General features: G+C 45.0%; 1 protein-coding gene across 1 annotated transcript; it reads right to left on the bottom strand.

Moving 5' to 3' along the window:
- Positions 1 to 19475: 19475 nt before the first annotated feature.
- LOC137431256 (mothers against decapentaplegic homolog 7) lies at positions 19476 to 68798 on the bottom strand. Its single transcript, XM_068122362.2, has 4 exons — positions 67613 to 68798; positions 61825 to 61878; positions 60479 to 60553; positions 19476 to 20762 (listed from the first exon to the last, which is right to left on the bottom strand). Exons 1-4 carry the CDS (start codon positions 68139 to 68141, stop codon positions 20173 to 20175), a joined length of 1248 nt encoding a protein of 415 aa, XP_067978463.2. The 5' UTR covers positions 68142 to 68798; the 3' UTR covers positions 19476 to 20172.
- Positions 68799 to 72089: the final 3291 nt, after the last annotated feature.

The raw sequence follows: 72089 nt of genomic DNA, 5'->3' as shown, positions 1-72089 counted from the left end.
TCCACAGAGAGCACGGTCCATGGGTGTGGAAGGAAGACAAAGTGGCAGCATTAGCGAAAGGGTAAGGTCACAAGGGTACACATCAATAAAGGTAATGCAAGGTGAGGTGCGCATGGGAGCGAGCTGAGAAAGTTCGTCCATAACGTATGCCTCCCCCCCCCCCGGGGCAAGGCCCACAATGCCCCCCCCCCGTTACCTACACTACCCTTGCCCCTTACCCCGTATTTACAAAACCTACACATTTACAAATTCGTCACTACCGTCACGTCTTCCCCATATCTCCCCTAATTCCAAATTAGTTACAATCCCAATGTCTAAATTTGCCATCACCAATTCATCATCCATCCTCTTAAGGAGGAAGAGATGGAACAACCAGCACAATGTCACACCCACGTCATGATGCGTCTCACCTTTCCAAAACATTTGCACAAAAATAAAACAACAACACATGGCACGGTGTGGAGTTCTGTCGTCACCTCAGGTGAGTGGATGCAGATGGTGCGAGGAGATTTCCATCCTATCTACCTTCTAAATGACTTTAACACACTTTACACTACCCGGGGTTTTTCCCTGCAAAACCATTGGCCATCTTACACTCTATGCGGTTTTAAGAACCAAACTTCCATTGGCCAAACTGTGGTGCTCTTCAATTTGGGGTCTCACTCCCCCGATTCAACTCCCTGTGCCTTTGCACAATTTCGGGACTGAGTCGTGTGGCTCTCCCAGCAGGTCTACTCACCTGCACACCTCCACCACTGCAGTTGCCTCCGAGCTTACCTGCTCCTTTACCTAACCTATCTAACTGGGGAAGGCCCTCCCTGGCACTTACCCCCTCGGTGCCCTCTCTGGCACTGGGCTACCCGGGTCCGTCCTCCGGATCCTCGGGCCCCATCCACAACAACTCTACCGGCTCCTGCGACCTCACCTGGCCGACATCCTCACAGTGACGGAGTGTCCAACCAACCTCACACACTAACAGGCCACACGCCCAGCCATTTCCACGTCACTAATGCACCCATCCAAACACCATTCTGTCACACGCACCACAGATGCCAATATCCAACCACAATTTACCTATACCCTCGACCTAACTCTTAAACTACCCTCCCCGGATTTTCGTGATAGGGGTCCATCCTCCCCATACACTCCCTTCGCACCAACCACTCCACTCCACAGTTTCCACCATACTCACTCCACACCATCCATTCCATACTCCATTTCATACTAGTTATGTCATTCAATCATTTTCCATACAACACACAACCATTCTCCATACACCTGTTCACTCTGCACACCTGTGCAATCACACCTGGTGCCACCTGCACCCTCCTTCCTCCGGGACCATTTGCTCAATACAACGCCCAATCACCATTACTCACTCATACACTGCTCCATACACCTTCTGCACACACACGGCACCATTCACAAGCATTGCCTCTCAACACAAAGATTCTCACACGCAATGCCTCATTCGATAAAAACCACAAACACACTGCATCATCTGCTCTACCTGGTTTCCTTCTAACTTGGTGCTCCCCGTCTTCCCTTTAAACTAAGCACATACCACGTCATTAACAACCATTCTAACCTCTCTACGTCCCCGACTACCTGTACAATGTCGCGACTTACCTCTACCGTTACCTATTGTCATTTTTCTAGATCCCTATACAATTATCCAAACCCTCCCTCGGCGAGCTTACACTGCCAAAACCCCATAACTAGTGCTCATGTGCCCGGGGGATGTGAGGGATGGTGGATTTGCCGTCCCTCCACATCGGGCATCTCCCACTATCAATTTTGCCATCAAATTCCAATTCTGACCATCAAAATTTGCCAATCTGAACTGCCAATCATCTTCGCCAATCAAATTTACCAAACCCATTTGCCAATCATATTCCCTATTCCCAATTTCGAATCGAAACACTATCATCTTCACAGTCCATTAAACTTCGAGCCTCGGTGTGTCATTACATTCTCAAAGCGCGGCTTCGCAAAGCCGCGCAATGCATTCGGGTGGTTTGGTCGACCGCGGGTTGGGTCCGTCCGGCATTCGGTTCAAGGGAGGCGGTTTGGTTGGACCGAGGTTAAAAGCACCATCCCTACGCAGGGCCTTTCGCTCCCAAGCGCGATGGGCCAACCTTGCCCGGGTGGAACGCCGCCACCACGGGGGGGGGGGGGGGGGGGGGCGCCGTTCCGATCCCTCCTACCTGCCCTCGACCCGGACCGGTCGCCTTGCCCGGCAAGGCCCGGACTCGACCGTGCGGAGCGGGGCCAGGCCCGGATCGTGCACGACGCTCCGAAGAGAAGCGACGCATCACCGATCCCTGCCGGCTCCCGCAATACCCACAGCCCGGCACGGACCGAGAACTCGCGTCGGTTAAACGTCGGTCTAACCGCTATCCCGGTCCACATCGATGCCTTACTTGAATGCTCACACGCATACGCGACCACGTAGCCATTCTATGATTGGCTACGTGCTTGTACATGGACTAGCTAAGGTGCTCATTTCAATTAACAGCCAATTAAGGGGGAAATGTACACAGGGGTTATTTATAAGGAATTTTAATACTAAATTTGATGTGAAAGTTCTAAAAACTGTAACAATATATATTGTTACGGATCCCGCCAAGTCCAGGTCACGAGGGGCTTCTCAGACCCACTTCCGGACCTTTGACCCTGAAGCTGACAAGTTGCATGTATTACAGATAGGTATTAGTCCCCACCAGAAAGGGAACTGTGCTCTCAACACCCCATTACTGTCAATCAAGAACGGCCTTGCAATATGCTAAGTTGCTATTTGGACGCTGGCTAATCACTGACTATAACGAAACTGCGGGGCAGACCTCCCATCAACTATTTACACGATATTGTCTAGCCAATAGAGAAAAAATGATAGGACAGTTTGGAAAGTTTATAAAAGCTGAAAGGACACGTATTTGCAGGGAGAACTGTTCACAATAGAAAAGGCCTGACCCTTAAGCACACGAGCCCCTGAGTCAGTCACCTTAACATGACTCTATGCTACGCGCATAGGTGCCTCAGTTGCTCCTGAGAAATGAGACAAGAAATAGGTGCACAGAGATGAAGAAGGCTGGGCTTGTTGGTGACCCCTTCACTCACCCGATGTAAGCTTGCAGAGTTATGTTGGTCCCAACGTGAAAGAGGGGCAGGGGAGAAAGAAGAGAGGGTGATGATGTGGTACATTGTGTGGGAAAAAGTGTTTGTGAATGTGGTGCAACAGAGGAAATTGTGAATGCGAGTCAGCAACCCAGTCCTGAATGGGTCGAGGGTGCAATTGTTGAATGCTCTCGTGCTTTCCAAGTAAATGAATTAGAAATAGGGTTAGAAAGAGAGTGTGAGTCAGTGTATCAGCCGGCATGTCCAGGGAAAAACTCAGCAGCTTGTCAACTCTCGCCCCACCGCACCAGCCCACTCCTTTCCATAGCTGCTTGCTCTCGCAACACTTCGATCTCACAATGGCTGGCTTTCGAGGGCTCAGCTTGTCACTCAGATGTTCCCTGGACGCATACCAGCCCTGGTAATGGAATTCTCCAGCCTTATAATGCCCCTGGTGGAGGCGTGGTCAGGGACTGGCAGCTCTTCGTGCAGCTTCCTGATTGGTGCACTCTTGTTGCCATGCGGCCCTCTTTGGCCGAGCTCCTGGCTCAGCAACGCCGATGACTAGCAACTCCACTCATATGTGGTCCTTGGGTCTGCTGCTTCAGTGCTGCTATGTTGTTGAGGAGGTTTGCATCCACAATCAGTTGGATTTCTAATGAATGGGTGGGTTTATGAATAATTTGTAATTAGTAATGAATGGGATTTGTAATTAATGGGTAAATATTCAGCTTGGTACTATATCTGAAATCATTTAGTACATATTCAACTTGATCTATACCAATTTTGATGCCTTTACCACAAAAGCCCCAATTTTATCACACATTCATGTGGACTAACTATGGAATTTTAATATTTATTAAATAATAATGTTTGGTTTCAAGCAATTTTAAATTTGTAAAGTGAAGGGCATTCGATGCTTTAATGTTTATAAATGAACAATAGAAACAAGTCAGTGAAGGCAGGTTCATCCCACTTCCCCCCTCTCAAGTCAATCAAGTCAAGGTAGAAGTGTCAGTCTTCCACCCTCTCCACCCCTCTCTCCCTTCTCCCTACTACCCTCACTCCTCTACCCTGTGTGTGATCCTCGCCCCCTCTCATCTGTACAGGAGTGTCTGTCTGTCCTTCCCCTAACTACTACCTCAGTTTTGGGGCTAACCCTGCCAAACTTCCTGTGGAACCTTTAGGGGTCCCAGCAGGAGTCCTAAGGTGGGTGGGAGGTTTCATAAATTTCTCAATACAATTTTGATTTTGAGTTTCCATCCGTACAAAAATGCTCCCTATCCAGATGTAAACGCAATCACGGGTTCGGCACTCGCAGGTTTCGCCATTTACTGCATGTGGAAAGATTTGCTGGTTTTATAATATCTCAATGCAATTGTGATTTTGAGTTTCCTCCCGAACAATGCCGCTTTTATCCATCCCAAGGTGAGTGGGAGGTTTCATAAATTTCTCAATACAATTTTTTGAGTTTCCATCTGTACAAGGTCTCTCGTATCCACCCTTGCTAGCCGGCAGATTTGTCTGTATTGGTTATCATGTTAGAACGGCATCTATATAATTAGTTTATCTCATAAGTGTTTCTAATGCTGTATTTTGTTATACTAGTGGGGTCACCCGTGGGAATGCCACGGGCATGGAGGTGTATCGTTGCGTTCGGTGCAGCCGTTTTTGCGGTACCCAGGACAATAACGTTAGGCGGGAGTCCAAACCTGAAAATGCTAGAGACCAAAGCTGAAATTGGAAAAACAATATAGCCTATTTTACTCCAGGCGGTCCCAGGATTATCTACCCAAAATTTATTTGCGATTGGTTCAGCCGTTTTTGTGGTACCTGGGAACGGACGGACGGACGGACAGACAGACAGATGGACGGACAGATAGATGGACGGACATTTGGTGAATTATGCAGACTTGGCATTTAATATGGAATATATTTTTTTTCTTGACTTGGGTTTACTTTCTGAACACGGTATATCAATCTGGTGAGTTTCTTTTATGCTTCGGTGATTTCTTTGTTAAAAGAACCATGTCACTGATTGTCTGTCGCAGCAAGAAGTCAATAACAGGATTATATCACAGGTGGCATGACAAAATGTATGGACAGGTACATTTGACGATTGGCTTCACAATCGGGTATATAAGGGTTGTTGCGTTCTGTATTAGTGGAAAACAACTGCTGCACGTCTACAAAAGTTATTGCCGCTTCCCCTGGAGATGGTCCGTCAACTTGACAATGCTGTTTGTCATTTAGTGGTGGCTTTACGAAATTCCGGCATGAAACAGCGTGCTATTGCTCGGCAGTATGGCATCACTCAAGGTCGGGTGTCAAAGATCCTGAAAAGAAATGCTCAGAGGGGTGTCCCTACTCCAATACCGAGGTCAGGACGTCCCCGCAGATCCACAAGGAGGGATGATCGCCAGCTGCACCGGTTAGTCCGCAAGGGCCGTACCAAGTCAGCTAATCGGCTTAGGGCTGAGTTGCAGCAACTGACAAATGTGCCTGTATCCAGAAGGCTGGTCAACCAACGACTGGTTCAAGCAGGCTATCGTGCCAGGCGTCCCCTGAGAAAGCCACGTCTGAACAGACAACACCGCCAGCGCCGATTGCAGTGGGCCAGAGAGCACCGTCAATGGCAGCCAGGACACTGGAATCATGTGATCTTCAGTGACAAGTCTAGATTTCTGGTCTATCGTCAATATGGCCGCGTCCGAGTGCGCAGACAAGTGCATGAAGCCTACAACGAAGATTGTATAGTGCCAAGAGTCCAAGCTGGAGGTGGTGGGGTGACCGCTTGGGCTGCTTTTCCTGCAGGGGGCAAAACTGACCTGGTTGTTCTGAATGTAAACCTGAACCACTTCAAGCACAGGGCCATTCTGGAAGAAACATTGCTTCCATTTGTTCGTGCAGCCTTTCGAGGAAACTTTGTCTTCCAAGATGACAATGCACGGCCTCATCGTGCTCGCATGATCCAACACTTTCTTGCTGACCGTGGTGTTGAGCATATGGAGTGGCCTGCCATGTCCCCGGATATGCATCCGATAGAGAACTTGTGGGCAGAATTAACGCGTCAAATCGACAACTTGGACCAGCAGCCTGCCTCTGTGCGTGAATTGCAGCAGGCTATTGTCACTGCATGGCAAGCGATTCCTGTCCAAACCTTGGCAAATCTCGTGAACAGCATGCCTCAACGTGTACGTGCTCTCCTGAATGCTCGTGGGGGTGGTTACAGGAAGAACTGAACTGTAATTTTACTGTCCGTAATCCCAGTCGTAATTTAACTTTTGTTTTTGTTAAAAAAAAATTTTGGCTAATGTGCAAAATAAAGAGATACTTCTGGAAAACGCAAAGAAGTTTAACACAGTACTGTCCGTGAATTGAGTTCGATATCAGTTTACATCACTTTCAAGGATCAATTTATTTGCTACGAAATGTCAAATATGTTTTTTGTTTCTTTTAAAGGTCACATTAACAAAATCTAGAATAATTTCAACATAATTCCAATGAACTTTTGGTTCTAAGACATCTTGAAAAGTAAGTTCACCCCCACAAAAAAATATTCCATATTAAATACCAAGTCTGTAGTAAGATTAATGGTGTAGTATTAATTTGTGATTGGAATGATGCTGTTTGGAATGAAAATATAGAGAGAGCGAGTTTAAAGGAGAATGAGGAAATGATGTGGCGGTTTCCATCCATGACATTTGCGGATTTGGCATTTGCAGTTTTGCCTTCCATTCACGAACCGGCTGTCCATGCTTGCCGTTTGACTTAAGGCGGCACTGGAATGTGGAATTTATTGGTTCATGGTTTGGCATTCGCAGTTTCTGCATTGTCTTGTTTGCATATAGGCTCATCCGTGTTCAGCACGGGTACCTCGCTTGTAGCATGATATTTAAAAAAGTTGTGGACGAGTTATGACACAACTTGGTAGATAAGTTGGTGAGGTGACAATAACAAGCCATAATATTATGGTAATATCATACCCTAATATGATATCATAATATCATATTATGGTAATATTGTATCTCTGATTACTATGGTAATATTGTCGTGTCGCCGGTGATTAAGACCACGGGCAGCAGATAGCCAAACATTGCTTTACTCCGAGGCATATTTCGAAACGTGGCGGTATTATCTTTTCGCGCGTGCAGGAAAAGCCCGAAGCCTTACCTGATCGGACGGCCGACACGGGGTTATCCCTCGACCCACAAACACAAAAACGAATTGGACAAGAAATTGAAATTCAATGAATAATGAATTCATTAAGAATAATTGTAAAACAAATAAAATGAATGCGAGGTAAAAACAATATCCTAACTTGAGACGTCTCCATTCAGACTCATATACAAACAAGGGGAAAACGAAACTAAAATAAATAAGATTTCTGCTGGCCGGCACTTAGCTCGGTCTCAACGAGGGGACTGGTGTTTGGTGAACGGGTCTGGTCTGTCGGCGAAAGGACAGAGCGTCGAGGCATCCACAATGGTGCCAAAAACGCCCAGGCACGAGCAAGCAGCCAACCGACCCTTCCTCACTTCCACCGCCAAGCAATATGCGGCTCTCTCCTCCCCCAAAAAGCACCACAGTCAACAACACCCCCTCCTCCAACATTGCAAAATTTCCAAAGCTCCGACACGTCGCCTCACCAGCACACCCGAGACAACATCGCCCACTTGAGATGAGAGCCAGAATGAGAGAGGGACAGGAAAACTGCGACCGTTTGCTCACACAGCCAGGACCAGGAGAGAGAAACGAAACGGTGACCTTCCACCACGAAGCCAAGGCAAAAAAAAGAGAATATGGCCACTGAGCCTTCTTCTTTTTAGCCCCAGCTGCCTGACGTCACACGACCAATCCATGTCTTCGGGGCGGGGTGCTTGACACTCAATTTCGAAGCTAAGGCCATTGCCTCCCCATCACGAGTCGTCGGGGGGCGGAGTATAATCTCTCACCGAGAATGTTCGGATGACGTCGGCAGTCGTGAGGTGGGATTTACGTGTCGATCGGCAAATGCTGTTTCTGTCGGCCCTGGTGGCGTGGCTGGCTAATGGAGCCCATTACCTGGCCTGCTGAGTTTTATAAGAACAAAGGGAAATTACAGGAGGCCAATTGCACACTGGGGTTCATTCATCTTCCGCCCGAGAACTAGTTAACACAAAAGCCACGCCCCTCATGGCGACATGCAAACACTCTTAACCTGCACGTTTACCCTGCTTATGAACCTGCACCGCTTAAGCTCTTATAACCTCTTAACCTGCACGTACATCAAAATGGGTTTTCTTCACGTCACACGGTCCATGTTAAACTATACATTCCTGACTTCCTGAAGGTATTTCTTCAGCTACCCCCACAAACGTAACAATATCATACCTCTGGTTATTATGAAAATATCATATCTCAGGTTATTATTGTAATATCATATCTGGTTATTATTGTAATATCATATCTGGTTATTATGGTAATATCATATCTGGTTTTCATGGTAATATCATATCTCTGGGTATTATGGTAATATCATATCTGGTTATTATGGTTATATCATATCTGGTTATTAAGGTAATATAATATCTCTGGGTATTATCTCTGGGTATTTACGATATGATATTACCGTAAACAAGATTACGGTAATATCATGGTAATATCATATCTCTCACTCAAGACCCACCTGTTCAACACTGCATTTAACATTTAACCCACAGCATTTAACCCCTGACTATCTCTTCTCCTTCTCCTTCCTTTTGCTTTGATTATTTACCTATTTATTTTTGTCTTTTTGCACTTGTTTTTTGTACTCTGTCAAAGCGTCTTTGGGCTTCTTGAAAAGCGCTATATAGAATAAATGTATTATTATTATTATTATGGTAATATCATATCTGGTTTTTATGGTAATATCATATCTGGTTATTATGGTAATATCATATCTCTGGGTATTATGGTAATATCATATCTGGTTATTATGGTAATATCATATATCTGGTTATTATGGTAATATCATATCTCTGGTTATTATGGTAATATATCTGGTTATTATGGTAATATCATATCTCTGGTTATTATGGTAATATCATATATCTGGTTATTATGGTAATATATCTGGATATTATGGTAATATCATATCTCTGGTTATTATGGTAATATCATATCTCTGGTTTTTATGGTAATATCATATCTGGTTGTTTTTGTAATATCATCTCTGATTATTTTGGTAATATCATATCTCTGGTTATTATGGTAATATCATATCTCTGGTTATTATGGTAATATCATATCTCTGGTTATTATGGTAATATCATATCTCTGGTTATTATGGTAATATCATATCTCTGGTTATTATGGTAATATCATATCTGGTTATTATGGTAATATATCTGGTTATTATGGTAATATATCTGGTTATTATGGTAATATCATATCTCTGGTTATTACGGTAATATCATATATCTGGTTATTATGGTAATATATCTGGTTATTATGGTAATATCATATCTCTGGTTATTATGGTAATATCATATCTCTGGTTATTATGGTAATATCATATCTCTGGTTATTATGGTAATATCATATCTCTGGTTATTATGGTAATATCATATCTCTGGTTATTATGGTAATATCATATCTGGTTATTATGGTAATATATCTGGTTATTATGGTAATATCATATCTCTGGTTATTATGGTAATATATCTGGTTATTATGGTAATATATCTGGTTATTATGGTAATATATCTGGTTATTATAGTAATATCATATCTCTGGTTATTATGGTAATATCATAACTCTGGTGACTCGTATTACGAACTCATTACCATTGGTTATCAGGAACACATCCTTGATGGTTACTCATACCTCTGATTGTTACAAAGTCATACCTGTGGTTACTATGGTAAGTTGGCTACATAATGTGTAGGGTACACTCCGCAGGGGGTCTGTGTATAAAAGAACAAACCGACAGAGACATCGGAACAGCTGCCTCCCTCTCTGTATAAAAGGTTGCCGAGTCAGTGTTGGTTAAAAGTTTTTATTTTATTTTTTGATCGGCCACGTGTAGCTCATTTCCCCATCCTCTGTATCGCTGCCAAAAGCCGCCGGAAAAGCGCGGCAAAAGGCGAAAGCACAGCGGGCAGGGCGCACGTCAGCACCACGATAATGGCCCTTCAGCCCCAATCCCTTGGCCAGCCGTCTCCTCTTTCCGCCTAACCCAAACCATCCCCGATCGCCTTTAATATCCGCGCCGGTGGCGTCGAAAGGAGGACATCGAAGCGCCCGCCCGGCGCCCGCAAACCATGCTTGGTAACAAGCGCCATCATCGAGCCCCGGGGGCCGCGGCCTCCTTTAATCTCCCCCTCTGGGCCCCAGCGCTTCCGCGGGCATCTTGTCACCCACCGCAACCGAAATGGGAGTCTGCGTCGTTTGAACTTTTTTTTTTTGTTTGTTAAGAGAGCTGCCTCGAGCCCTCCTCTGCAGTGCAAGGAGACTCCTTGAAGAACCACGGCCATTCGGTTGTACCTGGGAGCACAAAATGTCTGCTCGTTGTGTGGTGTCGGCCGATACAAACGTGCCGATCACGAACGAGCAGCGAACTCAACGAAGATCAATATTGTTTTTAACATGCAGGAGATTAAGACAACAGCTATGGTTGCGTTCCTGGGCTCATGAGGAATTGCACCGCTGCTGTGGACCAATCAAGACCCTTCTTCCTGAATCGTTTAGTTTAGACCCAGGTGTTGAATCGAAAAGCATGCCAACTACCTATCGAATTCGTTTATAGTGCAGAAGCTGCTGCCGAGACAACAACCACAAACCGAGATAGCAAACACGGCAACCTGGTGTCACGGAACCTCCAAGAAGACCAAACCACTTGCGACTCGCAATCCCAGGCAGGAATATGTCATTTGTTCATGGTGCTGGCAAGCCTCGTGCTGACTTAACGGTTAAGGTGTCTGCCTTAAGATGTTGGGGTGTTGAGTTTGAGCCCCTGTCGTGTCATTGAATTAACACCAGGTGGGTTGACTCAGCCTTTCATCCTTCTGAAGTCAGCAAAATGAGTACCAGCTTACGGGGAAGAATGAGCCATTCGAGTATCCTGAGTCGGTGTGGCGACCCGTCCAGAGTGGTGCCCACAAGCCCAGAAAACTGCTTCGGCAGCCCGACACATCTGAAGATGCAAAAGGAGTGCTCGGTCTTCTTCTCATGGTGCTGGTGATAGCTCACCCACTCGATCTTCCCTAAGGACACAGTGGGATATTAACATCCACCATCTAACGCTGGCAGACTAGCTGCCCAATTTAACATCCATGAGTGTTAACAACCACACACACACACACACACACACACACACACACACACACACCCTTCCATGAAGAAGGTGCTCTGCATCTGAAGCGAGGGGGATAGGCGGTGAAGGAGACTGATTCATGGGCTGCAACACAAACAAATACAAATTATAATGCGCGGAAAGACAAAGAGGTACAGAGGGACAGAAGAGGCAGAGGAGTAGGGAGGCGATGATGAGTAACATCATGATCTGCAAAAGGAGCTGGCTCATAAGATAGAGGTGAGAATAATCCCAACTGATAGACCACGACTAATTTGACTGCATAATAATAAACGCACCAAAGCACTAATCAGCAGAACAAACCAAATTTTTTTTTAAACAATTCCAAAATCCACCCCACTGAATGAAATAAACATAGTGAATTTTGCAGCAGCACTATTCATTCGGGAAAAAGTAACAACGAAACACCACCGCAAGAACAGAACAGGTTCCACAAATAAAAAAAACAAGCACCACCTTGGAAGCAACGACTCGAGAGACGGAGGGAGATGCTCAGAAAGGAGACAGGACAAATACAGCAATTCCAAAGAGGAAATCAAACCCAAAACTAAAGAGGAGAATCCAGAAAATAAAATACAAATGTAAAATTGAAGACAAAGACCTAGAGGTTCTGTGTTTAATTTTTAATTATTTTGTAAAAATGTCCACATTTTTTTTCCACTTTGACATTATGGCGGTATTATGTGTAGATCAGTGGGAAAAAATCTCAATTTAATCCATTCTAAATTCAGGCTGTAACAACAAAATGTGAAAAAACTCAAGAGGTATGAATACTTTCTGAAGGCACTGTACCTCCAGGGCCTAGGGTATCCTGGCAGCACAGATCCAGTACTGTCTGGGCGAGTCCACATTATATCCCTGGTATATTCTGGACTAGGCCATGTTGTACCTTGGGGTATAGTTTGGACTAGCCAATAGTATGCAACCTCAGTGAGGATAAGGAATGGGATTAGGGTTAGTGTTTGAGCTTGTAGGGTTAGAGTTATTAGGATTAGGGTTCAAGCTGGAATAATGCAAAACATACCTAAGGAGGGTATAATGTAGGCTTTTAGGGTTCTCCAAAACCTCCAAGCCGTTTGGCTAGTCCAGAAAGGTTTTTGGGGGTAAAACAGGCTCAAAAGACTAACTCTTATGAATGGTACAGTGGGATGTTATTTATTGAAATGTCAATCCATCTGATCCATGCAAATTGCTAGTTTAACAGTGACAGTTAGTGCAATATTGTCTTGGTGGTTATTCCTGAGTGGTGAGGAAGGTGTTGAAAGATTGATGAGGGGATCCTCGTTCCGGAGGAAGTCCAAAACACACACACACACACACACACACACACACACACACACACACACACACACACACACACACACACACTTTTTAAAATTTCCATTGAAACCTTTCCTGTATGTTAATTGAGGCCTATTTTGCCAACTTGTTCTCCATGTAATTTATGTAAAAGTATATTGACCTCTCCGATTGACCATGACCCCCGTGTGAAATGGGGTTAAGGTTAGGGTTAAAGTTGTACAAATCTCACCATGAGCTTGAGACCTTGCAGAAAATAAATTCACAAAAAAATCTTATTTTAAGAATGAGAAAATACATTATTTTTTTAATGGAGTAAAAGAACAAACGACTGAATATTAGCAGGTAAAGATTACACTTTTACCTGTTTGAAATTGTTCTTTGATCACACATGACTGATTGTAGCCTGTAGGTGTTTACACAAACCTCACGAATGGAAGAAAGTGCAGAAAGCATGGCATTTTGGTATGACTACGTCCCTCTCCCGCCCCCTGACGCCCCTTGTGATGGATGCTGAAGCGTACATCCTTATATATTGCCCCCTAATGGTCAAAATGACGTCATCACTGGAATGCAAGAGCACAGCAATCGCCGTTTGCACACGTCAATGTGGCGTCACTCGTCGGGCGCAAGGCAAAACTAGTGCTGTGGCCACCGATGTAATAAACAGTTACAATGCAGACAATGAGACGAATTCAGTTAGACAACAGCTCACTGCATTAGCTGTGAGAAGGATAAATTCTGTGCTGCATTCAAATCTCTGCACCAACCTACAGGGGGCCTTGGAACAACTGGGCAGCTACCAAGGGTCACGACATGATACCAACAAAAGTTACCTGAGGCCAATGTATGAAGCCAGCAGCATCTACCAGGGTAAACTGCCAACTGTACGATGCCAACGACAGCTACCATAAAGGCCACAACATGATGCTAACAGTAGCTACCAGGGGCCACTCACTGTATGATACCAACAGTAGTTACATGATGCCAATAGCAGTTACTAGAGGCTACCACATGATGCCAAGAGCAGCTACCAGGGCCACTGCATGGTGCCACCAGAACCTTCCAGCGGCCAATGCATGATGCCACCAGAATCTTCCAGCGGCCAATGCATGATGCCACCAGAAGCTTCCATGGGCCAATGCATGATGTCACCAGAAGCTTCCGGTGGCCAATGCATGTCACCAGAAGCTTCCATGGGCCAATGCATGATGCCACCAGAAGCTTCCGGTGGCCAATGCATGATGCCACCAGAAGCTTCCGGTGGCCAATGCATAATGCCACCAGAATCTTCCGGTGGCCAATGCATGATGCCACCAGAAGCTTCCGGTGGCCAATGCATAATGCCACCAGAAGCTTCCAAGGGCCAATGCATGATGCCACCAGAAGCTTCCAAGGGCCAATGCATAATGTCACCAGAAGCTTCCATGGGCCAATGCATGATGCCACCAGAAGCTTCCGGTGGCCAATGCATGATGCCACCAGAAGCTTCAAAGTGGCCAATGCATGCTGCCAACAGAAGCTTCCAGCAGCCAAAGCATGATACCACCATAAAGTTATAGGGGCCAATGCATGATGCTCCCAGCAGCCACGTGCTGCATATGAGAAGCCATTGTTCACAAATACAAAAAGCTTTCAAGCTCCTGCCTGCTGCGGCTCACTCAGCCTTCCAAACCGGACTAAAAACCACTCTCGCTTCTTTGCCGCTGACATCTCCTGCTGCTTTATCCCAGGGGAAACAAAGGCCGCTCGAGCTTTGATAATGCATCCTCGTTTCAAGGGCCGAACGGACTTTCAGCAGCCTCAAGAAACTTGATATCCGTTAGCCGCTAACCCTTGGCTAAGCCGTTTGGCTTCATTCGCTCGAACTCCAGCAACTTGCTCCCTTTGGTCCTCAAAAACTTGAAAACCTGACCATCAGCACAGCTACAGACCACAAGGGAAAGAAAGATAGTAAGTAAATCACAAGATCATTATAATTCTGTTTTTAGCCATTTTTCTGTTAAGACAACATTGGGGTTTCTCAACCTTTAAGGGTCAAACCAAATCAGATTTGGATCAGGTGTCTGTTGTTGTTTACTGTTGTGGCAGCTCGATTTCAATGACTGTAAATAGGAGTTATCGTCGTACCGTCCAGTAGCAAAATGATGTTGAAAGCATCAATTTCAACCCAATCTTTTTTTAGTAAAGGGCACATTTTTAGGGAAGGGTCTTCAATAAACTCTCCATGACAGAGATAGTACGTGAATAACTCGTGTCGGTAATTTCTGTTTCAATGAGGATGCGATGATAGGCCCCGAATTCCAAAAGGATAAGATTGTTCTCATACGACCCTATTTCAAGAGAACTTGGGGAATAAACTAACACCAACTGATCCCATATATTATCTGTTATCTTGCTTCCATGGATGTCTGTTTTTATTGACAAGTTCTTGACATCAGAGAAACAGTTTTGTGGAGGGAAAGATTGTATGGGAAGAGCAACAGAGATTAGTTGTTTCGTAGGCAGCCTGTGGCTGCTGGTTGCATCATTTTCTGGGGGAGCATCTGTGTCACTGATGCAGTCAGTGCCCCTGTTACCAGTAAGCTGGTACTCATTTTGCGGACCTCGGAAGGATGACAGATTGGTGTTACCCACCTTGTCTTATGTCGACGACACGACAAGCACTCAAACTCAAGACCCGAAGATCTCAAGCCAGCCACCTTAACAGTTAAGCCAACATCAGACGACTTAGCGACAGGTTACCATTGCCAATTAACTGGTGTGGAACTGACTGGCCAAATGGAGAACAGGTTCACAGTAGTCACTTGTGCAAAGATGCAAAGCGTGTTTGGAATCTACATATTATATCTGTAAAATGGCCTCGATATACCTCGGACACTTTCCTCTTCATCATATCTGGTAAAAATGCCCCCCTAATGTCTGTAGTGTATCAACATGTGCTGTATAAAGAAGACAGGCAGTCCTATTTTCCCTAGATGTATTGCTAATATTGGGTGCTTACTGTTTCATATTATGAACGATGGGTGACTATGAACTGGTCGGGTGATAAATACCATAAAATATGGTCCATCAGGCGAAGCATTTCATATTCAAGCCGCCTAAGTCCACAAGTAGGCCGACTTCCTGTGAGATATTAAATATCCCATTCTTTTAAAAGAACAGGGCAGTACCCTTTTTTTTTTTTTTTCTCTTTTGTATACTGAATCGAGGCTCGTGAAAGAGCTAAAATTGGATCAATTTCCTGCCTCCTGCTTTGCACGGTTACTCCAAAGTCTTTGATCAGGATATGGTGAGAGAGATTTTGTGTGTCCAACCATAAGGTCATTCAAATCCCTTAATTAACTAGAATGGCACTTGGTATAGAGCGCATACCTCCACCAGGCTCAACAGTTTACGTTTGGTATCCCACTGATGAGCCGGATCTGCATCTGGACATTAACCAAAATCGATAGGCGTGTTCGTGTCAACTACCCAACTCATCCACCTAGTTTTGTCCGTATCCATTAGGGTGGTCCACAGATACAGTCACGTGAAAAAGTAAGTACACCCCATGTAAAGTTTTGACTTTTTCAACATATTTCAACATACAGTTATTTGATCTTCATTTCAACGAAACATTTACATTTTGTCGTCCATTGTATAATTTAAATAAACATAAATGCAAATTTCGCACGTGGAAAAAGTAAGTACACCCTTGGCTCTAATAGGTGGTATTGCCCCTTTTGGCAGAAACAACCTCAAGTAGGGGTTTCTTATAACTGTCTACCAGTCTCTGACATCGACTGGGAGAAATTTTTGCCCACTCCTCCATGCAGAATTCTTTCAGCTGTGCGATGTTTGAGGGGTTTCTTGCATGCACAGCTCGTTTCAAATCCCCCCACAACATCTCGATGGGATTTAGATCCGGGCTTTGACTTGGCCATTCCAGAACCCTCCACTTCTTTCTTTTCACCCATTCCTTGGTGGATTTACTGGTATGTTTAGGGTCATTGTCATGTTGCTAGGTCCAATTCGGTTGAGCTTCAACTTTCCGACAGATGGCCTCACATTATCCTCAAGCACCCTATGGTACAATGAAGAATTCATAGTGGATTATATGATGGTGAGCTGCCCAGGCCCTGATGCAGCAAAGCTGCCCCAAACCATAATATTTCCACCAACATGCTTTACAGTTGGTATCAGGTTCTTGTGGTCAAATGCTGTCTTTGGTTTTCGCGAAACATGTCTTCTGGTACTGTGGCCAAATAGCTCTACCTTTGACTCATCTGTCCAGAGCACATTGTTCCAGAAGTGCTGGTGTTTGCCTAGGTATTCATTGGCAAACTTTAGTCTTGCCCTGATGTTCTTTCTGGACAGCAAAGGTTTCCTCCTGGCATACCTCCCATGTAGATCAAATTTGTGCAGACTCTTTCTGATGGTAGACTCGTGCACTTTGACATCAACAGTGGCAAGAGCTACCTGTAGGTCCCGTGATGACATTCTGGGGTTCTTAGAGACTTCTTTCAGCATCTTGCGGTCTGCTCTCAGGCTGAACTTGCTGGGGCGGCCTGGCCTGAACAAGTTGGCAGTTGTTTGGAATCTTCTCCACTTGTGGATGATCTTCCGGACAGTCGAATGATTGATTTCAAATTGTTTGGAGATCTTTTTAAATCCCTTCCCAGACTAGTAGGCATCTATAACCTTCTTTCTGAAGGCCTCAGAGAGCTCTTTTGATCTAGGCATGGTGATGCCGCACACTTCAACAACAAAGAGCAAACCAAACTAAATGTCTGAGGTTTAAATAAGACAGGTTCCTCCAAGATCCTCTCTAACGATGTTCTAATCATTTGCACCTGAGCTGGTGCACCTGATTCTAATTTTAGGTATTTGAAGTAGTGATAAATGTTGGGGTGTACTTACTTTTTCCACATGCGAAATTTGCATTTATGTTTATTTAAATTATACAATGGACGACAAAATGTAAATGTTTCATGATATTTGTTATATTATATCACCTTTATCTATCAATATTGTTGAAATGAAGATCAAATAGCTGTATGTTGAAATATGTTGAAAAAGTCAAAACTTTACATGGAGTGTACTTACTTTTTCACGTGACTGTACATGTAATATTTAATACTATTAAAAATCTATGCTCCACAAGGCTGCCCTTGTTCCTATGTTTATAAAGATCATTTGAACCAAATATGAGGTAAATTGGAACTTATTTAGAGGTTGCTCAAAAAATAACATTTTTAATTTATCCTGTTTTTTTCAGATGGCAGAAACTCGCAGCTCTTCCACAGTTTGGTTGCTGGGCAAGTCTGAAAAGGAAATAATATGTGGGGCACTACCAACCAAAGGACACAGATTGCAGAAAATGGTGTCCCATCACATACAAGAACACCATACAGTTCGTGAAAGTGCCAAACTTAGTGTACAAGCTGTGTGTGCATACTGGGAGAAAGCACGAATTCCAGTGCAGAGAGTAGATTCCTGTGAGCACCAACTTTTGAAGTTGTATGATGCCTACAAACTGGTAAAGAAAAATAGAACCAAGACATTCGAAAACTATAGAGTGAAGGAGCAGATGTTCAAAGATGATCTTCAATCCCTCTTCGATATCTCACCAAATGATGCGCTTGAGAAAATGACGAATGAAGAAGACAAAGCATACCTTATCATGCAGCGTGAGGATCCCTGAAGTTCACGTATGGGATCTGTGGACAACACTCTGGCAGTGAAGGAGAACAGAAAGCGTATCAGGCTTGAGAATGAAGATAAAAGAAAGAAGAAACATGCTGCTGAGACTCTAACAGCAATGCAATCTGTTCCATCAACATCGGCTGTGGTTGATGATGATGATGAGTCTGAGATTGAAAGCTCCGATTCAGGGGACAATGAATTCAAACTCCAAAGTCCATCTTCTGCCAAACAGGCAAAAAAGGCTCCCATCAAGGTGATCACTCCAGCAATAGTGGCAACTCTGGACAGAGTAAATCTCTCAGATCAGCGTGCTATGTTTGTGGCCAGTGCTTTTGCACAATCTCTTGGTCATACCATTGAAGAGAAGTGCAAGCCAACAATAATAAATAATTTGAGTAATTGAAAATAGATAACTATCTATGAATTGATGTATGATGCTAAAAATTCTGTATCTTATTATTCATTAAAATTCGTCAACATTTTGAGCAACCTCTAAATATTGTCCAATCAAGCTCAAATTTTCACCACAAACTACTTTCTTCAATAGGAATAGGGGCAGGCTTGTGGAGAAATGAAAATCCAATCTCCAAATTTTTAGACCACCCTAGTATCCATCCATTATTTTTTTTTGAGATATCGTGCTACATATATCGTTTTTGGCCTCATCCCTCAATGTTGAAGAATCACTTTAAAAAATTATAGTATCCGGATCCAAATCTTCACCAAAATCTAATCATTTCTTTTTTGTGACATATCCAACTTGTCCACCAAATTTCGTCCGAATCCATCGATAACCTTTGGACAACCTTTCAACACAAACAGACAAACAGGGATGAAACCATAAGAATTTGGAGGAAATATAAATTGATGCCCCACCAACCCTGCAAAATTCGGATTTGGCCAGGGAACCAACGTACTACGTGTAATGCGCACTGTCGCGGATACAAAATGGCAGCACCCAAGATAAATAGCGGCCACCGCAACGAAATTCATAATGGCCACCTTCAACAAAGACAGACAAGAGTAACACAAGCAAATTCCCTTAACTTTTAATCAAACTCTGTAGTATCAGAAAAAAAGTGCATTTACAATAATACATTTTACTCTGTCCATATGCATTGCATTGTACATAAATAATTACACTGTACAAACATAACACTATTTACAAGCATTACAATATATATTTATATCTGGGAAGTATATAAAATAATTAACTCTGAGACAAAAATCTAAAAGACTGCACACTGTACAGCGACTGTACAGAATACAAAAACCCCCCCACGTTTCTCACAAATGTCCAAGGGATTAAGATCAAACCGGGACGTTTAAATATCGTGTACACGAACATTCGTCCGGCGAGCTAAAAAATTTCATCGGCTCCCTCGAAAAACGATGTCATGGCTCGAAGAGACGTGATTGAGTAAGCACCTTTTCAGAGGCGGCGCGGCATCGCCACCGATTTGCGTGTTGGCACTGTGAATCATGGCTGACCGACCTGCCAGTCATAATGGCATTCAGAAGAACAGTAGATATTGTAAGAGGGATTTTAGAGGAAAATGAAACAAACATAGAACTCTTTCTCTCATGAGCTGGCATCGGATTGTTAGGTTCCTTCGAGGATGCGGCCTTACGTTGATAAGTGTGATTAATCGATTTCTTCCCTTTTTCTGCAGTCATGGCTGCTCCCGCAGGGCTGCACCCGCAGGGGCCGTTCTTCCTCTGTAGCTCCGTCACCTGTAGAAGAAGAGCTCCAGCCAGCAAGGACAGTCGAGGATGCATTGCCGTGTGTAGTCACGGCCCCAACCCTTGCCAAAGCTGACACGTACGCTGTAAAGATCCCGGGCGCTCTCGCCCTCGGCTGGCATGAACGTCTGTAGCAACCTCTGGGCCCGATTGTGATCGAAAATTTTGGCAGTGTAGCCCGACGGAAGACGGTGCGATATGGGCGCCCGAGCCGTCAATCCTCCGGGTCCCGGGGGCGCCGTGAGCGTAGGCGAGTGCACGAAAGCCGGTTGGTCGCCCCTGTTGTAGGCCCATATTCCATCGGCTTCTTGGCTGAGCACAAGGCCAGCCCCAACTTTAACCCTCGCTCGTCGCACCACCAGGCTTCCACTGTTACTCTCAGGTAGCGCTTTGAGACAGAGACCTGGGGTTTCTCGCCCATACCCCGTGGCATCGGAGCTCTCAGGGGGGAGCGGAAGCTCATAAAAGATGGAAACGATAGCTTGTCGGGCATGATGCAAAGGGCCCACTCGTGTTCGCTGCTCCCAGTATGCAAGAGTGCACCAAGGCGCCTGAGCCTCAACAAATGAAGACTCGCCTGCAACAAAAGAAGAAGAAAAATAAATAAACACCAACCTTTCATCAATAATGGGCATTCATTTCCACTCAGTCGTATGACTATCTCATTGAAGACGCAAGACCTGCTTTTGCAACATATATCCACATGCTAGTTGTACCTTGATTGGTACTTACAATGACATGATTGTGTGAAGCCAAAACCATGTCCATGTATATCCAGAACCTTCTACTGGGGCCTAAAAACAAGTCATTCCACAAATCTACACCTAGTGCACCATCAACTGGCAGGCCCACAAAAACTAAGTATTAAGTTAGCAGTTTTGCTTTGTGGGGTGGAACGGCACACTTGCTATGTGGATACCTCAAATTAAAGCATTTCCCAGGGATCTTTCAACACAAAAATTGCCAAATTGCAGATGGAAAACAGGTATAACAAGCGTTACGCCTAGGTCCCCCGTCGGTGAAGTGATGTGAGTTGACAAAGTGAAAGACGCAAGGTGGCCATCTTGGATTTTGACGTGGCGACCCAATTTTCAATCGCATTCTTCCTTATGCCTAGATACACCCACACACCAGATTAGAAGTTGGTACTTCGCTTATTTTTCAAGATATTCCGCTCACAAGGTTCAGATATACATGGCGGCGGCCATCTTGGATTTTGACGTGGGTTGCACCCACACACCAAATTAGAATTCGGTCCTTCGCTTACACACGCACGGACGCACGCACGCACGGACGGAGGGGAAAACCATAGTCCCCCTTTCGCTCTGCGGTGCAAAGGGGGACAAATAAAGATACTAATGTGGGATTATTTAATGTTACAATAACAAAGCAACAGGTGGCTTCACCGGCGTATGACTGGCCCACCAAGTACACCAGTTATGGTACGTCTATTGAGCAAGGAAAATTACTGAAATTTTTTAAAAGCCTGGTTTTAAAAGTTTTTAAAAACTGCAGACATCTTTGTGGTTTGCTGATACTCTATTTAAATTTATATATTCCTCTTCTTCTGTCTTATAAGCGTGAACCGTTGTCTGTCTGTTTGTTTGTTTGTTTGTTCTGAAACAGCGTCGCCATTTCTCAACGGATCTTCACCAAATTTGGCACGGGGGTCCCTATGCACCACAGAATCACTGATGAACATCAGAACATCAGAATCATCAGATGAACATCAGAGACCCACGTCAATTATATGTACATGTTATGTACATATAATTACACACAACAACAACAACATAATTACATGTTATGAACTACATAACAACTTGCTATAAGTCAAGTCATTTACTTTCTACATATTTGGAACCAGGGCAACGCCGGGCACCTTTGCTAGTCCCTTTATAAGGGGTGACTTCCAATGGTACCAATCTTCTATCCTGCCTTGACCACAATATTAATCCACTTCCTGCTGTCCTCAGCCAACTCTCTCCACTCTCCAACTACCCCCATCTTACTGATATCTCCCCTCACACAGTCTTCCAATCTCAAGTGCGGTCCACCTGTTTTCCTCATACCTCGCTCCCTTAACCTACCCGCTCTCTTTGCCATTCTCTCTTCCATCATCCGCCCCAAGCGTCCAGCACACTTGAGCCGGCGTTTCACCAATCTCCCCATCAAGCTCAAATCTGCACCCTCATCCTCCGACCGATACGTAGTTCATCCATCCTCCTTCTATCCAGCATCTTCACTCCCACAATCCTCCTCACCCAGTTGTTCTCGCAGACCTGTAACTTCTGTTGTTGTTGCCTCTCTGTCAGTGCCACCGTTTAGAGACCGTAAAGGTAGGCCGGCATAACACACGACACCAAAACCTTCTCTATAAATGTATTTGATAACTTTCTGTCTGCCATTAATTAATACTAGCCGAAACCCGTGGAACATCCACGGAAGGGAGGATGTAGTGTATGGATAGAGTGTACCATTATGGATGGCATAGGGGATTTGCTTGTCCGAGTAAGAGTTAGGAAGAAAGATGAGAATGAAGAGTGTATATATGAACAACGATCGCCGACACCGGCACAAATGCATGCTCTGGGTTGTCCACTCAGTGGACGGCTTGCTTTCGCCTTCGCCTGTCCAATCAGCGGACGGCTTGCTTCGCCTTCGCCCAGCAGACGCCAATACGATGCCGTCGTAAGATGGCGTCGTATCGGCAGTTAATCGGATGCTTTTGGGCCCCAACGTCGGCTAATTCAGAGTTTTCGAGTATGGCTGTACGTGATAAACAAAGAGCGCGGTTCGTAGATCGTAAATCCATTAGTGCCGTGGGCATCGGGTCACTGGGTGCGGCGTAAAAGGGATAACAAAGTCGAGTCCTTACGCTATTATTATATAGATAATGTATTGTCCAAATGACCTGTAACTTATCGATTTCATCTATTATCAGCATAACGACAAGACACAGTGCAGATTGTTTCACCTATTCTGATTTGAGCTCCATTAATAGCAGCTTCATGGTGGCTCAAGGTAATTGCTCACAGGAGAGATTATTTGTGACGAGGTTTCACTGTACACCTGCGTGCCCAATGCTTTCGGTACGGTGCCGCTTGCAGCCAATGGACACCGGTGCAATGTGGGAACATCCTGGTAACTGCGATTCGGGAATGTTGACTTGTGTACATAGAAACGGGGATTCAAACAGCCGGTCCTGATCTTGGGCACCTGAAATTCAGCCAAGCGGTCTAATGAAACGCGCACCAGAATGGCTGGAAATGTGCAAACGATGATAAAAACGGTGTCGGTTACCGAGCCCCGGGATATAAAGGGGGGCCCTTGCATTGGCAAAATTTCACGCACCTTGCTTTGCCAACACAAGATGTATGCCATTTCCATTTCTGGTTGGCAGGGAAGCAAATTCAGAGGAGCCTCGGGTATTCCTTGCAGGACCACGATCATCATGAACTGTGCTATAAAAGTAACAGTTGCGTTATGAAGAGGTGAGATCCCCAAAGTTCCTGCTTCAGTTTGAATGTTTGTTTTATACACACAAAGTTGATGCTCATGGAAGTTGATTTTGCATGAACCAGCAATGGTTGATATGACTGAATGTATAAATATCTCACTGATGAGTCTGTGTGTAATACTGGACGTTTATAGGCCAAAGGGATTTATTGATTATTATTTTTCTTGTACCCGCATTCATCACTCGCAGGACGAGGACATTCAGAGACATAATTGTGGTTTTACGTGGAATCAAAGAATATTAAGCCAATGGACGGACATGCAGTGCATGGAATTTGAACTGAGGATCCTGGCATCATGAGGGTAAGCGATCTGATGGGAATACCAAAAAGGCCAACCGACGTTTAAAGTTGTTGAACAGATCATTGCATACTAATATACCAACAACATTGAATACAAAATCAGCTCGTATGCATAAACAATACGTGATTATTGCTGGTATATTGATTGGAAAAACATGTTTATCGATGAACACCAAGGGTAGATTAATCAATAGCCCCGCTGCTTCAGAGGCAACACCAAAATCATGTGTGTGTGTGTGTGTGTGTGTGTGTATGTGTATGTGTGTGTATGTGTGTGTGTGTGTGTGTGAGTGTGTGTGTGTGTGTGTGTGTGTGTGTGCGCATGTAAGTGTGCGCATCTGCAGCAAATGGCAAGCAATGTTAGCAACCCTCCCTCTTTATTGTAATGCTGTCAATTATAGAGATAAAGAATGTTGTTGTTGTTCTTTAACGGTCACAATTATCCCACCTTGTGGGGTCAGCTGGGGAAAGCCTGGCCCAAGTCTTTCACGAACCGGCCTGGCCAGGCCTGACATTCGCCTCGTTGGGGCAGGAATTTGGAATTTGGCCATGGTGCCGGCGATATTCGCCTTCTCTTTGCCAAGGACACCATGGGATCTTTAATGTCCACCAACCCATGCTGGCACACGGGACACCCGGTTTAAGGTCCATCCGAGGGACGGCACACACATTGATGAATCACCCCGCCTGTGAAACACCGAACAGACGGCTAGTTTATAGCTGGGTCGGGATTCAAACCCAGACTAGACAGCTTAGAGACGAGTGTGCTTACCTGTAGGCAATCGTACCAGCCCAGAGATAAAGAATGTAATAAATAAATAAAAAACAAGAAAGTTGCGTAAATACAACTGCTGGAAAAATAATTGGGTCGTACATGATCAATAATTACCATAATATTAGTTCCTTTACAAGGAACTTCAATGCTGGACGAGGCCATTCGGCCCAATGAATGCCTGCACTCTGATTGTTTGTCTGTGCTCCGTCGTTTTTAAATGCTGAGCATCAAGCAAGGAAGCAGCACGCACCATTTTTCAAGTTTTATGAGGTGACTCGGCCGGGGTTTGCACCGAGTGGATGCTCCAAACATCACTCCGCCGAGTCTGGCCAATGGAGTTCTTTTATTTTCTTAGAAATCAAAAACTCAGTATCACATTAGTAAGAATCAGCCGAGCAAGTCCAAAAGTGGGTGTACAGATGCCATAGGAACATTACCAAGAATGGTAATAAGAATAGTCAGAGCGGTCGAATCAACATCGATTCTTACAGGGATTACGAGGGTGGTCGGAGGAGCAGGACACACAAGAAACTCTTCCCAAAGAGTTTACTTTCTTTTTCTTAACCAGGAAAAACTGAATGCACATATGGGGAGCTACCGAGACGTCCTTTCAGAAACAGGTATGTGTGCGTGTGCACAATATTGCAGAGAAGTAACACACACTCCTGGCACCGCACCAAAGCCGGTCCTGCAATGCTGAAAATGAAAGGCTTGATTATATGAAGTGTGGCAGAGAGCACTTCAAGCAAATTAACCACGTTGCTGCCACTTGGATCCAATTTAAAAGAAAAACAAATTAATCACGTTCAATGTTGAGTGAGAAGCTCAAAAGAAACTTTAGGTCAGAATGCCCCCTGCCCCCCCCCCCCCCCAATTTTTTTTTTAGATGTACAACGATAACAGACGAAGGTCTCAATGGCTTTCCTGTGGTTGGATTTCCTTTTTTCCCTACAACGACTAAGGCTCACATTGGAGCTTGTACAAATTTTATTACGTGCAGAACATGGACGTCCGGCAGGACGGTGCAGATGGCAGCATTCTTACCTTTGAGCCTTGTCGTCTGGACCTGATTACCCCACTCCCGACTACAAACTGTCGGATTAGTGCTTTGCGAGCAGCGAGTTGCGCACATAGTGCGCCGTCCCTCGGATCGACGTTAAGCCGGGTGTCCTGGCGGCTGGCGTTACTTGGAGGACGTCGACCATCCCATGGCGTCTTTCACGGAGAGTACGTGGGTTAGCGCCGGCACCCTGCCCCAATCGCCTTCAATCAGATGGTCAGGCCTGGCCAGCTGATTCCTGAAACACTCGGGCCTAAAACCTTTCCAGGCCGACCTCAAATGGTGGGAATAATTGAGACAGTTAAATAAGTAGTTGTAGAGGGAGCAATGACATTAGGAAGTGCGTATTTATGATTATGTTTCAAGGAAATTATCACACAATGGACAAAACAACAATACTGTACATATATATATATATATGTGTGTGTGTGACACGCTCTGGCAAAACCAGACACTTGTCGGCATTTCTCTTCGCGAGAAAAAGCCGAAGAGAGTCAAAATATGACCACAGGGACCAAATTGAGATTTTTATATGGATAGAAAGAGTAACTTCTCGAGATTATTATGCACCAAAACATTTTTCCAAGAAACAACAGAAAAGTTGTGAAATTCGACAAAGAATCTAAAATGTCATTCTCAAAATGTGCTCAGAAAGTCACGATTCCTCGGTCAAAAAGTCACGAAGATCAAGAAATTTCGATGTTTTACTACGAGCCATACATTGTAATTCGAAGGAGATCCTTGACATACATGTTTGGTATGAATGAAAAGCTCTACGTGTGCACATTCTTTGTGCGTGTGAACTGTTTTGTCAACTTCGAACCTAATTATCTCCATTGTTTAAACGAAAATATAATTGTCATTAAAATACCATAACTTCGTTAATTTTCATCCAATTAACATAATGTATATATCAAATGAAAGAGAAAAGCATGGGGAATCAGATGATATCAAAATCTAAATTTTGATTTTTGCCCCCAAGTGTCTGCTTTTGCCAGAGCCAGTCATATATATATATATAGGATTTGAACCTGTGATCCCAGTATAATGAAATATGTGCTGAGATACCTTATAAACATATCCCATAACACTACAACGAGAGACGTTAAAACATGTACTACAACGGTGTAATTTAAACACAATTTGCCCAATTTGAATTACGATTCCAAATATCCACATACCTTCAAGGCAAATTGGTGGTGACATCCGATGACTTAGTTTGGAAAGCCGAAAGATGAAATCGGGATGCTATTAGCAATAACAGGAAAAACGTGTACCAGCATGTGACTTAACAAGATGAAAATCCAAGAGACAGGGCACGCACATTAAAGAAACCAATCAAACATTTTCATTTCGTTGAAGATGCCGTTGCTGCCCGTCAGGTTTCCACATGGCGGCGAGCTTGAAACGCTCTTGCAAGAGGTGAATTGGGTTCGATAATCTGTGTCTGACACCGGAACTTTCCCTCGAATGTCGGGCGTTTGCAGGCGGTCTTTATATGGCAACGGCACATCAGATTTTAGTTTGAAGTCTCTCCTGCTCTCAATATTTTACCAATGGGGGAGCGAGAGGGGGAGAGGTGGAGAAGAGGAAGAGAAGAGAGATATTTAAAAAAATTTTTAAAAATGGAGGTTTAAAAAAGAAAACCTGATGCTGTGTCCTTTGATGTATGAGAGTTCCAACTGCATTTCCTGCACACATGCACAGAGTCACAAGAACCTCCATTCTCCTGAGACTCGCAGCTTGAGCTCCTCGAACAGGACAAAGGCCCCACTGTGTGGGTTGCGCGCGGCACGGTACACAGCAATTCACACACAGATATTGTTTAATAGTGGGAGACATCGATACATTGAGGACAATCGGTTGTGACCTGTATGTGGACAACATAAAGCCTCCAATGCTGTATTACATCGATACTAAAAGCATTCCAGAGACAAGTAAGCCACATTGCCTCGAATGCGCAAGAGAGGGTTCGCGCTTAATGCAGCAGAAGGTGGATCACAGGAACTTGGACATTGTGGGACAGAAAAAAGGTCATTTGAGGTCCTCTGGTTCATTATAAACGATGCTGATACCATGTGACCTGCTGAACAAAGGTAGACATGGAATACCGTTAGTAGGCAACGATAATTATAAATTTATTATCAAAGATGACAATTATCTACCTTGTTACTGGATTCTTTTTCTTTTTCTTTAACGATCACAATTCCACGTTTTTGTGGGATTGTCTGGAGAAAGCTTGTCCCAACTCTTTCACGAACTGGTTGGCCAGGTCTGAAGTTCAACTAAGGTTAGAGCAGGAATTTTTAATTTGTTCAGGGTGCCGATGATAGCTCGTTTAATCATTCAGTAGAACAGTGCAAGATCTTTAATTTGTTGTTGCTCTTCAGCAGTCACTATTATCCCACCTTGTGGGGTCGGCCGGGGGAAGCTTGGCCCAAGTCTTTCACGAACCGGCCTGGCCAGGCCTGACATTCGCCTTGTTGGGGCAGGAATTTGGAATTTGGCCATGGTGCCGGCGATACTCGCCCACTCTTTGCGAAGGACACCATGGGATCTTTAACGTCCACCAACCCATGCTGGCAGACAGGACATCTGGTTTAACGTCCAGTTTATGGCTGGGTCGGTATTCAAACCCAGGCAAGACAGCTTAGAGGAGGGTGTGCGTACCTATAGGCCACACTGCTAGCCCTCCACATTGTTACTGAATCACTAATAAATCCAAAGGGTGCGGAGAAGAACCACTTTTGATATTTCTTACGAGACACCAACATACAAAGGTGTTCAAAAAGTTATCGGTAAGGGGTAACCTATTCAATGGCATAGTAGTCATGGTTTATTTATTTATTTAGCTCAATATAAACTTGTATGCTTGTTATATGCCATTTGTTTCATTATGTGACGTTGTTTGTTAATTTGGTAGTAAAATACAGTAGTTTTCCACATAAAATAATGGATCTTGCAGAAAATTGAGCAATGAGGTGCAGTCACACCTTTATACGCTAAAGGTGTCAGCACCAAAGGAATCCATAAACGTCGTCGGTTGCCATGTATGGCAAAAGTGTGCCCTCGTATTCTCGAGGAAGCAAACAGTTGGGTGACTTTAAGAGTGAACGCTAGTCTCTCAAAGTTAACCCTAGGTGAGGATTACAGGTAGATGCGACCAGCATATAAAGTGTCGCTGCATCAATCATGCTGGCTGACAGGTGCGCCAGCCGACCTGATGAATGCAGATCCAGCCGACTTTATTGTGGCAACTGGCGACGAAGCGTGGTTTCACCGCTGGGATCATGAAACCAAATAGGCATCCATGCAATGGAAAGCACGAGCGACGACCACCACCCAAGGACCTCCGCACCCAACCCTCGGCGGGCAACATCACAGCCGCAATTTTCTGGAATGCCAGAGCAAATCCAGCTGATTGACCACATCCCTCACGGAACTACAATCACAGCGGATTATCATGCTACCCTTATGCAAAATTTGTGGCAAACCATCAAGGACAAATGCTGAGAGATATTGACCAAAGGTGTGCTTCTCCTTCATGACAACATGCCTGAACCTGAGGGCCATGTTACGCAAACTGCCACTCGTGACATTGGCTTTGAGTAGTGGGATCGCCCCCTTCCCCCTTACAATTACATACTTCGACATCTGAAGTCACTCACACACGGATGCCTATTCGATGATGACAAGTAACTAACTGAAGTAACTGAGATGTGGCTGAAGGAGCAATCTTAAAGCTTGTTTGGAGTTGACATAAACAGCTTGAAGGACAAATGTAGCAACGACATCAACCCAAAAATGCCGGCTGGCCAGGTCCTTGCAATGACCTTTTATCTCGACAATGCAAACAATTGCACATGCTGATCGATGAGGCTTGATAATGTACAAGAAAACAGAAAAAAAAACTATTCGGATTAAGCGAAGACACAGGTAATTTATATATCCACACTTTCATCTTTAGCACACTTCATTAGTGTATATTTGTTATCTCAAACCTTGTGCAGGACTTTAATTTGCCCTTCACATCCACGTCCTGTTCTGTGTTTCGTCCATTCACTCTATTGACGACGTATTGCTTCTTCTTTTGCGTGTGCAGCAAAAAGGCTGCGAGTAGCGTCATTGGCTGAGGGCTCTGCTGTGCCACTGAAGCATGCGGCGTCCTTGTAGGTTAGACGTAGGTTAGGCGCCCCCTGTAGGTTAGAGCAGAATTTGTCATTTGTACGAGGGTGTAACTCGAGTTGGCGAGCTCTCCGCAGCACCCTGATAAAAATTACAAATTCTGCTTTAACATGAACCAACTAACGCTGGCAGACGGGATTCTCAGTTTAACGTCCATCCGATGGACGGTGCACGCATTGATGCCTCGCCCTGCCTGCGAGACCCCAGGATGACAGTTTATAGCTGGACCGAGATTTGGAACCCAGGCAAGCATGCACACCTCTAGGCCAACCTGGCGGTGTGTCTCGGGTCATGATTTGCCAAAGGGACAGCATAACGCGTTTGCTGATTTTATTAAGCATGCAATATCGCTCACAAAAAAGAAAAAAATGGAAGCAGTTGAGAAGAAGATCCAAATTCAGAAATTAAGGCACCGACAACTGCAACAGCTGCCAATCAGGGAAGGCTCAGGTCTCACCATCTGCATATATTGAAATCACGTGATGTCCCATCCCCGTTGGGAGGTGACAGCAAGTAGCGTTATATAACTGCACAGTCCAGTCCCGGATAAAGACCACTTGGTGGTTGGAACGTCAGACCTGAACATAACCTGCTGGGCAGCTATACTGGATGGCGGTGCCTTCATTTTCGAAAGTGAATGCACCTTGATGTGCATGACAGCTTTAGGATCTTTGCTCTTCTCTCTGGGCTGGCTCACCTGCCTCACACATTTTTCTGCTTGACACTGTGGAAACTGAGGCTTTCATGAACACCTGTAACTTCTGCTTAAAAAGGACACATTTCTGCATCGCTGATAAATCATTGTAGCATGTTAGATAATTGTCAGGACATCATCGTAATGCCTTCCTTTTGGTGACCTTTTTGGCTTCCGGGAATATGATAAAATGTCATGAAGCAAGATCTGGCGAGTTGGGTGGGCGACTGTCAACCAGAATGCCACGCTCGGCCAGAAACCGATGCACAGGTAGCACTGCGGTGTTTCCCGGCCTATTGTCCTGCACAATGACCCCACTGCTACGGCTGCCTATTTGATACATGAACGTGGAACACATTTGGGTCACTTGTTTGTACCTCAGAAGGAACTGCATAGTCGCACCTTTTCATCATGGTCTATAAAAGGTGATCAACACAATTTCCACACAATTTCTCCAGCAAACGTTCAAGAGAGGGAAACTGTAATGTCTCCCTAACTTTGTTCCCGAGTTATCAAATGCTCGCTGCTTGTTCAAGAAGGTCATGATTGAACGTTTCATACGTGACAAGTACCAATCTTCAGTGTACCCTGTGATGCCACTCTGAAAGGATGAGGCAATATACACTGAATACGTGTATTTTATAATATCCAACCATATGCCGCAGCAACACTCAACTGGAAAGTGACTGTCAAAATGTCCTCGGAAATATAGGGTCTGAGAACAATACGGAAGTCTATCTAACCTGATGGCTGACACGAAGATACCTAGCCTGGGTTTGAATCTCGACTCAGATTCAAACCAATCCAGACCAAGTATCATATTCCTGAAGCAGACAGAAACTGTCATCCTGGTGTTTCGCAGGCAGGGTGATTTATCAATGTATGTGCCTTCCCTCGGCTGGAAGTCAAACTGGGAGTCCCATCAGCCGGCATTTGTCCGTGGACATTAAAGATCCCACAGTGTCCTTCGCGAAGTGGCACCCTGAATTTTTTTTCCAAATTCCTGCCCTAACTCCTGATGGGAAGGCAATGGCAAACCACTCAGAAACTGCTTCAGCAACCCCGGCACTCTGTGACAGGGCAGGGCACATCAGAATCAGAATCTAACCTCAACGACTTATCTTTACCACCTCCAAACCCTCATCAAGACGATAAAATACTAAGCAGCCAGATTGTATTAAAGTGTAACAAAATTAAGGGGTACAATCAAAATGCCAGACAAAGCACAAGGGCTTATCTGGAAGAAGGCGAAAAAAAAGTTTTACAACTTTAGGAAATCAATTCACACGCGATTTTTACCATAAAAACGTAAAACAATGGGGGCACCATGTCGAGCAAGTACAGACGGCTCCGGGAATAGACTTCAAGACTTCATGGCTTAACAGACTTGAATGAGAATTAAAAAACAAACATCTGATGCCCCCGACGAAGACGTTAAAGCCATAAACAGTTGGGGTCAGTTGGTATTTCGATGAAATGTGGGCCAGAGGGTTTCGGTTTTCTTGCGAACACATTCGTGATGTGACATTTGTTCGCCACTGTGCAAATCTCTCTAGTTTAAAAAAATTAAAAAATTATGGTATCCGGATTCGGATCTTTACCAAAATCTAATTAATTCGTCCTTGTCATACACCGAACTGACCTACAAAGTTTTGTCTGAATCTGTTCATAATGTTATGAGTTATTCTGCTCACATACAGACAGACAAACAGGGGTGAAAACACAACCTCCATCGTTAAGTGGCGGAGGCAATGATGCTTGAAGAGTCATTCAAATTGGTGCATTATATCCAAAGCTAGAAGTAATTTTGCAAACGCTAATACTTCGATACCAACGCACAGAAATGGTTCTTTTATAAAAACAATCTTCCCAAGAAGGGTCACAGAAAAAAGCTTTTGTCTATCACGGCATTAAAAAACAAAACTACACAATAATTCATTCCATCGAGATGAACAAATGACAATATGCCATATGGTGGAATGATTTCTGGGTAAGCATGGTAAGCAGGGACTTATAGGGTGCATGATCACGCCTTGCTGCACAGCTATTCCTTATTAGGAGACGCTTGAAATTGACAAATCTGGAATGTACATCTTCGATTCCAAACGATCTCCCGGGTCGACCTGAAGTACTTCATAGAGCTCCGCCTTCCGTGCATCCAAGACATAACATCATCGGAGGAATTCGGAGGAAGCAAACACCATGCACCAAGTCAATGAATGGTCATTTGAATCATAATAATACATCTATAGATGGAAGAAAAAATTTCAAACTCTAATAACTCTTCTTTTAGGTTCTTTCAGAAACAATCTTTGTTTTTAGAACAATCTTCTTTCTATATATATATTTTTCTACCTACAAGGTCTTCATCCACAGCTTGATGGAGTACTGCTCTTCTCTCTGGCCTGGCTCCCCTGCCTCACACATTTTTCTGTTTGACACCGTGGAAACTGAGGTTTTCAAGATCATTGGAATCTCCCACGATGAAGCCGAGACGATATGCCTGTCACTTTCCCATCAGAGATAGGTTGGTGGTCTCTCTGTCTTCTACCACCTCCTTTCTGGTCTTGCACCCTCTGCTCTCTCCGTACTCTGGCCACCCCAGGTATCTGCAGGGCACACGTGGTCCAGCAGCAACCCCTTTCTGATGAAACTCCCAAAATGAAGAAACCACCGCTCACCTCTACTCATTTGTTGGTCTTTTTCCTGCCTGTGGAACCAACTTCCTCAGTCTCTTCAATCTCAATCTTCTGCCAAGGGCTTCAAGACAGTTGTTCAGCACCATCACAGGTCACCCCCCACCCATCCACAACCATGATCTTATCTACTCCTATTAACCCTTCCCAAGTCCATCTCTTTATGGGTTTCCACTTTTTCTTTCCATTTCTGTGATTGAGAGTTTGCGGGTGTCTCCACCTTCACTCCCTGTGTCCTCCCCTTGCCCTCATTCATCCCCACACCCAAGTCTCCCATCATTTTGTCCTTCAACCCTGCTGTTGGTGTGGCCCCCTCCCTCTCTCTATACTGTTATTAGTCCCCTACAGGTGTACACCGGAGGGGACTATAGGTTTGCACGCCGTCCCTCCGTCTGTCAGTCCGTCTGTCAGTCTGTCAGTCCGTCACGCAAAGAACAGTTTTCCGGACGTTTTTTCTAAACGCTTAATGCTAATAATTTCAAACTTGGCACATGGTTTCCTCATGATAAATTACAGATCAAGTTCGAACTTCACGACGTTTCGATCATTTTTGACAAAGTTATGGCACTTTGAACTTTGGGAATTCTGATAATTCTGATGATCCTTAACTCAGTGCCATTTTAAGTTTTAATTTCCTTTAAAAACCAATTTCTCTGCAATAATAGGACCGATTGAGATCAAATTTTCACCGTAGGGGGGACTCGGTCTGGAGAAGATTTTAATGGTAATTATGACATCACAGGTCACGTGGTTCGGCTGCCATATTGTTTTTCGTGAAAACACGAAAACCCCTTTTTCTCTGCAACGGCTGAACAGATCGAGGCCAAGCTTTGCAGTCAGAATGGCATACCCATGACGAACAAAAAAGTCGACGAGCATGACGTCATGCGTCACATGGTTTCAGAGTTATGAGGTTTTTAAGCACAAACCTTTAAAACCTAGCTGCTCCCTCATCTGTGATCCAATCGAGGGGAAACTTCACAGATCTGTTCAGCATGTCAGTCTACTAAAATGACCTTTTGGAATTTGCTATAGGGCACGTGGTTTGGCAGATATCGTTAATTAAACGAAAATATTTTAAAAATGGATATCTCTTGTTTATTCTAGAGTTCTCCTCAAGCTGCACCGGGTGCCCTCAGCCTCGTCTGCGAACGTCAAAAGCGCGACACAGCGCGCGCTTTTGGGAGGGGCGGAGCCAAGCCGAGCAACATATATATACACATCGATCATTGATCATGAACCGGAAAATATAATAAATTACTGATATTTAGCGACTTGGAAGGTTCGTTATCAACAACTTATTTTGTCGTACTTCTGCTGACCTGTCTGCAAGGTGTATAAATCGAAGTCCCGAGTGCGAATCACAGGTGAGCCCATCATGAGGTAATTAGCGATTGGGAACGATTCAGAACCTGTGGGTAAATAACCCTTGGTAATTTCCCCAACAGTTTTCCGGACGACAGACTGCCGGTAGGGGACATGTATTGCAGCGCAATACTCAGATTGCTTGTTAGTCCCCTACCGGTGTACACCGGAGGGGACTATAGGTTTGCACGCCGTCCCCTCCGTCTGTCAGTCCGACAGTCCATCAGTCCGTCAGTCCGTCACACAAAGAACAGCTTTCCGGACTTTTTTTCTAAACTCTTAATGCTAATGATTTCAAACTTGGCACATGGTTTCCTCATGATAAGTTACAGATCAAGTTCGAACTTCACGACGTTTCGATCATTTTTGACAAAGTTATGGCACTTTGTTTATTCTAGAGTTCTCCTCAAGCCGCACCGTGCGCCCTCAGCCTCGTCTCGCGAACGTCAAAAGCGCGACACAGCGCGCGCATTCCGGAGGGGCGGAGCCAAGCCGAGCAACATATATATACACATCGATCATTGATCGTGAACCGGAAAATATAATAAATTACTGATATTTAGCGACTCGAAATGTTCTTTATCAACAACTTATTTTCTCGTGCTTCTGCTGACCTGTCTGCAAGGTGTATAAGTCGAAGTCCCGAGTGCGAATCACAGGTGAGCCCGTCCTGAGGTAATTAGCGATTGGGAACGATTCAGAACCTGTGGGTAAATAACCTTTGGTAATTTCCCCAACAGTTTTCCGGACGACAGACTGCCGGTAGGGGACATGGATTGCAGCGCAATACCCAGAATGCTTGTTTTCGTTATTTTTGCATTCTTTTCATTCCTGATCCTTTCTGTATTCTATCTCCTCCACGAACCTCGAGATTACACAAAAAGTCATGCAAATTATGGGAAATATAATGGTGGTTAAGGTCACAATCGATCCACAAGACGATGTGTTATTTAATCCAGGGATTGCATATCTGACCGGGATTTCATGTTACAAATGTGGTTTGCTGTTTGCATCAACACCGAGGAGCAATGGTCGCACTGATGCAGGGCTCCCATAGAAGAGGGCACGATTGTCGAGCTTGGCCAAACTACCAGCGGACATGGGTTCCTACTCCTGTTGAAAGGCACTGCGAGATCTTTCACATTCACGTGTAAGTGCTAACAGATGAGATGGCCGGTTAAACATCCCTTCGGAAGGAGAGCAAACATCATGATGCAAGCCAGACTAGTAAGCTCAAACGAGAGTAACTACACAATCTGATTTGATTGTCAAGTGGCCCATCCGAGCCCCAAATTTTAGACAATAATGGAATACTCTAACCACAAGTGATGCCGGTAAAATACCGAAACAACTTTGGTCCAATGGAAGAAGGTCGTGTTGTGCGAAATATATTTGAGGTCTGGGAATACAAAAATATGAACAGATATAAGAAAATAAAAGATTTTCCTTAATTAAAGGTAAACATGTACAATGACTATTACTCTTTCTTTAAAGAGCCAAATTAATAGCTCCTTCTTGTGGGGTTACCGAGGGGGAAGCTTGGCCCGAGTCATTCATAAACTGGCTGGCCAGGCCTAACGTTTGACTGGAGCTGATTTGGGAAGGAATTTGTAATTCGTTCAGGGTGTTGGCAATAACTCGCCTATTCTTTGCAAAAGACACAGTGTGGGTCTTTAACGGCCACAATCTAATGGCAACGGATGGGATGCCCGACTTAACGTCGATCTGAGGGACAGCACACTTTTTGATGCAATACCCTGTCTACGAAGCGCCAATTGGACGGTTTACAGTCAGATCGGGAACCAAACCCAGACGAGACAGCTCAAAGGTAAGAGCGCCATCCTGTCAGAAATGTGCATACAATGACATGAAGGAAAATTAATAAGTTATATCAAATAAAAATAAATATATATATATATATAATATGAAAATGATCAAGTTATATAAAATATGCAGGTACAAATGACATAAGCTTTCACAAACACACATACTCACACACACATACATATATTATATATATATATATATATATATATATATATATATATATATATATATATATATATATATATATATACACTTATACAGACTTGGCATTTAATATGGAATATATTTTTTGTGGGGGTGAACTTACTTTTCAAGTTGACTTAGAACAAAAAGTTCATTGGAATTATGTTGAAATTTTTCGAGATTTTGTTAATGTGACCTTTAAAAGAAACAAAAACCACATTTGACATTTCGAAGCAAATAAATTGATCCTTGAAAGTGATGGAAACTGATATTGAACTCAATTCACGGACAGTACTGTGTTAAACTTCTGTACGTTTTCCAGAAGTATTTCTTTATTTTGCACATTAGCCAATTTTTTTTAAACAAAAACAAAAGTTAAATTACAACTGGGATTACAGACAGTAAAATTACAGTTCAGTACGTCGTGTAAACCCCACGAGCATTCAGGAGAGCACATACACGTTGAGGCATGCTGTTCACGAGATTTTCCAAGGTTTGGACAGGAATCGCTTGCCATGCAGTGACAATAGCCTGCTGCAATTCACGCACAGAGGTAGGCTGCTGGTCCAAGTTGTCGATTTGACGCGTTAATTCTGCCCACAAGTTCTCTATCGGATTCATATCCGGGGACATGGCAGGCCACTCCATATGCTCGACACCATGGTCAGCAAGAAAGTGTTGGATCATGCGAGCACGATGAGGCCATGCATTGTCATCTTGGAAGACAAAGTTTCCTCGAAAGGCTACACGAGCAAATGGAAGCAATGTTTCTTCCAGAATGTCCCTGTACTTGAACTGGTTCAGGTTTCCATTCAGAACAACCAGGTCCGTTTTGCCCCCTGCATGAAAAGCAGCCCAAACGGTCACCCCACCACCTCCAGCTTGGACTCTTGGCACTATACAATCTTCGTTGGAGGCTTCATGCACTTGTCTGCGCACTCGGACATGGCCATCTTGACGATAGACCAGAAATCAAGACTCGTCACTGAAGATCACGTGATTCCAGTGTCCTGGCTGCCATTGACGGTGCTCTCTGGCCCACTGCAATCAGCGCTGGCGGTGTTGTCTTGTCAGGCGTGGCTTTCTCAGGGGACGCCTGGCACGATAGCTTGCTTGAACCAGTCATTGGTTGACTAGCCTTCTGGATGCAGGCACATTTGTCAGTTTCTGCCAATCAGGCCTAAGCCGATTAGCTGACTTGGTACGGCCATTGCAGACTAACCGGTGCAGCTGGCGATCATCCCTCCTTGTGGTTCTGCGGGGACGTCCTGGCCTCGATATTGGAGGAGGGACACCCCTCTGAGCATTTCGTTTCGGGATCTTTGACACCTGACCTTGAGTGATGCCATACTGATGAGCAATAGCACACTGTTTCATGCCGGAATTTCGTAAAGCCACCACTCCATGACAAACAGCATTGTCGAATTGACGGACCATCTCCAGAGGAAGCGGCAATAACTTTTGTAGACGTGCAGCAGTTGTTTTCCACTAATACAGAACGCAACAACCCTTATATACCCGATTGTGAAGCCAATCGTCAAATGTACCTGTCCGTACATTTTGTCACGCCACCTGTGATATAATCCTGTTATTGACTTCTTGCTGCGACAGACAATCAGTGACATGGTTCTTTTAACAAAGAAATCACCGAAGCGTAAAAGAAACTCACCAGATTGATATTCTGAGTTCAGAAAGGAAACCCGTCAAGAAAAAAAAATATTCCATATTAAATGCCAAGTCTGTATATATATATATATATATATATATATATATATATATATATATATATATATATATATATATATATATATATATATATATATATATATATATATATATATATATATATACAGTGGTACCTCGGCTTACGAGTGCCCCAACGTACGAGTTTTTCGGGATACGAGCCGTCGCTCGGGCGGTTTGTTGCTTTGGGATACGAGCCGAGATCCGATGTACGAGCTCAAAAAATTTATTTTTTTGAATTTTCCGGTTGTGGCTTCCGGTTCCGGTCACGTGGTTATCTTGCCGTGAAAGCATCTCTGCTTGGATATAAAACACGCAATCGTCGAAATACATTAGCGAGGAATCTCCTTGCTCCAGCCGGTGACGTCATCGGCGGGGATCCCCGCCTCCAGAGTGGCTGGTCACGTGACCGCCAAAGCGTGTCGCGCGTGCGGGTATAATGAGCTACACCTGTGGATCACGTGACCACGGAAGCACGCCTCGCTTGCGAGGCATGGCTTTCGGTTTGCGTTTTGCTTTATAAGGCGCGATAAATGGGCTTTTGAGTGTTAGCGGTTCATGGCGTTGACGGTTCATGACGGTTCATGGCGTTGACGGTCAAAAACCCATTACATCAATTTTACCAGGCACTGTACAGTAAGTACAGTGGACACCAAATGCACGGTGGAAGGCTAGAAGTAGAAGATCGTCCAAGACAAGTGAGAATAAGCCATACTTTGGAGATGACGTCATTCGCTGGTCCGATAACCAAAGATGTGGTATAAAAAACCAGGTGAGCTAACAATGCAGCAATGAAGGAATTCGGCCAAGGCACCGGCACACAACGACCTACCTACATCGAAAGACTCAATGCCAATGGTGACAGAAGCCAAGACGGCCGGCTTAAACACCGCCGAAAGACCACGGTGTACCAACTTACGATGCAGAACATCTTGCACTTAATATGATGACAACAGGTGCCATCCTCTGACGTACCATTACAGGTACAGGTACAGTACACGTGAGCACAGAGCAAAAGTTCACTGAAACAGAGATTAAGAAAAAAGAAAAAACACCTCGTGGTCCGTGCTCGATATCCGAGTTTCAATCTTTTCAAACACATGATGCTCTCGGTCACGGTATCTCCTGCGAGCTGCTTCTCCTTCAACCACACAAACAACAACTTCTCCATATCTTCATGGATAGAGGTCCAGTTTATTTCTTTACATTCTCTTGTATTATGTACAGTATATACGAGGTCGTGCTTGTTTATACATTATTTGTTATTTATAAAGTACATTTTTGTTATTTAAAAGCACCTAACAAAAAAAATTGGTGTTTTTTTTTTGAGGCTGGAACGGATTAATAGCATTTCAATGCATTTGAATGGGAAAATTTGCTTTGACTTACGAGCGATTTGGCTTACGAGCTCCGTCACGGAACGGATTAAACTCGTAAGCCGAGGTACCACTGTATATATATACTCGTATATATATATATATAAATATACAGTCACGTGAAAAAGTGAGAACACCCCATGTAAAGTTTTGACTTTTTCAACATATTTCAACATACAGCTATTTGATCTTCATTTCAACAATATTGATAGAGAAAGGTGATATAACATAACAAATATCATGAAACATTTACATTTTGTAGTCCATTGTATAATTTAAATAAACATAAATGCAAATTTCGCATGTGTACAAAGTAAGTACACCCTTGGCTCTAATAGGTGGTATTGCCCCCTTTGGCAGAAACAACCTCAAGTAGGCGTTTCTTATAACTGTCTACCAGTCTTTGACATCGACTGGGAGAAATTTTTGCCCACTCCTCCATGCAGAATTCTTTCAGCTGTGCGATGTTTGAGGGGTTTCTTGCATGCACAGCTCGTTTCAAATCCCCCCACAACATCTCGATGGGATTTAGATCCAGGCTTTGACTTGGCCATTCCAGAACCCTCCATTTCTTTCTTTTCAGCCATTCCTTGGTGGATTTACTGGTATGTTTACGGCCATTGTCATGTTGCAAGGTCCACCTTCGGTTGATCTTCAACTCTCCGACAGATGGCCTCACATTATCCTCAAGCACCCTCTGGTACAATGAAGAATTCATAGTGGATTCTATGATGGTGAGCTGCCCAGGCCCTGATGCAGCAAAGCTGACCCAAACCATAACATTTCCACCACCATGCTTTACAGTTGGTATCAGGTTCTTGTGGTCAAATGCTGTGTTTGGTTTTCGCCAAACATGTCTTCTGGTACTGTGGCCAAATAGCTCTACCTTTGACTCATCTGTCCAGAGCACATTGTTCCAGAAGTGCTGGTCTTTGCCTAGGTGTTCATTGGCAAACATTAGTCTTGCCCTGATGTTCTTTCTGGACAGCAAAGGTTTCCTCCTGGCACACCTCCCATGTAGATCAAATTAGTGCAGCCTCTTTCTAATGGTAGACTCGTGCACTTTGACATCAACAGTGGCAAGAGCTACCTGTAGGTCCCATGATGACATTCTGGGGTTCTTAGAGACTTCTTTCAGCATCTTTCGGTCTGCTCACGGGCTGAACTTGCTGGGGCGGCCTGGCTTGAACAAGTTGGTAGTTGTTTGGAATCTACTCCACTTGTGGATGATCTTCCGGAGAGTCGAATGATTGATTTCAAATTGTTTGTCGATCTTTTTAAATCCCTTCCCAGACTTGTAGGCACCTATAACTTTCTTTCTCAAGGCCTCAGAGAGCTCTTTTGATCTAGGCATGGTGACGCCGCACACTTCAACAACAAAGAGCAAACCAAACTAAATGTCTGAGGTTTAAATAAGACAGGTTCCTCCAAGATCCTCTCTAACGATGTTCTAATCATTTGCACCTGAGCTGGTGCACCTGATTCTAATTTTAGGTATTTGAAGTAGTGATAAATGTAGATTTGTAGGGGTGTACTTACTTTTTTCACATGCGAAATTTGCACTTATGTTTATTTAAATTATACAATGGACTTCAAAATATAAATGTTTCATGATATTTGTTATATTATATCACCTTCATCTGTCAATATTGTTGAAATGAAGATCAAATAGCTGTATGTTGAAATATGTTGAAAAAGTCAAAACTTTACATGAGGTGTACTTACTTTTTCACGTGACTGTATATATACATATGCATCGATGCTCCTGTATGATGTGTTGAGTAAAGAACACATAGATAGATGGGGGTGAATCCAGACCATGTAAGTATGGAACATGGAAATGCAAATTAGACATTACTAGTGAGATACCCGTGCTACGCACGGGTGGGAGGCCAGAAGCAAACAGGCAATGCAGATACGACGAATGCTAAATCATGAAACCAATAAATTCCACATTCCTGTGGCATCTTCAGTCGCACATCAGACATGGACAGCAAGTTCGTGATGGACTTCCATGAAAAAGGTACCCGTTCGCAAACAAATGGGTACGTTCACGTATAGAAACATCGATCGTGGGTCCGTGGTGAATCTGCATATGGCGATCCGCGAAGTTCACGTTTATAATGTAGAAACCATCACGGCATGTCGTCATTTACTTGAACTCGATATCTCTTTTTTCATTCCAAACAACATAACTCCAATCACAAAATAAACTTTTAACAACATTGTTAACGTTTCCTTCATTGTAAAAACTACCAAGTCAACAGTTAAAAGGATTTTGAGCCGATAGGTGTTACAGCCTTGGCAAGATCGATGGAGACAGCGATCTGTTAGCTTATACACCGCCCAAATAGCGATGTGGAATTCTCTCATGTAGAGATTAAACCCACGTCGTTTGAACTTTGGCCGAGGTCATTATTTACTTTGAATGATGTCTATATACGAATCAAAAAGAAGATAATTGGTTTTAGGTCATCCTTTCCGCATATCTTGTGGGATTGTGAGTTGGAGAGACGACCGTGATGGCGGGGAAGGGGTTGGCATTCTCTCAAGCAGGGATTCAACCCATGTCCTTATAAAAGGTCTTTGTTCGAGGTGACCGAGTCCGATCGGTGCAGCTGTGCAGCGATCGGTGCAGCCGTGCGTGCGGCACCCGGGAAAATAACGTTATGCGGGAGTCCAAACCTGAAAATGCTGGAAGCCAAAGCTGAAATTGGGAAAACAACATACCCTATTTTACTCCAGGAGTTACCAGGATTACTCACCCAAAATATTGTTACGGATCGCGGATTAGATGTTATTTACCGAGCGGTGGTATTGCCGCGACCTAACAATTCCCCCGATTCTTCCCCAACTCACCCGATTCCACCCGACGTTGACCAAGTCGCGCTATGCTAAATCAATGATTTGGAAAGGACACAACGACTGGGATAAATGAAACGACGCAAGGGGTACAGTTCTCAAGACCTCCGGAGGAGGATATAATTAGTGGGGGAGAAAAGGGGTAGATTACAAGGCAATGAGGTAAAGACACAGAAGAGATAGGCACTTAGACACAATCTTATCTATTCCAGACAGACCACAGACAAACGGAACAAGACTGACTTACACAGGGATTGATGGCAGGGAAGGACAGGCAGTCGATAGCACAAGGTGCACCTTGGCTCAGGGACAGGATACAGCTCAGTCTTTGGGAGGTCTCTCGGTGCTCGGAGGGTGCGTCATTTCTCTTTCAGCTCTGCGCGCATCTGACGTCACCTCCCTCTTTCTGCGCATGCTCAGCGGGGAGTGACACGCCCTCGGCTCGTTGGCTCCGCCCCAGATGGGATCGGTCCGCCACTTCTATTGGGTGCGGGGGTTACCGGGCTCCGCCCTTGACGAGGAGCTGACAGCGAGCCCCTACCTGGTAACCCCGTCGAGCACATGCTCGATGGCGGCTCGTTGGAAAGGCATGGTGCACTCCCAACACCCCCTACCAACCAAGCCGGAGTGAGGACGCACACTCCCCGCGCCGCCGCCGTTGTTGTTGTTGTTGTTGTACCATGAGGAAGAGCTGCGGGGAGGTATTGGGAGGTCCTAAACTTCCTAACGGTGCCATACAATCACATTCTGGTGCAACGAAGAGTCAGAATTAATGGAAACGAGTCCTTAACTGACATAGACTAAGAATAACTAGCAAGATGTCCTATAGTTGTCTACGTGAGATGCGGTGGACCTGGATGCGACATTTAATGGGGGAAATAGGGGGAGGTCGGGTCTACAGAGTGTTGTTTACAGAAAATGGGACTAGGGAATGGGGGATTGGGGATAGTTGGGAAGTATTGAGGAAATAGGGGAATATTTACAAGCGGATATGGATGGATCCAAATCCCATATCCGCAACAATATCGTTGCGATCGGTTCAGACGTTTTTGCGTTACCTTCGAACGGACGGACAGGCGGACGGACATTTGGTGAATTATAGTAAGATTCATCATAGCAATCGGAATGAAAAATCACTCACTATATGCGCCGAATGCAGGTACGTGCTTTTCACCAGCATGCCATGAAGAGCAATGAACAAAGGTTGTAGAACTAAACAAACAAACACTCAAAGCATTGCAAAAATGCAGAGATTGGTTGGGATGCAGGAAAAGGAGGAAATCCATACCTCCTCAAACAGGCACCCCTGTTCAGTCTCTTCCTCCTCCCCTCCCCCCACCGACCCCCTTCACCCCACCACCCCACTGGGTTATGCCGAGACGGCCTCAGCAACCCGAAACCCACCATTAGAGACCACATTCCAGCAAACATTCCAGCTGTGGGCTCAGCTCAGGCGGCTGGACCATAATCGACTGCAATCATCTCCAAGCTCATGAGGGGCATCAAGAGAGAGAGAGAGAGAGAGAGAGAGAGAGAGAGAGAGAGAGAGAGAGAGAGAGAAAGAGAGCTAAAGGGCGAGGAGACAGGCCTGCAGCGACTTTTAGACCCTTTTAAAATCATACCTTGCTTAGAAAAAAAGAAGAATTAAATGAGCAAGCACAGTGTAATCTCAGGGATGTATTCCTCAGCCAAGAGAATTTTTATTTTCCAAGGCAAGTTTCTTCTCAGGTCTCTCGACGCATTCCTTTTGCAAATTTCAAATAAACGAATCGGAGCTTAATATTTTGCAATGCGGCCTTTTGACATTCTCTGCGTTATTTTCCCCTTTACAATCGTCAGCGATGAAGATAGTACAAGGCATGTGCTCTGCAGACCGAATTCCAAAACACCAGCAATACCAACTCAAAATTTCATGTTCACCGATGAATATGAAATAGATTGACGGAAGGAATCAAACGGGTGAACGGAACAAAAGGAATCCTCCCACAGAGACCTAGCTTGCAGTCATTGTATTTGCAGCCATTGTATATTGCAAATGGAAGCGTCCATTTTGATAGTAGACTGGCTGTGCAACGTGTGCTACTGCAAAAAAAAGCTTTTAAAATCTTCACTTGGCAATGTTAAGGCACTTGCCAAGAGCTATATTTTGACTGGCGCCCGGTGCACTCTCAACAATCTACGTGAGGTCATCTTTCCGTAAGCAGAGGCTCGCCTTGCACAGAGGCTGGTCCGGCGAGGCAGGACTAGGTGAGGGCAATGACAGACACACACACCCAAGTCAAAACAGTTCAAACCGTTGGGGCTTGGCCAGAGCGTAAACAGTACTTCATCCTGACAATTTGCCACTGGAATGCAAAATCTGTATCAAACGAAAGTGAGGACTTGAAAGGGGCTCACAAGGTTTCAAAATGTTAGGGACAAACTGTCACTATTTTGAACATCTCGTGAGTCATAACCTCCAAGGATCCCACCTTCAATACGACCCTTGTTATACACATTTGACCTCTAGTCGCCGTTCACGTTTCATGTGTACAGCAGTGCTGCTACAACTGCGGTAGAGGGAAGTAGTATGTGGGCGGTAAGAATTGAGGAGAGGGAGTGAAAAAGAGCTCCACAGTGGAAGAGCGAGTCTGTTCTGGTGCTCAATTCTGCTGACTGCGCCGTCGGTTTAACTGCTCGCTCTCCCTCATCACTGCAAACGAGTCGCAATAATCATTTCGGGCAGGGCTGCCTGCAAATGATCAATGGATGGGTGGGTGGTAGCAGGCCAGGGGACATGGAAAAGTGGGGGCTGTTCAAGCAAAAGCACAAGAAAAGAAAAAAAATCGAGGAAGGCAGCCGTGCGTCGTGCCAGGACGAGAAGCTGGGCGGCTGCCAGCCGAGTCTTGCCGGGTTGTGGCGACGTTTACAAAATCCGTTTCCCCTCGGCACGAGATTTGACGGCGTGAAACTGCCGGGTGACCCCGCCAAATGTGTGGCTGAGGTGCCATCTTGTCCGCTTGCCCACAGAGCGCATGCCTGGCATGAGGTTTTGGCAAAAACCGCAGGATAATTTTTTTTTGCATGCAATAGCAACGATTGCAGACTCAAATATCTCGGTGTCTGTCTCTGTGGTGCTCTGCCCTAAGGGGGGTTTGGCGCTGCCAGAGCAACTCTCTGGCAAGGATTAGGCTTGGTGGTTTGCCGTTGCCTTCCCAGCAGTAGTCAGCAGGGCTGGCAGGATTGCCTCGACGTACACACACTTTACTCTTAGCTGTCGAGCCAGGGTTCAAATCCTGACCTAGCCATAAACTGTCATCCAGGTGTTTCACAGGCAGGGTGATTCATCAATGTGTGTGCCATCCCTTGGATGGACATTAAAGTGGATGTCCCGTCTGCCAGCATTAGTTGGTGAGCGTTAAAGACCCCATGGTGTCCTTCATGAAGAGTAGGTGAGCTCTTGCCGGTACCATGGCCAAATTACAAATTCCTGCCCTAACCTACAGAGGGCACTGCATCAGCAGCACAGATGCACCCTCAGCCAATTATGCTACCCCGAAGCCTTGTACTGCACACAAAAGGCACACAAAAGAAGAAGTACTCAGAGTAGGAATTTGTAATTTAGGTGCCGGCGATAGCTCGCTTATTCTTCGCAAAAGGCACTGTGGGATCTTTAATGTCCACCAGCTAATGTCAGCAGACAGGACACCCTGCTCATTGTCCATTTGAGGGGCGGCACACTTTGTGGTGAAATGCCCTGCCTGCGATGGACCAATCCGACGGTTTACAGTGAAGTCAGGAATTCAACCCAGAAGAGACAGCTCAAAGGTAATTAAACTTATCTCTGCACCATCCTGTCAGACATATACTCAGATACTAGTTGGTGAATAAAAATACAAAAAGCATTCAGACAAATCAATTTGCAAGTCTCAAAGAGTCAAATTGACTGTGTATTACCCACAATGAAATCCATTTATACAAGCATTATTTTGTTCAAAAAGAGGGCAGATTGCAGGTACAATACTAGAACGGCACTCAGTAGAGCACATACCTCCACCAGGCTGAACAGTTTACATTTTGTATTCCACTGATAGGCCGGATCTGCATCCGGACCTTAACGGAAATCTAATCGGCTTGTTCATGCCACTTACCCAACTCATCCACCAAGTTTTGTCACATCTTGGCCGTAACGTTTTGAGTTATCGTGCTTTCTGGCCCCATCCATCTACAGACTTGGCATTTAATATGGAATATTTTTCTTGTGGGGGTGAACTTACTTTTCAAGATGTCTCAGAGCCAAAAGTTCATTGGAATTATGTTGAAATTATTATAGATTTTGTTAATGTGACCTTTAAAAGAAACAAAATCCACATTTGACATTTCGAAACAAATAAATTGATCCTTGAGAGTGATGTAAACTGATATCGAACTCAATTCATGGACAGTACTGTGTTAAACTTCTGTACATTTTCCAGAAGTATCTCTTTATTTTGCACATTAGCCAAATTTTTTTTAAACAAAAACAAAAGTTGAATTACGACTGGGATTACGGACAGTAAAATTACAGTTCAGTACTTCGTAACCCCCACGAGCATTCAGGAGAGCACGTACACGTTGAGGCATGCTGTTCACGAGATTTGCCAAGGTTTGGACAGGAATCGCTTGCCATGCAGTGACAATAGCCTGCTGCAATTCACGCACAGAGGTCGGCTGCTGGTCCAAGTGGTCGATTTGACGCGTTAATTCTGCCCACAAGTTCTCTATCGGATTCATATCCGGGGACATGGCAGGCCACTCCATATGCTCTACACCACGGTCAGCAAGAAAGTGTTGGATCATGCGAGCACGATGAGGCCGTGCATTGTCATCTTGGAAGACAAAGTTTCCGCGAAAGGCTGCACGAACAAATGGAAGCAATGTTTCTTCCAGAATGGCCCTGTGCTTGAACTGGTTCAGGTTTCCATTCAGAACAACGAGGTCAGTTTTTCCCCCTGCATGAAAAGCAGCCCAAACGGTCACCCCACCACTTCCAGCTTGGACTCTTGGCACTATACAATCTTTGTTGTAGGCTTCATGCACTTGTCTGCGCACTCAGACGCGGCCATCTTGACGATAGATCAGAAATCTAGACTCGTCACTGAATATCACGTGATTCCAGTGTCCTGGCTGCCATTGACGGTGCTCTCTGGCCCACTGCAATCTGCGCTGGCGGTGTTGTCTGGTCAGGCGTGGCTTTCTCAGGGGACGCCTGGCACGATAGCCTGCTTGAACCAGTCGTTGGTTGACTAGCCTTCTGGATACAGGCACATTTGTCAGTTGCTGCCACTCAGCCCTAAGCCGATTAGCTGACTTGGTACGGCCATTGCGGACTAACCGGTGCAGCTGGCGATCATCCCTTCTTGTGGTTCTGTGGGGACGTCCTGGCCTCGGTATTGGAGTAGGGACACCCCTCTGAGCATTTCGTTTCAGGATCTTTGACACCTGACCTTGAGTGATGCCACACTGCCGAGCAATAGCATGCTCTTTCATGCCGTAATTTCGTAAAGCCACCAATCCATGACAAACAGCATTGTCGAGTTGACAGACCATCTCCAGAGGAAGCGGCAATAACTTTTGGAGACGTGCAGCAGTTGTTTTCCAATAATACAGAACGCAACAACCCTTGTATACCCGACTGTGAAGCCAATCGTCAAATGCACCTGTCCGTACATTTTGCCACGCCACCTGTGATATAATCCTGTTGTTGACTTCTTGCTGCGACAGACAATCAGTGACATGGTTCTTTTAAGAAATAAATCACCAAAGTGTAAAAGAAACTCACCAGATTGACATACTGAGTTAAGAAAGTAAACCCAAGTCAAGGAAAAAAAAAAATTCCATATTAAATGCCAAGTCTGTATATGTCAACTCATCCATCGATATGTCTTTCTGGCCCCATCTCTCAATGGTGAAGAATCACTTAAAAAATTATAGCATCTGGATCTGGATCTTCACCAAAATCGAATCAATTCATCCTTGCCACACACCCAACGTGCCCATCACGTTTTGGCGGAATCCGTCCATAACTTTTTTGAGATATCGTGCTCAGAGACAGATAGACAAACAAACATACGGGTGTGAAAACAACCAGGTCCACCTTCGGTGAGTCGGTGACGGAGGTCTATAAGTCTATCGTCGATGCAAAATGTATCCTAAAATTTTCCACTCTCATTATATGATGCACAAGCAGAGGGGCACAAGAATATATTTTCTGGCACAAGAATATATTTTCTGGCGCAAGAATATCTTTTCTGGCACAAGAATATCTTTTCTGGCACAAGAATATCTTTTCTGTAAAGAGCTTTCCCATTCAATTCCAAATGAATGGGGCACAAAGCAAATTTTGATCCTAGTTCTAGGCAGCACTAGAGAGCATGATCCATCGAAGGCTACTTGTTGAAAGGTCATATAAGTTGAAAGAGAACCTGATGGATGTAAGGGTGTCCCCTCATGCTCAGATAGAAAGGCCTTGGGCTCTAGGGACGTCCTGTTTGCCTTGACAAAGCAATCAACGGGTGACATTACAGGCAGGAAATTGGAAACAAGCGGCAGCTGGAATGTCACCTTCCTCCTATGTAGCAACAACATCAGTGCAGTCGTTATTGCCATTTTCGATGCATTAACAATGAAGTTATTCGACCAAAAATGCTGCAATGTAGGAACTGTGTACGATCCTACGAAAAGTGACAACAGTTTGTCAAAAGGCCTTAAACTTTCTTAATAGAAACAATTCCAGGAAACCCAAAGTAATTTAACTTTTCGCATTAATTGCACCAATCTGGTTCAATCGTGCCCTCCACAAGATGAATAGACCGCATGCCATTGCAAGTAAACCCCCGTGTTTAAGCAATAAACAATGGTCTTAAACCGAACAGCATACATTTGGTGGAAAAAAATGGAGCAGTCAAACAAAGGATGCAGTTGAGGAAATATCAGGGCAATCTGCATATTATGTACGCAAAATTGCAGAATTTTGACTCCCCCTCCTCCCTGAATGCCCTCTTCGTTTTCCCACCTATCCCGATTTTCCTTCTCAGTTTTGTTTCCATTTGCATCCCCTCCACCCTATCAAGGGGAAGATAAGGGTCAGGTGAGAAGTGCAGGGGAGAGGTGGCGGAAAGCCAGAATGGCTTGTGATAGATGCATTATGGCCTGATCTTCATCATGCTGCACCATGGCCTGATCTATTTGTAAGAAGAAAAACACAAAGGAAAGCCAATTACACTCATTTCCACACAAGAGCATCACGGCATTCTGGTGCTTCGTGCACAATGTGAGCAGGCAATGGAACGAGGCAATTGATTACACCCCGAACACACAAGGAATGCACACTGATGGAACAACCTGATTGGCTGGTATAAAAATCCCAAAAGAATTACCTCCATATTCCTGCCACAAGTACTTTGGTGGTCATTGACAACACAAAGAGCAGCTTTGAACACAGTGTGCAAATGCAAAGAAAAGACAGAACTAAAAGTAAAACTGTTTATGAACAATAATGATGCTAATGATACCCCTGTCTTTTACTTTGACATACAGCAACAAACACGTCATCAACGAATGACCCTTAAGGCCATGCAAGAGGGGAAAATGAGGAAACAGCGCTCTCCAGGGGCAGACCCTATGGACTTTTTAAATGACAATTTGGAGCCACGATGCCAACAAAACAGCTTTCTTGGCAGCATGGCACACTGGGTAGCGGCCAGTTAAATCCCCAAAATATTTCTCACACACAGAGTTACAAATCACGTAATGGATGGCCAGCCTATGATTGTGAGGGAGGTAGATTGGAATTCAGGATTCTTAATGCTACATGTGCTCCTCCCACTCCATCATGGGTCTTTTGAGGCCCCAATGCTTGAGAGATCTAGGAGTTAAAACCCTAATCCAAACAACTGTCGGACTCGGTCTTTTTTGGTGACACGGTGACAGGAGGTGGCTGCAAACCAGTGTAGCTGGTCGTGCCAGCTCACCACAAAAGGAACAGGACAGCGTGACAGGGTGGTAAATGAGGGATATGGAGACAAAGCGAGCATCATGGGATGTGTGGAATGTGGCCCAGGCCCAGACCCTCTCCGCACCGCCCGCCCCCTGTTCCTGTTCTCTGAAGCTGTGCATTTAACGTATCCCGCTTTGCCATTTCGTGATGGTGGATTGTGTTTCAGGGCTAAAACAAGCTCTTGCTCTCGCCATTGTCAGCACTCAGCTCGTGCCACTCGGATAGGCCCTCACCGTTTTGCAGGTTGAAGCATACACTGCTGGCGCACGCGTTTTTGCAAACTCGACGAGTTGCAAAAATCGAGCAAAAAGGCCGATGAGTGCGAGCACTCCTGTCTTTGCTCTTTGGCGCTGCAAACGCAAGTCTTGGCAAGATTTGCTCTCGGTGCGATGCATGCCAAATTGGGTATGTTATATATCCGAGTGGACTGCTGGATTAGCTCAGAAAGCTGAGCTCCTGCTAGCTTGACTCTGCAGGCCAAAGTACGAGTCTGGTGGACTGTGCGGATTCCCAACTCGTTCTGGGTGGTTGGACGGCTCAGAAGCATCAATAATGAAAACGTGAACCTCAATGCCTTCGCAAAGAGATGGATTTCAAAGCAAGCAAACAGATCAAATACACAAACTGGGGTTGAAGTGAGAAGGAAAGAGAAAAGGTTTGTGATAATCTCCAAAACCTGGTGCTCTGTGTGCTTGCTAGCAAATTGAAGCTGAAAGGAATCAGGTTCGATTCCTGTGTTCTTCATTTACTTTCACGTTGGGTTCACTTCCGTGTTACACATGTGAGGGCTCCTTGAGAGATTAGTCAGTTGTATTATATAAAAAAAAATTTAAACATTTTTTATTCCGCACATATCGCAAATTCTGTAACTCGCATTCAAAGCCACCAAAAGTATGCAATACATTTATATATGAATATTAAATATATATGTACATATATAAATATATATAAATACACTACATGACCAAAAGTATGCGGACACCCCAACATTGAACATCTCATTCCAAAATCATGGGCATTAATATGGAGTTGGTCCCCCCTTCACTGCTATAACAGCCTCCACTCTTCTGGAAAGGCTTTCCACTAGATGTTGGAACATTGCTGCGGAGATTTGCTTCCATTCAGCCACAAGAGCATTAATGAGGTCGGGCACTGATGTTGGGCGATTAGGCCTGGCTCGCAGTCGGCATTGCGATTCATCCCAAAGGTGTTCAATGGGGTTGAGCTCAAGGCTCTGTGCAGGCCAGTCAAGTTCTTCCACACCGATCTCGACAAACCATTTCTGTATGGACCTCGCTTTGTGCGTGGGGGCATTGTCATGCTGAAACAAGAAAGGGCCTTCCCCAAACTGTTGCCACAAAGTTGGAAGTACACAATCGTCTAGAATGTCATTGTATGCTGTAGCGTTAAGATTTCCCTTCACTGGAACTAAGGGGCCTAGCCCAAACCATGAAAAACAGCCCCAGACCATTATTCCTCGTCCACCAAACTTTACAGTTGGCACTATGCATTTGCACCACTCCAGCCGACGCTTGGCATTGCGCATGATGATCTTAGGCTTGTGTGCGGCTGCTCGGCCATGGAAACCCATTTCATGAAGGTCCTGATGAACAGTTGTTGTGCTGACGTTGTTTCCAGAGGCAGTTTGGAACTCGGTAGTGGGTGTTGTAACCGAGGACAGACGATTTTTATGAACTACGTGCTTCAGCACTCGGCGGTCCTGTTCTGTGAGCTTGTGTGGCCTACCACGTCGTGGCTGAGCTGTTGTTGCTCCTAGACGTTTCCACTTCACAATAACAGCACTTACAGTTGACTGGGGCAGCTCGAGCAGGGCAGAAATTTGACGAACTGACTTGTTGGAAAGGTGGCATCCTATGACGGTGCCACGTTGAAAGTCACTGAGCTCTTCAGTATGGCCCATTCTACTGGCAATGTTTGTCTATGGAGATTGCATGGCTGTGTGCTTGATTGTATACATACCTATGGGTGTGGCTGAAACAGCGAAATCCACTAATTAGAAGGGGTGTCCAAATACTTTTGGTCATGGTGTGTATATATATATATTTATATATACACACACACATACGTACACACATGCATACATTACAATTCCCAAAGCACACATGTAATTCAGGATAATTGAACCTTTATTGGTCTACTGTTGTTGGTTTGTATGCAGCCTGCAGCTGCTGGTTGCATCATCTTCTGGATGTGCGGCTGTGATGCTGATGCAGTGCCCCTGTTACCTGTAAGCTCGTGCTCATTTTGCTGACCTCGGAATGATGACAGGCTCAGTCAACCCACCTGGTGTCATTTCAATGGCACAACAGGGGCTCCAACTCAAGACCCTAAGGTCTTAAGCCATCCACCTTAACCGTTAAGCCAACACCAGGCTACTAGTCGATCACTGAGGTAGTCTACTAGATACAGCGCAAGTCTCATGGAATCTCTGATACCTTTATCTTCTTCTTCTTTAATGGCCACATTTTTCCTACATCCTTGTGGGGTTGGCCGGTACGGGGGGAAGTTTCGCCAATGTCTTTCACAAACTGCCTGGCCATGTCTGATGTTCGACTGAGGTCAATGCAGGAATTTGGGGAAAAAAACTGCCGGCGATAGCTCACTGACTCTTCGCGAAGGACACCGTGGGATCTTTAACATCAGGACCAACTAATGCTGGCAGACAGGACACCCAGTTTAATGTTCATCTAAGGGAGTGCACACCCTGCCTGTGAAACACCACGATGACAGTTTTTTATTTATTTGGGTCGTGATTCGAACGCAGGCTGGACAGCTTGGAGGTGAGTGCTCCAGGTACATTTATAATTAATGGAAATAAAAACAAGACGTTATTCAGATCAGCAATGTGACAAGGTGAAGTGGCCAGAATTCTTGTGATGGCTCCATGGGGCAAGCAGAGTGATCGGTCATCGCTATGTGCCATCCCAAAACACCGCCATCTGTGCCCGTGGGACTGACTCCTCGATCCGGACGGTTGGGCCACTGGGCGAGGCCTAAAAGACTGTCCTGGCGCACCGCGCCCTCTCCGAAGAGGAGAAATAAATAAAGATAAACACTTGAGAGTACAAACTCGCCGGCATTTCCTTTGGCTTTTGCTGGGGCATGGCCATTTGGAAGCAGGGGAGGTAAAAGGAAAGCCTTTTGCCGAATGATCCACATTAGCCATCGGAGTACGTATGAAACCTTGGCATTAAGCACAAGACATTCTGTTTTGAGCAAACTAGCCATTTCAGGAAACTTGAAATTACGTACTAAAACAAAATAGAACTACTTGCATAACTTATAGCAGATGTTGTGTGAACGTTTAAACATCTTCGTATATGTTGCAGCCTAATTTAATGGTGCATTTGCAGGGCGTTAAAACTCAAATGCTCATGAGCCCAAATGAACTGACCAGTGATTAGCAAATAAAATTTGTACAAATCATACAATGTGAACAAAGGGTCCTCCCACACAAGGAAATGCCCCTCCTACAGTCCTCACTACTTTGCACGACAGCCATAAATTCCTTTGCATTTGGCTTGGAACATAGAACCAATATCTAAGATCCTTAAACGGAATAGCCCTCGGCCCGGCTATAAAATGTCATCCTGGTGGTTTCACAGGAATGGATGATTCATGAACGTGTGTGCCATCCCTCAGGTGGACGTTAAACTGGGTGTTCTGTCTGCCAGCATTCGTTGATGGACGTTAAAGATCCTGCGGTGTCTCTCGTGAAGAGTAGGCGAGCTATCGCCGACTCCCCGGCCAAATTCCTGCTCTAACTTACAGGGGGCACCGCATCAGCGGCACTCTCGGCAATGATGCAAACCAGCAGACACGTGATGCACACCAGATGAGATGAAAATTAACGGAACAGCTTTCTATTGGATGAAGGAAATCAATTTAAGTTATTTAATTTACGTTGCACACCTCCAAATGCTCCAGGTTTGTGCTTCACAGGTGGAAAGCTGCACAAGGCTTACTTTTGAAAGGTGGCATTTGGTAAAGTTCAAGTGGAAGTGTAATGGTGGCCAGAAAGCCGGCTCGTCTTGTACGGTATGTGGTCGAAGCAAATCCAACACGTTCACACCAACCTCCAACATGAATTATTTATTTCCTACTCGGTTTTGCTATCACGAGACATTTAGACCTTAAAGACACAGGTCACCCAGAGAGAAAACCAAAGCACAGTCTGAAAATAAAAAAGGACAGAGTGCTCCATGATGCAACCCCCCCCCCCCCCCATCCATCCTGCTCGCCTCCATCCTGCCTCCAGCCTCCATCCTGCTCGAGGTCCACGTCCCCTCAGGTGGCACAGCACAAAAGAGCACGAGGTTTTCAGTTCAAAGTAACCAAATCGGACCCTGAACCAGACAGCTACCACCGAGTTACGGTGCAGACAAGACAAGTGCAATTGTGCCAAATACAATTTGCAGTTCAGTAACAGCAAAGTATCGAACAGCCTTTGTGTAGCTGAAACCATTAAATTAAGCAAACAGCACTAAACGAGTGGGATCCGTCTGGTACAGGTGGTCACTTGGACTTATATTGCCCATAAACGGATTTATGCAACTGAGGTTTAGGGTACGATGCAGTGCCTCATTCCCAAAGATCGTTGATAAGGGAGATGCTTGGCAGGAAGGCCAACTGCAACCGAGTCCGAGATGTATTCGGACTGAGTGTACACGCCACCTCGCTTTCAGATGCTGCCAAAGTATCACGACATGCAGAACTCCTCTAAAGGATGTGAGTCTTGAAGCAACTAAGGCCAGCTCGAAAAAAATGTTTCAGTTGGCCTTCTCTGAGGATACTTTTAGCCATCTTACCTGGCCCATGCTTCATAAGCTCTACGCTCGTTTCAGAAAAGGCCGAACCTACGCTTCGGTGACGTGGTCCATGGCGCCAACTCGCTAGCGGGACTTTTAGCTGTGACCTTTACGTAAACCCCGTGTCACCACAGTTTGTTTTGGTGTGGAATGCGGATAAGGAAACGGGGGCTTCACAAAGCACTGCCCCTGCACCTCACTGGCCTCGACCTCCTTCGGCCTTGCCGACTCACCCCCTTGCTGGTCATGCATCGGTGCCTTTTTTTTCAGAAAAAGAATGCTTCTCCCATATGCACTTGGCAGAAACGCTGCAGCAAGGCATGCTCATGGAGACCAGCACACCTATTGTGAATTGTCTCCACCTTTCTGCAAAGACTGCCAAAGAGAGGTTAACTCTTTTTTCCCACGTTTACTTTCGTGGCTCTTTTTCCGAGGCCCTTTGCCACATCGGTAGCCACAATCTTCCCTCAATCCCACCCACCTGGAATGATGAGCAGTCACGGGGGCAGGATTAGGAGACGACTCGCAGCCTTGAACGGAACGAGCCTAGACGTCACCTCGATGCAGTGCCTGTCGTAAGGGCGCCATCCACAATGCTGGGTCGAGGCAGCTCAGAACGCTTAAGCACGTAATTATGACCAGATGTCACCAGAGGTTCTGAAACATGTTTGTTGCATAAACCTATGTTTTCAAACAGAAATTCATGCAACAAACAATGGAAGAAAGGTGGACATCTAAGTGCTTCAGATTTATAGTGCAGATGATCAAAAGAGGAAGCAAAACTTCTTCTTTTTTTTGAGAAAAGGAGTCCAACATGGTCCATTCTACACAATTGAAAGACAGATAAAGGCTTAGAAGCATGGGACATATGACAGGTATCAAACCTGAACAGAAAACTCCACATTGCGATATCCAATCCATGCACGCATTGTACGTTTCACGTTACATGTGTCAGTCACACAAGTTTAGGGACCCATTCTTTGCTTGCGTCAACCGTTCTTTAAGGATATTGCATTCGATATTTGCAATTCCATTTTTGTTGCATTTTTACTCAATATAAATAGGACTTGTGAGATATTTCAGTAAAACGACATAATATGGCAGCAGGCTGTGGGGTGAGGGAGGAGGGGAGGGGTATTAGGGGTGATACAGGTATATACAGGTATTAGAGGTGACATAAAAAGGCTAAAACAAAACGGTAATAGATGTGGATCACACAAAAGAGAAGAAAAGAGAGGGCTAATCCAAAGATGCAGTCGACTAAAATTACAAGATTGAAAACTGAGTAAAGTTGTACTGCCGTCAAACACACAAGTGCAAAAAAAAAAAATTTAAACAAGAAAATAAAACGGTACAGTATGCATATTTTGATGCTTCCAACATCAAATGCCACACCATTAAAAAGTTACCTCATCCGTGTTACCAATAGAGGTTAGGAATTTAGCAGAGTCAACAAGGCATGAATAACACACATTACTAGTTGTAAATCTTGAAATCCCCCAAGGTTTTTCAATGAACCAGCTTTAAACCCCATTAAAAGATGCGTTTGACCAAGAGCCGAAGAAACCCCGGCACCGCATTTATCCACCGGGGCAGCGGTCTTCAACGGAGCCGAGCTTTGTGAGAAAACCACCGCGGATGCACCGCAAACGACAACAAGTCGCCATTCAAACGGTCGACCAGCCCCGGTGCCAAAAATGCAGCGTGGCGCATGGAACCAATGTTTTTCCTGTAAGGGTACACCGGCTAGTCGGCCGGCGCCTGCCTGCGGTCGCGCCTCGCCTCTGATGTGCTCACTCTGCCCCGAGGTGCTTCTGGCATGCGGGCGTGCGTGGCCAAACAAGGTGCAGATGTCACCCTCCCCAAAGACTCGTGCCACGAATGCTTCATTTGGGCCGAAAAGGACTGCTCGGGGTCAAAATGCGGCCTTAACAATCTCCTCGCCATCGCGTCATCCGTCCAACGAAAAACGGTCATCTCAAAATGTCGCTGCTTGCTTATTTGTTGGCTGTGACTCTGACCTACATTCAATCGACCGCCTCAATTAGCACTTAACCTTGCACGTTTATCTGCATTTATACATACTTTTAGGAATAATTCCTTATGCAAGCATCAATGTTATCGACCATCCTCCCGTCTCCATCTATACCTCGCGACGTGCTGCGGATAGCTCTACCACGAGCCTCGACTTTGTATACCAAACAATAAAAAACATCTGCCATGAGTCCTCTAATTTAGCACCCAATACACACCTCTATCTTTCATGAACAATACCTCTGCCACCCTTTAACTCTATACTTCCTTTTACCCAATAAACGCTTCCCTTTAGCTTTGCTCCCTCCGAACCTACAGTACTACCACCTTGTACCTTATGTACCAACACACTAGCATCCCAAAAACCCCAAACACATCCAACCAAACCCGCATGCGCACCCCCATACCACCAAATCCACTCACACCACCCCCAACCCACACTCCCCACCCTCAATCACCCTGATCTTTGCCCTCTTGAATCACCTCATGTTTCCGCACCCACGACTTTTACTACCACATGCCCATTACCCTCCATTCCTCCACAAGAGGCACAACTCACATGCAGCCTCCGTCCACATGTGTGCAAGTATTTAAATCTATTTATTTGAGACAATAAACGTACACACATGCACAAACACCAAAACTGTTATGTCAAATGGGAAGAGGGAAAACCCCATTGATGTGAAATACTCTATCGGTGAGTGAAATCAATCAATTACACTGCACGTGTGTGTGTGTGTGTGTGTGTGTGTGTGTGTGTGTGTGTATATATATATATATATATATATATATATATATAGCAAGCATAAATAGCTTTGGCTGTGTTTGTTGAGTAGACGTCAGGAAAAACATTCAGCATTACCAACAGCCTGTATCTGCAACGACCACACGATGAACATGTTTGAATTTGGGATTTTAAAAAGCGAGCAAAGACACGCCCGCCCTGGTCTCTTAGTGCAAATCTATCTGGCGCCACGAAATGGGCCATTCCAAGTGGCTCAGCAAATGGAGACCTTCGTGTTGCTGGGAATACCGCAGTTTGATAAACAGATCGTCAGATAAGTGGCGTTCCCAGCGCAGACCTTGGCTTTTGTGCAAGCGTGCTGTTTGCTGGCAAACAACACGGTCTGTGTGCCTTTCCACTTTATCGGCCGGTGTTCGATAAAATCCGTGCTGATTAGCCCGCGCCCCAAGGCCTGGCCTCGTGGATTCCTCAACCGCCGCTGGCCACAGGGCGTGGCCTTGACACAACAACAACAACAACAACGACTACAACTGCGTGATACACCGGGGCTCAAGGGGGTTGTGAGAATCGCAACGCCGACACTGGGATGGAAAGAAAGAGGGAGAAGAACCTGGAAATGCATTTAACACTTCCCGAACATCACAATCCTGTTTTTTGGTCCATTTTTTGTTTTAACTGGGAATGCGTCATCTTGTGAAATCCTCCCATTTCATTGCGGTTGAAAGGAAAAATAAACTTGACCCCGGGGTTGGGGGGAAACGCAGCAGCGAAATAAAAGGATAAAATACATGTTGAAGAAGAAAATATGAAATTGATGACTATAAAACAAAAAAAAAACCACCTTTAGAGGCCATTTTTTCCCCGCAAGCGGGGGTTGGCCTTTTTCGGGGACCGTGGTTGTTGTTGTTTTTCGGTCCCCTTTTTGAAGCAATGTTTTACGCAAGCAAAAGCAAGCAAAGCAAGCAAAATTTACTTGATTTACTTGAAGATTTACTTACAAGTACTTACAAGTACTTTTACAAGTACTTTTACTTACAAGTACAAGTACTTACAAGTATTTACTTACAAGAAGATTTACAAGAAAATTTACTTGAAGCAAACAAAATTGATGACTATAAATAAAGAAAATGAGGATAAAAAAAAAACAATGTATGAGAGAAAACACAAAATAAAATAATTAATAATATATTATTTACAACACTTTCTCAAAAGTGATTCCAACAAGTTTTCCAACAGGAACAAATAGAAAAAGGTGAGTAGCATAGGTAACCTGAAGCAAATTGCAAAGTTCTTCTTTAAAGGTTCCATGACTATCAATGTCCAGACTAATGGTTATAATATAAAGACAGATCTCCACAGGGCATTAGCACGGGCAACCACCCAAAGGTCACATTAAAAACCGGCCCTGGGCAGTTCTGTCTTCACAGCTTCATCAAGAATGAAATAAGAAACTTGTGCAAAATAAATAAATAAATATTAATATCGACTTTAAGCCAAAATGACACCATGAATGCACGGGTGCTGAAAATAAAACCTTTACAGTCAATGATTGTAAAAGTAAAAAAAGGCAAAAATTAAAGTTAAAAGACAAAATAAGTTCGAAAAAAGGGTTGCGGCAGAATTGAAAAATAAAGTAAAAAAGCAGAAAAACGAGTGAATAAAGGCCGGAGGATGTTTTACACAATGACACAATGTGTTTTACATCCCCCACATATGATTAGCATCATTAAGGAAGATTATCCAATCACATGGAAGGAGGAATTCAAACAGGAGAAAACCTCGACCAGAGAGCACCATCTATCCAGGCATAGATCTTAACAGGGCGTTACCATGGACCACAACCCCCCTCGCCCCAAACCTCCAAAAGGGGCAGCATGTAATGGTCATGTGGATTTTAACAAGTTCACATTAACACCGGCTTGGACAGTGTTTTCCTGAATTAAAGCCAAAGGACTCCATGAATATAGGCGTGCTAAAACAGAAATACCTTGATGGCAGAGGTATAAAGAAGCGTACAGGTAAAAATGAAAGCATCAATGTAAAGATGGAGAGGATGTCACAGTCGGATGTCAAAAGCTAACCTTGAACTTCAGGGAACCAGGTACTGTCCATACCACCCGTCTCAGTGGAGACAACAGTTTCCTCCTCCGGCGACTCTGTAAGACCAAATAAACAATGCGAATTAGCCAGCAGGAAATGACAGCAAACTTGCATCCTACATTTATTGCAATGGTCTTCCCAAGTCGAGATTCGGGCAAAAACTTCCAAACGGAATGCATGGGCCACCGCAAAAGACACACGAGAATGTGGGAGTAATTGTGGCCGTTAAAGAAGAAGAAGAGCTCTTCCAATGTTGAAGTAGAGCACCAATGGAGAGCAGAAGAAAACACACACTTTGAAACACTGTTGTGGCCCACCACTTGGGCAAGGTCTCTGAACCCCAAAAAATAATCACGCTTTCAAATAATTGGACAAGGTGCTGAACGATCCCATCAGCTGGAGGCTCGCCTTTTATAGTTCCACCACAGCAGATACAGGGTGGTACCTAAGGAGGTAGGGTGGGTGAATCTGCACTCATAAAGGGACCTCTGAATTTGGAAAATGTAGCAGTTCAAAATAACAACAATAAAAAATACTGTTGTTTAAAAAAAACCGGAGAGGTGTCTTTGATGTAAAGTATATGTAAGGTCGAATACAGGGCAGCTGGTTTTAGGACTCCTTTGGAAGACGCATACTTCACGATGCGGCGCCTCAATGCTGGCAAAGCACCAGATGGCAATGTTAGTTGGATCAGATTCCATTGCACATTTCAAACTCATGACAGCTCGGTAAGCACGCTTGGGCCGAATTACTTTGCCACTCTGGTCAAAATGAATGATGAGGATTTTTTTTTTTTAATATAAGTGGAACCAAATGACTTGTACGGGGCCATCTTTCTAATGTTGGGAGGGGATGGAGTGGGGGTGTTGGATTGTGAATGGACCGCGGATGGATAGGGTGTCCAAGAGATGGTGGGAAGGCAGGGGTCATCAAAACTCTGCCATTTTTGTATGCGGTACACGTGTGTAGCCTCTAAGTGGCCTGATTCAAAATGTACATATTAGTGAGCATGCATTATGAGTGGGATTCAATTACGACTTTGGTTTGCTGATTGCAACGTCATTCAAACGTGATTTGCTGCTGATGCAATGCTGCCATGGATTAGGACAGGAAATACGAATTTCACCACGCTACCAGCGCGCAGCCATCATTTTTTGAAAGACTGTGTGGGATCTTTAACATACCCCAAACGATAATACAGTATAATATTTCTCCATATGGACACGGAGAAAAAGAAAGAGCAAGAAGAAGAAGAAGAAGAGTGCCCAAAAAAAGGGAAGAAGAAGAAGGCGTAGAGAAAGAAGAGTGCCAGATATGCGGGCCAGACCTTGGAGCTTGGTGCATTGCTGTGAAAACCTTGAATATGGAGGAGGCGGTGAATCTGTGGGTAGGACAAGAGATACAAAAAGTCAGAGGGTTCAGTTACAGTTCCTGATAATACAATGAATTAGCTCCCGAGAAGGGTTCTGCTGCTCACAACCATTAACTATTGCTATTTGTTGCAATTGTGGACAACCAAAATAATAGGACTGTATGAAGATGTGAACGCTATCAGACATGTGGCCCACATAGTGTTGGCTTAGCATGTGCCAGGCTGGGAGGGCAAAGTGAAACAGAACAAATGGTGCTTTTGATGCAAATAAGAACTGTGGGGGTGAACCCCATGCAGGCCTGGAGGTTCACGAGACAATAAAAGCCAAAGACAGTATTTTCGCAGTGCAACTACGGTTCACACAAGGGTAAGGAACTAGAGCAAAAGATGCACTGTACGACATTTGCCATAAATAACACAAGGGGTGGCCCGATTCAAAGTGTACTCGCGAGCACTGTCCAGGCTTCGGTACCAACACAAGGGGTGGCCCATGCATTCAGGACTTCTGCGGACACTTTGCGAGGCCATCTGAAGTCCTTTCAAACCGAGCCGAACAGCGTTACAATCCATGAGGGTTGGCACCGAACACCCGTCTCCCGAACATATCAAAACCCGCGTGGTTCCAATGCAACACGCAGCAGATAAGCTTCACGTCAGACATTTATAGCGACATCCAGTAATGTCTGACTAGATAGAAATCTTGGCCGCGGTGCTTGCCGATGCAGGGAAATCGCTCCTAATGGCTTGGGCGCGAGCGGCATATGCCAGCAGCAAGGGGACATTTGCGGGCGCGAGCGGCAGATGCCAGCAGCAAGGGGACATTTGCGGGCGCGAGCGGCATATGCCAGCAGCAAGGGGACATTTGCGGGCGCGAGCGGCATATGCCAGCAGCAAGGGGACATTTGCGGGCGCGAGCGGCAGATGCCAGCAGCAAGGGGACATTTGCGGGCGCGAGCGGCATATGCCAGCAGCAAGGGGACATTTGCGGGCGCGAGCGGCAGATGCCAGCAGCAAGGGGACATTTGCGGGCACAGGCGGCAGATGCCAGCAGCAAGGGGACATTTGCGGGCGCGAGCGGCAGATGCCAGCAGCAAGGGGACATTTGCGGGCGCGAGCGGCAGATGCCAGCAGCAAGGGGACATTTGCGGGCGCGGGCGGCAGATGCCAGCAGCAAGGGGACATTTGCGGGCGCGAGTGGCAGATGCCAGCAGCAAGGGGACATTTGCGGGCGCGAGCGGCATATGCCAGCAGCAAGGGGACATTTGCGCAGACTCTCGTGGCGCTTCGAGCACACAAGTCCAGGCTTGCCGACCGGTTCTCGCTGCAGTTGCAGAATCGACAGCGGAAGGAGCAGCGATCGCCTTTGTGAAATGCCATCCAAAAAAAGAGGGTACTGCGTGCTCCCCTTGAAGCTCAGGTCAGAGCAATTTCATTGTTTTGGTGCAAGTGACTTAGAACCGATTTCCCACACCAAAGTGATTCTGTGCAACATGGCGATTAAAGGTCTCTTCAAACTTTCGGGATTGTTATCATTTTACTGGGTATTTCAGCACGGCTTCATTTACCTGCACTCCTACCCAAAAATTACATTTAATTGGCCTGCAAGCATGACATGAGAGGCTCCATTGCAGTCCGCACCTTGCGTGCGATGCATTTCACATCGGGCATGACTGCCAATGGAAACGGCGAGATTGCTGTTTGCCTACAGGTTGTCTGTTAGATGCAAATATTGTTCAAGAATGAAGATTCAGATATATCCAAGGAACGGGACACACATTGATGAACCACCCTGTGATAGCCGAGTCTGGATTCAAACCCCAGTTATTCAACTTCAAGGCGAATGTGCATACCTCGAGGTCCAGCACATCCTGCCAGCCTAGAATGAAGATAAGAATATATATTTTTTAGTAAATCCAAGGGAATAAGAAGCCATTTGGACCAACGTTCCTGTACCATATTCACATTCCAGAATTATTTTGCAGAAGCTTCATGTGAACCACTTTGTGGGAGTAATATAACAGGTTAAGCTTTAAGTCAAAAGCAGTGATGTCCAAGACCAGTGTTCAAAGAAACTTGTACAGAAAACCCATCTAACCGTAGCACGGTGCTCGCTCGGCATGGTGGTCCGTAGCAATGCCCTGTCAAGATCTCTCCCACTCTTTCCTATGCACCTGGCTGGGCACAAGTGGCTAAGGTAGTGCCCCCTATATATTATTTTATTCTAAAAAGAAATAGAGGTCAAGGCTCATAAAACAGCAGAATGAGGGTTCGTGCTATGATGGATAAGCAGGGGAGAGCAAGTGCAGACAGAATGGGTAGAAGATATAGGGGATGTCATAATATGGCTGAGCTGCCACTTTGAAGACCCAGGTGAGTGGGCTGGACCAGAAAGAAAATTTCCAGGTTTTGGTCCTGCAGTTGATATAATAGAACAACACAGGAATGTATGGAGCAAAGATGTCCGCTTGGACGTTGGTAGGTTCAGGAACGGGGGCAGTCAATGAAAGTGTGTGACCGGAAGACGTATGAAAAAGATGGAGCCAGATCTGATGAGAACAGGTAAATGACTGACAGACCACTGTATGGTTTTTTTGTATGCAAGGTCAAGGTTCATGTAAGAGCTACAACACTGCATGGATCGGGATGCAAGAGAGGAAAAGGAACAGTAGAGAGAGCGGGGGAAACACCAACAGTAGGATTGGAGGATAGGATAGAGTGAGACTTGGGACAAATAATGAGTGTGGGGAGGAATGAGGGGTAGGGTAGGACGTATGGGGTGAACAAGATGGATACGGAAGGAAAGTCAGGAGGGAAAACTGGAAATATGAAAGGAGGTGGGGTGGGGGACGTTAAAGGGCGTGTGAAAGATCATGGTTTTGGATTCGGGAGGATCTGATATGGTTGTGGGAGTTGGTTCTTGAAGACCTGGAAGGAAGAATGAGATTGAATAGAATGCGGAAGTTGGTTCCAGAGGCGGGGAAAACAGGGCAACAAATGAGTGGATTAGGGGAGGAATTTTGAATCTTGGGATACTGGCAAACAATGGCCTATTCTTTTCAAAAATATAGCACGATATGTTTAACATTGAAAACGAAAATACAGATGGGAAGTGTGTGTATATATGTATATATGTGTGTATGTATATATGTGTGTATGTATATATGTGTGTATGTATATGTGTGTGTGTATATGTGTGTATGTATATGTGTGTATGTGTGTATGTATTTGTGTGTATGTGTGTATGTGTTTATGTATATGTGCATATGTGTGGGTGTGTATTTGTGTGTACATATATGTGTGTATGTGTGGGTGTGTATATGTGTGTATGTATATGTGCGTATGTATATGTGCATATGTGTGGGTGTGTATTTGTGTGTACATATATGTGTGTATGTGTGGGTGTGTATATGTGTGTATGTATATGTGCGTATGCGTGTATGTATTTGTGTGTATGTGTGGGTGTGTATTTGTGTGTATGTGTGTATATGTGCATACGTGTGGGTGTGTATTTGTGTGTATGTGTGTTTGTATATATGTGTGTATGTATATGTGTGTATGTGTGGGTGTGTATTCGTGTGTATATGTGTGTTTGTATATTTGTGTATGTGTGGGTGTGTATTTGTGTGCGTATGTGTGTGTGTGTTTGTGTGTGTGTGTGTGTGTGTGTGTATGTGTGTATGTATATGTGTGGGTGCGTATGTGTGTGCCTGTCGAATATGAAAGTGTGTGACCGGAAGACGTATGAAAAAGATGGAGCAAGATCTGATGAGAACAGGTAAATGTTCATACACACATATACATATCAATAGGAACCGTTATTGATTACCGATATGAACCTCCACTGTTAATCGATAGGAACCGTTATTGATTATCAATAGGAACCGTTAATGATTACCGATATGAACCTCCACTGTTGATCGATAGGAACCGTTGTTGATTATCAATAGAAACCGTTATTGATTACCGATATGAACCTCCACTGTTGATCGATAGGAACCGTTATTGATTATTATCAATAGGAACCGTTATTGATTACCGATATGAACCTCCACTGTTGTTCGATAGGAACCGTTGTTGATTATCAATAGGAACCGTTATTGATTACCGATATGAACCTCCACTGTTGATCGATAGGAACCGTTGTTGATTATCAATAGGAACCGTTATTGATTACCGATATGAACCTCCACTGTTAATCGATAGGAACCGTTATTGATTATCAATAGGAACCGTTATTGATTACCGATATGAACCTCCACTGTTGATCGATAGGAACCGTTGTTGATTATCAATAGGAACCGTTATTGATTACCGATATGAACCTCCACTGTTGATCGATAGGAACCGTTGTTGATTATCAATAGGAACCGTTATTGATTACCGATATGAACCTCCACTGTTGATCGATAGGAACCGTTGTTGATTATCAATAGGAACCGTTATTGATTACCGATATGAACCTCCACTGTTGATCGATAGGAACCGTTGTTGATTATCAATAGGAACCGTTATTGATTACCGATATGAACCTCCACTGTTGATCGATAGGAACCGTTGTTGATTATCAATAGGAATCGTTATTAATTACCGATATGAACCGCCCCTGTTAATCAATAGGAACCGTTATTGATTACCGATATTAACATCCACTGTTAATCGCTAGGAGCCGTTATTGATTATCAATAGAAATCGTTATTAATTACCGATATGAACCTCCACTGTTGATCGATAGGAACCGTTGTTGATTATCAATAGGAACCGTTATTGATTACCGATATAAACCTCCACTGTTGATCGATAGGAACCGTTGTTGATTATCAATAGGAACCGTTATTGATTACCGATATGAACCTCCACTGTTGATCGATAGGAACCGTTGTTGATTATCAATAGGAACCGTTATTGATTACCGATATGAACCTCCACTGTTAATCGATAGGAACCGTTATTGATTATAATCAATAACGGTTCCCATCGATAATTAATAATGGTTCCCATCGATAATTAATAATGGTTCCCATCGATAATTAATAATGGTTCCCATCGATAATTATCGATGTTCATACAGAGAGCATACACTTAATCAATATCGGTTCCCATCGATAATTAATAACGGTTCCCATCGATAAATTAATAATGGTTCCCATCGATAATTAATAATGGTTCCCATCGATAATTAATAATGGTTCCCATCGATAATTATCGATGTTCATACAGAGCATACACTTAATCAATATCGGTTCCCATCGATAATCAATAACGGTTCCCATCGATAATCAATAACGGTTCCTATTGATAATCAATAACGGTTCCAATCGATTAACAGTGGTGGTTCATATCGGTAATTAATAACGATTCCTATTGATAATCAATAACGGCTCCTATCGATTAACAGTGGATGTTCATATCGGTAATCAATAACGGTTCCTATTGATTAACAGGGGCGGTTCATATCGGTAATTAATAACGATTCCTATTGATAATCAATAACGGTTCCTATTGATAATCATGAAGCAGTTCCTATCGATTAACAGTGGACGTTCATATCGGTAATCAATAACGGTTCCCATCGATAATCAATATCGGTTCCCATCGATAATCAATAACGGTTCCCATCGATAATCAACAACGGTTCTTATCAATAATCAATAACGGTTCTTATCAATATCCGAGTACCATTGGTCCCCTTCATTGAACCCTCCTCATCAGCTCATCCCGAATCATCCCCAGCGCTCGTACATACCGTGCATGCACAGGCGCCCGAAATGGTACGGGTTGCAGCACGCGCCGCCCGAGTCGCCGCCGGCTTGCGCGCACGTGCCCAGGCGTCGCAGCTCGAGCGTGTGGCGCACGTCGGGCCAGCGGAGCACGCGGCTCAGCAGCACGAGCGGGTCCACCCCCGGCGCGAGGCTTCCGAACGCGCCGTCCGACAGACGCACGCACGACGAGGCGACGGCGCCGCGTCCCGCCGCGGCCGCGCACAGCGCTTCCAGCTGCTCCTCGCTCAGGCGGCGCAGGGCGGCCAGCGACGCGACCCGGAGCTCCGGCTCCGGGGACCCGCTCGATCCGCCACCGATCGTGGTGCCGTTGGCGATCGCCGTCGAGGTCGTCGTGAGCGAGCGGCGCAGAGCGGCCCAGGGCGAGCACGGCGCTCCCGCGCCCGCTTGATCCTCGCCCGCCTCGCCCTGGTTCTCCTCCTCCTCTTCGGCCGAGGCCGCGGCTCGGCTCCGCCAGAGCCTTTGCACCAGGGCGGCACGGCGCGACCTGAACATGCGGCGCCAAGACGCGCACCTACGCGGCCGTTCCGGCGGCGCACCATGAAGGCCGCGGGCCGGCGGCTGCGGGTAGTAGGGGGACGGGCGCCGGCCCTGGCCGCATACAGCCCGCGGGTACTCGGGACGCCGCCACACCGGCTCGGCCGCCGACCGCGGTGTCTTTCGGCTTCTTCCTCCTCCGCCGGGCCCCCTCCAGCGATCCCCGCCGCTGCGGTTCACAGCTACGGAGGCGCCGAGCCCGGCTCGTCCCCTTCTCCTGTCGCTCTTCTTTCTGAACCTCGAGCCGGAGCCAACGGTCACGTCCGATCGGTGGCGTCCAAGACCCGCGGTCCGTTCGCGCAGACCGGTCGATCGGTGGTGGCGGCGATGCGGGGAAATCTCGAAATGCGCCCTCAGCGCAGCGGGACAGCGGATTCCGAGCGCCGCTCGTCGTCTCTTCCCGCCTTTCTCGTGTTGCTCTCCCTCTCCCTCTCCGTAGCGTGGCCCCTCCGCCCGTCCCTCTGACCCTCCCCGAGCCGGTTCTCCCTGGTCCGTCGCCGCCCCTGCGCTATTGGTGTGTCCGCAATCACATGCCCGTCTAGACACACTGGCGGCGAGGGCTGCCCGGGCGGATGGACGCAAACACACGATTGGGTTTCGGCTACAGGGTCGAGGAGGAGTTGAAGGAAAAGAGGAGGAAATATTTTGAGATAGAGCATCGCGTGGACCTCGGGTGGGGGGGTGCAAAGGGAGGAGGAAGAGGATGAGTATGAGGGGGAGGAGGAGGATGAGAGGAAGGTGGAGGATGAGGGGGAGGGAGGAGGAGGAGGAGGGGAGGTTGAGGATGAGGGGGAGGTTGAGGTGGATGAGGGAGGAGGAGGATGAGGGAGGAGGAGGTTGAGTATAAGGGGAGGAGGAGGATGAGGGGGAGGTTGAGTATAAGGGGAGGAGGAGGAGGATGAGAGGAAGGAGGAGGGGAGGAAGAGGACGAGTATGAAGAGAGGCCGAGGATGGTGAGAGGGAGGAGGAGGAGGATAAGGGGAGGAGGAAGATGAGGATGAGGAGGCAGATGAGAGGGGGATGAGGACGACGAGGATGAGGGGGAGGAGGAGGATGAAGAGGAGGAAGAAGAGGAGAAGGACGAGTGGCACCAAGATATATGTGAATGGGTACGATCTCAGGAAGGGGTTCAGGGAGGTCGTTGGAAGAAGCAAATGCGAAGCAGAGGTTTGAGGCCATTGATAAGGAGAGGCAGGAAGCATTTGATGGCGAATTAGCACCAAAGGACGATAAAAAGGAGGTTAACGAGGTGGACAGGAGGAGGGTTTCAGCTGATTTTTACCCGAAGGATGTCAATTGTAACAATAATTATTTAAATAGTGATTGATGAATATCGTTTACATTGGGCTTCCTTGGAATGCGTGAACTGGGAGAGCGAGAATTTTTTATCAATGAAACGGGATGAGTTGACAAAAGGATGTTTCACGAACAAATCCCAACTTTGGGATGGGCCGTCACGTGATCATCCCACTTTACCAACGATGCTCAAATCCCAGCTTCGAGTTCCGTGTATCATTCTACATATGTTGATTGTCCATTATATCAAATGTTCTTCCTTATAATCCATGTAAAGCACCATGTTGTCTCTTTGTCCCGCGTGTGACGTATTTAGTCCAAGCTCTCCTGAGACAAATGTAAAAAATAATTAATTAAAATGCCAACATGACATTGCAAAACTGAGTTATAAAATACACTAATTGTTTAATCAATACGAGTTCATTCAATCATTTCGATTAGCATCCAATAACGCTGTCAAAGGCGGTCTGTGGGTTCAAATCCAAGGAGTTAGGGATGCGAAGCCAGGGGGTTTAATCGGGGATGCAAAATTCAAGGGGTTAGGGATGCAAATCCTGGGGGTTTGGGATACAAACATCTAGGGGTTTGGGAGACAAAAATGTCGGGGTAAGGAATGCAAATTCTAGGAGTTTGGGATACAAACATCTAGGGGTTTGTGATACAAACATCTAGGGGTTTGGGATACAAACATCTAGGGGTTAGGGATGCAAATCCTGGGGGTTTGGGATACAAACATCTAGGGGTTTGGGAGACAAAAATGTCGGGGTAAGGAATGCAAATTCTAGGAGTTTGGGATACAAACATCTAGGGGTTTGGGATACAAACATCTAGGGGTTTGGGATACAAACATCTAGGGGTTTGGGATACAAACATCTAGGGGTTTGGGATACAAACATCTAGGGGTTTGGGATACAAACATCTAGGGGTTTGGGATACAAACATCTAGGGGTTTGGGATACAAACATCTAGGGGTTTGGGATACAAACATCTAGGGGTTTGGGATACAAACATCGAGGGGTTTGGGATACAAACATCTAGGGGTTTGGGATACAAAAATCTAGGGGTAAGGAATGCAAACATCTAGGGGTTTGGGATACAAACATCGAGGGGTTTGGGATACAAACATCTAGGGGTTTGGGATACAAAAATGTCGGGGTAAGGAATGCAAATTCTAGGAGTTTGGGATACAAACATCTAGGGGTTTGGGAGACAAAAATGTCGGGGTAAGGAATGCAAATTCTAGGGGTTTGGGATACAAACATCTAGGAGTTTGGGATACAAAAATGTCGGGGTAAGCAATGCAAATTCTAGGAGTTTGGGATACAAACATCTAGGGGTTTGGGAGACAAAAATGTCGGGGTAAGGAATGCAAATTCTAGGGGTTTGGGATACAAACATCTAGGGGTTTGGGATACAAAAATGTCGGGGTAAGGAATGCAAATTCTAGGGGTTTGGGATACAAACATCCAGGGGTTTGGGATACAAACATCTAGGGGTTTGGGATTAAAACATCTAGGGGTTTGGGATACAAACATCTAGGGGTTTGGGATACAAACATCTAGGGGTTTGGGATACAAAAATCTAGGGGTAAGGAATGCAAACATCTAGGGGTTTGGGATACAAACATCTAGGGGTTTGGGATACAAACATCTAGGGGTTTGGGATACAAACATCTAGGGGTTTGGGATACAAACATCTAGGGGTTTGGGATACAAACATCTAGGGGTTTGGGATACAAACATCTAGGGGTTTGGGATACAAACATCTAGGGGTTTGGGATACAAACATCTAGGGGTTTGGGACACAAAAATGTCGGGGTAAGGAATGCAAATTCTAGCGGTTTGGGATACAAACATCTAGGGGTTTGGGATACAAACATCTAGGGGTTTGGGGATACAAAAATGTCGGGGTAAGGAATGCAAATTGTAGGGGTCAGGGATACAAATATTTGGGGTTTGGGGTACAAACATCTAGGGGTTTGGGATACAAACATCTAGGGGTTTGGGATACAAACATCTAGGGGTTTGGGATACAAACATCTAGGGGTTTGGGATACAAACATCTAGGGGTTTGGGATACAAAAATGTCGGGGTAAGGAATGCAAATTCTAGGGGTTTGGGATACAAACATCTAGGGGTTTGGGATGCAAACATCTAGGGGTTTGGGATACAAACATCTAGGGGTTTGGGATACAAACATCTAGGGGTTTGGGATACAAACATCTAGGGGTTTGGGATACAAAAATGTCGGCGTAAGGAATGCAAATTCTAGGGGTTAGGGATACAAACATCTAGGGGTTTGCGATGCAAACATCTAGGGGTTTGGGATACAAACATCTAGGGGTTTGGGATACAAAAATGTCGGCGTAAGGAATGCAAATTCTAGGGGTTAGGGATACAAACATCTAGGGGTTTGTGATACAAGCATCGAGAGGTAAAGAATGAAATTCTAGGGGTTTGGGATACAAACATCTAGGGGTTTGTGATACAAACATCGAGAGGTAAGGAATGCAAATTCTAGGGGTTTGGGATACAAACATCGAGGAGTTTGGGATGCAAACATCTCGGGGTTTGGGATACAAACATCTAGGGGTTTGGGATACAAACATCT

Source organism: Myxine glutinosa, chromosome 7 (assembly GCF_964187855.1).
Source record: "Myxine glutinosa chromosome 7, kmMyxGlut1.1, whole genome shotgun sequence".
Taxonomy (NCBI): domain Eukaryota; kingdom Metazoa; phylum Chordata; class Myxini; order Myxiniformes; family Myxinidae; genus Myxine; species Myxine glutinosa.
The sequence above is the reverse complement of the archived record's forward strand: the minus strand, read 5'-3'. Positions and strand labels throughout refer to the sequence as shown.

Bases quoted from the DNA above. Each gene is read 5' to 3' on its own strand.
- LOC137431256 (XM_068122362.2), bottom strand. From the start codon at position 68,141: ATGTTCAGGTCGCGCCGTGCCGCCCTGGTGCAAAGGCTCTGGCGGAGC. The intron at 60,554-61,824 runs GTCTGGCCCGCA...TTGGTCTTACAG, and splicing joins GCAATGCACCAAGCTCCAAG to AGTCGCCGGAGGAGGAAACT. The intron at 20,763-60,478 runs GTTAGCTTTTGA...CTTTTGTTGCAG, and splicing joins CTGGTTCCCTGAAGTTCAAG to GCGAGTCTTCATTTGTTGAG.